General features: G+C 37.8%; 1 protein-coding gene across 2 annotated transcripts; it reads left to right on the top strand.

Moving 5' to 3' along the window:
• Nucleotides 1-12,682: 12,682 nt before the first annotated feature.
• Nucleotides 12,683-71,283, top strand: g3bp1 (GTPase activating protein (SH3 domain) binding protein 1). 2 transcript variants are annotated; one of them, XM_039773749.1, is made up of 12 exons: nt 12,683-12,815; nt 26,626-26,742; nt 47,633-47,711; nt 57,045-57,218; nt 57,733-57,823; nt 57,974-58,067; nt 58,176-58,380; nt 61,619-61,717; nt 62,194-62,305; nt 64,633-64,758; nt 66,438-66,547; nt 70,011-71,283. In XM_039773749.1, the coding sequence occupies exons 2-12, from the start codon at nt 26,648-26,650 to the stop codon at nt 70,239-70,241; spliced, it is 1,416 nt and encodes a 471-aa protein (XP_039629683.1). In that variant the 5' UTR covers nt 12,683-12,815; nt 26,626-26,647; the 3' UTR covers nt 70,242-71,283. The 2 variants fall into 2 exon arrangements, with proteins under 2 accessions (XP_039629683.1, XP_039629682.1); XM_039773748.1 differs by having other exon boundaries at nt 61,616-61,717.
• The last annotated feature ends 806 nt before the right edge of the window (nt 71,284-72,089 follow it).

Here is a 72,089-nt window from a genome sequence, read left to right as displayed (position 1 = left end):
ACAATGTCCATACAGAAGTTGATATAGTCAGTAGTGCAGTCAACAACCTCATCAATTTTCTCACTATGTGAACCCTGCAGGATATCCCAGTCTGTAGTTCCAAAGCCGTCTCTCAGAGCCTGCTCTGCCTCAGGGGACCACTTCCTGAATTAACGTGTGGTTGTAGGTAGCGCCTTCACTCTTGGTTTGTAGTGAGGCTGAAGCAGAACCAGGTTATGATCTGCTTTCCCAAGCACAGACAGTGGGGTGGCGCTGTATGTGTCTTTAACGTTTGCATACAGTAAATCGATAGTCCTATTTTCCCGGGTGTTACAATCCACATACTGGGAGAAGGAAGGTAATGTTTTGTCCAGCGTCACATGGTTATAGTCTCCAGCGATTAGCACAAGCGCCTCAGGGTGCTGTGTTTGTAACTTAGCAACCGCAGAATGGATGACGTCACCCGCTATCTCCGCATTCGCCCAAAGAGGGATGTAAACAATAACAGCAATGACATGACCAAACTCTATGGGCAAGTAATAGGGACGCAAAATTACGGCCAACAGTTCGATGTCCCTGCAGCAAGTGGAGATTTTAACGTTAACATGTCCTGAGTTGCACCACTTTGTATTGACATAGAGAGCGACTCCCCCTCCTTTATGCTTCCCGCTGGTATTTGCGTCTCTGTCCACTCTAACTGCGCTAAACCCGGGTAGCTTCACGTTAGTATTTGGGATGGTAGTTGTTAGCCACATTTCACTAAAACACAACAAGCTGCATTCTCTGTAGGTTCTGACATTTTTCACCAGCACAACCAGTTCGTCAATCTTATTTTGTAGTGAGTTCACATTTCCCAGGATTACAGAAGGCACCGAAGGTTTGAAGCACCACTTTCTCTCTAGTCGCTTGGCTTTTATCTTAGCGCCGGCTCGGCTGCCCCGATATCACCACACCGGCATGGGCATTTTTTCTCAGCGCTTGAAGTTAACTACTTGAATAGAGATGACTCTTAGCATGTAAAAATCCATGTCAAGTAGTAAAAGTAGTAGTAAAAGTAGTAAAAAGTGTCCAGGGAGCAATTCCACATAAAAGAAAGTGGTAGAAGTGATCAGTGAAATAGAGAAATACAGAAAGAAAAAAAAGTAAAAAGATAAAGTCATACACGGAGCTGCTGGAATGGCTGCCACTCGCAGCGGCACCGGATGCACCTTCTTCATAAATTCTACAGATCTCTTCATATTTCTGGTGTCCTGCCTGGAAGGTGAATTATAGATCTTTGGGTGGGCAGAAGTTAAAATACTCACAACACATTACATTAATTTAGTGAGCATCTAATATTTTTACAGTAATTAATTGCTAGCATTGTTAAAGGCAACACTGATTATTAATTAACTGATCAATTAACATCAATAAATTAATTCTTCTCACGTACTCATTTTCTACAATCCCTATATACCCATTCCAAAAGCTAAGAATGCATATGCATGTTCATATGTGTTTATGCATGGCTGGCTGTGTGAAACCGTGATGTACTGTATGCTGACTAACAGGATAAAAAACAGTACTAATATGAAGAGTCACTGAACCTACAGCTGTCAGAAATGGAAAATGGGAATGTAGAGGTTGAACTTCAAGAGTGAGTACAGCCCTTATTTTTTAATTCTCAATGACTGACAAATGTAAGTTAATATATTACTTACACTTTACATACAGGAGCTTGTGCTCAAGAATATCATTAAAAAATTAAGCTTCAAGACTAGAAACTAGGAAATGTTTTTCCCCACAAGCGATTTTAAGAATCTGTAATATAGTCATATGCAAAACAGGTAACAGATATACTGCCATGGGACAATTTAACAATTAGCTAATCAAATTTACTTATAAAACTGGATGGTCTTGTTTTATTTATTTGTACATTTTCTTAATAAAACAAATACAATGAAGCTTTCTAATTTGAAGATCAGCTTTCACTTTATTACTCTTAACAGAAACTTCTTTATTTGCAGTATATCATAACAAACATGTAACAAAGTCACCATCTAAGCCTTATGTCATCTAATTCTAGTTGTCTCCACTTGGATGGAGTGATGTCAATTAGCAGTCTGCTGCTCTGCAATTTTAAGTGTCTTTTTAAAAACAATAACAATCTTAAGCCAGCTTAGTCCATTTCTGGGTTTCAGGTGGACAGAGCCAATATTAGAAGCATTGGGTATACGGCAGAAATCCAGAAGAGCACAATTTTGACAATTTGACTCAGATCTAATTTTAACAATTTACTGAATGAAAACATACTACTTATCCAGTGACAGATTTATTTTATTTATTTATTTACTAGCGCCTTCAACACCATCCAACCTCTGCTCAGAGATGGGAGTAGATTCACACCTGGTGGCATGGTTTGTGGACTATCTTACAGACAGACCTCAGTATGTGCGTCTCAGGAACTGCAGGTCTGACATTGTGTTCAGCAATGCAGGAGTGCCGCAAGGGACTGTACTTTCTCCGGTCCTGTTCAGCCTATATATATCAGACTTCCAATATGACTCGGAGTCCTGCCACATGCAAAAGTTCGCTGATGACACTGCTATTGTGGGCTGCATCAGGAGTGAGCAGGAGGAGGAGTATAGGAAGCTAATCAAAGACTTTGTTAAATGGTGCGACACTTACACCTGAACACCAGCAAGACCAAGGAACTGGTAGTGGATTTTAGGAGGCCCAGGCCCCTCATGTACCCCGTGATTATCAAAGGAGACTATGTGCAGATGGTGCAGGCCTATAAATACTTGGGAGTACAGCTGGATGATAAATTGGATTGGACTGCCAATACAGATGCTCTGTGTAAGAAAGGTCAGAGCCGACTATACTTTCTTAGAAGGTTGGCGTCCTTCAACATCTGCAATAAGATGCTGCAGATGTTCTACCAGACGGTTGTGGCGGGTGCCCTTTTCTACGCGATGGTGTGCTGGGAAGGCAGCATAAAGATGAAGGACGCCTCACGCCTGGAGAAACTTGTTAGGAAGTCAGGCTCTATTGTAGGAATGAAGCTGGACAGTTTAACATCTGTGGCAGAGCGACGGGCATTAAGCAAGCTCCTGTCAATCATGGAGAATTCACAGCATTCCCTGAACAGTGTCATCTCCAGGCAGAGGAGTAGCTTCAGTGACAGAATGCTGTTACTGTTCTGCTCCACTGACAGACTGAGGAGATCGTTCCTACCCCACGCTATGCGACTCTTCAATTCCACTTAGGGGGGTAAACGCTAACATTATTCAAAGTTATTGTCTGTTTTTACATGCATTTTTATTACTCTTTAATTTTTTTTTTCCAGCAGTATAAAACTGCTAGATTATGTGAATTTCCCCTTGGGATTAATAAAGTATCTATCTATCTATCTATCTATCTATCTATCTATCTATCTATTTGCAGACCTTGTTGGTTCCCTATTCTTTAAAAAAAAAAAAATGACACTAAGAGAATTGATAAGGACAATATAGTGCAAAAATGTTTTGCTACATTGCAAATACAATACACTGTTCACATTACTATAGTAAAACATTGTGCTACAATTTAACCTAAATGGGAATTGGCAGCTAATATCTAAAGAATTAAATAACATGCTGCAAACAAATTATGGATATTTCTATGCATTTTGCCAGTCTATGGTAACTCATCAATATCATGAGTGGGTCAGAGCTTTTAACCTAAACACACAATGGTGTAGGAATAAATAGCAGTAAATCCAGTGTAAGAACAAAGTGAAACTGAACCATAAGTTGAATCAAGCAATAGTGATGACAGTGTGAATTGATCATCAGACGTTGACGCAGATAGTGTAAATAATGCATATGACACAGTATGACTTAACTGCCATGACATTCCCATTAACAACGGTCATGTGAAGCTTCATTGTGGCAAGCAGGCAAAATAGCTGTGATCAAGCGAAAGGAGAAAAAAAAACATTGGCCTCCTAAGCACTGTTCACAATACAGCAACTGTCAATATCTGTCAGGGGAAATATGGAAGTCACTAAGCCTTGTGCTGTGGTAGCCTACAATAACCCAATGGCCAGCATTGATTATGCAGATCAGGCACTGTCATTCTACCCTTTCATGTGTAAGCATGCAATATAAGTGCACAAAGAAAAATGCTTCTACTGTCACAACTGCTGTGTGTTTGCGACTCTTTCAAAACATCACACAAGGGATATGTACTAAATCTTCATCAGTACAGCAGTGGACATTAGCCATACCTTTCCTGTTGGTTTTATGTTGACATGTTGGTATTGACATGTTTCTCTTTTTGACTACTTCTTCTGGTGGTAAACATAATGATAAGGAGGTTTACAGTTAAACAGCTGACAACTGAGCTGACAATCTGTTACACTATGTTCTTGTTAAAGAACTTATTTTAGAGAATTATTATACTAATTCCCTTTGTAATTTTAAACATTTCAATCATGTAACAATGACAATCTCCATTTGTTTAAACTGAAAACATTCAGTTTTTTGTGTCTTTCCTCATTTCTCATACCTTGCAATATTGGAATCAGTGTAGTCAATCACATAAGTCCCTTTTTTGGATGTTGAGATGAAAATTGCTCATAGCACACCACTAAATCTGATTTCCCTTGATTTGTACTTCAAAACCTTTACCCTCCATTAGCCTTCAATGATGGATGAACTGGCATCCAAACCAGGAAAGGGAAGACCAACCATCTCTGCCAGGATGCCCATCTACCCAGGTGAGGAAGGGAACATCATCCATCTAGGGAAGGGTGCCTGTCAATCCATGTCATCCACCTCCACCACACCTTCTTAATCACTTCTTTACACTATCAGGATGTAGAAGTTAAAACAAGTTTATTGTCATATGTACATGGTACTAACAAATTCATACCTGCATGTCTCCTCAGAACAGCTGGCAAAAAAAGTATACAGTGGTTAGCATTTCTAACCTACTTAATCTAGGCTAGTGTCACCAGATTCAGTGGTCCAAGTGTGAATGTGTGTGTAGTTAACATGAAATATCTCTCTATTACATAAAAACTTCCTGGGACGAGACGTGACTTTTTTCAAGGGACTTTTTACAAGAGATTTTTTCAAGTCCTGCGAGATGAGACTTTGGCCATGAGATTTTTTGAAGTCACGCCCTCCTCTCAACCATATTCAAACATTCACACGGTACTCTCACCTCTCATTCATATGAATGCTTTTGACAGATACAGTTCCTGATGCCTCAGCTCTTATAAATTAAGTTCACAATTAAAGAAGATGTTTGCATGTTCTCCCCGTGTCTGCGTGGGTTTCCTCTGGGTGCTCCAGTTTCCTCCCACAGTCCAAAGACAAGCAGGTTAGGTGTATTGGCGATCCTAAATTGTCCCTAGTATGTGCTTGGTGTGTGTTTGTGTGTGTGTGTGTGGCCTGTGGTAGGTTGGCACCCTGCCCTGGGTTTGTTTCCTGCCTTGTGTCCTGTGTTGGCTGGGATTAGCTCCAGCAGACCCCTGTGACCCTGTAATTAGGATATAGCGTGTTGGATAATGGATAGATGGATGGATTAAAGAAGATGTATTATGTCCAAATCTTATTGAAGAATTTCATCACAAAGGGTTATCAATAGAAAAAATGAGTACACAGGCAATCCTAGCACCGAGAAACGATGAAGTCAAACAAATTTATGCATAAAATGTTGTTCGTTTACACGATAAATTGGTTAAATGTGTATCACTAGACTATGCTGAAACAGTTGGTGGTGATCATGCGGAAGATGAAAACATCAGCTTACATTATCCCAAAGAATATTTACAACCGTTAACACCATCTGGTCTTCCTCCACACGAATTACTGTAGAAAGAGGGATGTATCCAAGAAAGGTAATGTAGTACATCTTCATAATAACATTAGACAAACAAGAAGATCTTGATATGTGATTCATATTAAAACACTAACAGTTTCCCATTAGAATAGCTTTTGCAAAACCAATTAACAAAGGTCAGAGCCAAACATTCAAAAAAAAACATTTATTCAATCACGAGCAGTTATACATTGCGTCGTCATGATGAAATTCCAAGCACAGAATCAAAATTCAATGTGATATTGGCGAAAATATAATTCAAAAATTGTTTTCACGGAAGTTTTACGTAAAAGTGTAAGTTTAAATAGTATTTGCGTGTTACTTTCAAAGCCAAACAGAATGAAATCGTATTACGCAATGAATAACTCTAATGCAACATTATACATAATTTACTTTCAAATTATTACGTTTTACTATTTTTTTTAATATGATTAATTACTTGCTGTAATGTAAAAGAGTTAGTTCTATTATGCATATGTAACAATTCCCATGAAAATAACACTTTCTTTAAATTGTACATCCACATCCTTATACGCGAGCAGCAGAACCACAAAGAGGCTAGCGCAAAGTGCAGGCCCGGGGGTTGGTAAGCAAAGCAAGCAGGGGGAAAAGCCTCCTAGTATATATATATATATATATATATATATATATATATATATATATATATATATATATATATATATATATATATATATATATATATATATATACATTTATATACATTTATGTACAACACATACAATAGATATATGCAAATATTATATACAGTATATAACTTTGTAATATTACACTTTTTGTTTTAATAACTGAGTATTCAGCAACCTTACAATGTATGAGTAGAAACCACCCCTAAATCTACTGGTGTGATAACCAGTGGCTCTGTACAGTTTGCCAGAAGTAGGAAGTGAGAAAAACAGCAATATGGGATGGCATAAGTCTTAAATAATATTGCTTGCCTTTCTAAGGCAGTGAGTGTTACATGTGTCCTGAAGAAAAGGCAGTTCGATGCCAGTAATGTTCTGCGCTGTCTTCATCCTCCTTTGTAGTGCTTTATGATCTTCAGCCAAGTAGGCACCACACCATAATGTGATTCAGCCAGTGAGAATGGATTCCACTGTACACCTGTAGAAATTTGTGAAAACAAATGGAAAAATGTGAGCTATCTTCAGTAATCTAAAAACGTAGAGGACTGGTAAAACTTTTTGACAAGAACTGAAATGTGTTGTGCCTCTTCAATTCATTTGTGATAGTCACTCCAGGAAATTTAAAGCTGTTCACTCTATCAATATCATCCCCTCCTGTGTAGATGGAAGTAAGGTCTGCTTTTTAAAATCTATTCCAACTCCTTGGTTTGCTGGCATTAAGGATTAGATTATTGTCCTGCACCACTGACTCAGTAGCTAGAACCCTTCACCAAATGTTGGTGAGAAGGCCTATGGTGGTGAAGAAAGTGGAGAGTAGAATACAAGTCCAAAGCCCTTCTCAGAAGTTGTACTTTTAAGTTTTGAACCTCTCATTGTGTATTTAAATCTAATTTTTTTCTACATTCAATAATTTACATTTTTTTTTACAATACATTCAAATCTGCCAAAGTAAGTACAGTATTCTAACCGGGCCCAGCTGCACTGAATAAGCTATTTCTACATTTGTCACTATTAAGTCTAGTTGAGTATCACCTCCAAATGTAACCAGCTCATGTTAACTGCTGTATTGATCATTTATGTACTATATATTAAAAAAGAAATAGCAAATGCACTGAAAAGCATTAAATAGAATAAAAGACAATAAACCAGAGTAAAATATTAAATTTAATACTAAAAGAAAGCCTGGCAAATAACTAAGAGAATCTTGCCTTTTCTGTGATATTTCTCTCTAATCGCCTATTACCATTTCTAATATTCTTTCTCACTGTTCCTTTTATGCACCTTTATGCTCTTATAAGCACTATATTTAAAAGTGGAGTTAGATATTTTTACACAGCGCCTATAAAATGCAATTCTCCCCTTTGGATGTTTTCATATTTTACTGCTATACAACACTGAATCACAGTGGGTTTAATTTGCCTTTTTGACAGTGTTCAAAAGAAAAAGATTCTTTAATGTCAAAAGTGAAAACATAAAATAATTAATTGCAAAAGTAACAATTCTTTAACATTTCACACTTTAAGATGACACACCTAAATCATGAAATGTGCAGTAAGTTTGTTTTAGAAGTCACATAATTAACACACAGTGGTAGAAAAGAGAATATTGATTATACCAAAAAGCTATGAATCTTGTGCTCTTTTATTTGTAAGGCTAGCCAACTTAATATTTTGGTAACTCAAGTCCACCATGACTAAACTATGCCCTCTGAGCTTACTTTTTAATATTATTACAAATAATATTGAATATTGAAACTACTGTCTGCACTGTGGCATACGTAACAAACTCCAAATATCAAGCTTCTATCAATGATCATTTCTAGTTGATACCAGATATCCTCACTAAGATGTGACTTACCAAGCATCTGACACTGACAAAGATCCACCTTCTCTTTTTCATAGACTTACTCACCTTTTCAATTTTGCCTGTCTTTCCTAAGTAATGATGTAGCTAAGTTTCTGTTATTGCTATGACATTGTAAGTATGTACACCTAATATAACTCCACCTCACTTGTTTTAGTTTTGATATACTAGCATTATGGCAATCCGTTTTAACGTACTATTAATTTATGTTTGTGTTTTGACTATGAAATTATGTTTTATAGTTACATGAATAGTAGGTCCTTCCCTTTATGTCATTATACAAACCTGGTCTGTCCTTAACTCCCTGTCCCTAGTTCCCTAGTTTAAACAATTATCTACCCAACCCATGTGCCTCCCCAATACATTTGTGCCCTTATAATGCAGCACCTTATGGTGGTGCAGGTCATATCTATCAAAGGCACCTCAATGTCTCATAAATCTATAAACCACTATATTACATTAAGATTGATAACAGGGCTAGCAGTCTTCTATTTTTATGTTATTTGTTCCGAGGTAGACAAAAACAACTGGGTTACCAAACTCTCTAGCAAGAAACCTATCCACCTGTACACCACAAAGACAGAACGACATATGAGACTGCGCCTAAAGCAAACCTCAGTCTCAATTCCCCTAATAACTGAATTTCCCACTATCACTACTTACTTCTTTCTTGGGACTAGCTTTTAAGTAATGATATTACGGCTTGTCATCCCTGCCTACTACCTCAGGTTTATTAGAATCATTGTTCACTTTTTAAGGACCTGAAAACAGCTTGACACCTCCAGCTATAGGTTTGATAGTCCCAGACAGTACATACATCTTGCCTTGCACTGACTTTCGACCATGACCCTAACTATCACTACCACTCTGGTCTGTAATCTTCTTCTGAACTACTTGATGGGTGCATGTTAACTACTTAAAGAACACCTTCCAGGATCTGACAATTCTTAACTACAAAACAGTGGAGGTTAGCTAACTCATCATCATCAGGTTCAATAACCCTGAGTTCAAGGTGTTAGATTAGCTGGTATCTCACTTTTTAAGTCTCAAAGCACGCCTCCAAGAAGTCCATATTCTAATAAGATTTGCAGTTTACTGGCATACAAACTTAATGATTTAATTTCACTCATGCCAGTAATATAGTGAAATAGCAACTGTACTAATCATTCTGTATGAGTCCCTAACATAAACAAGCAATTTAGCAGAAACAAACATCTAAGACATGCTATTCAAATAATTGCATAAGACCCTACAAGTTTCAGGATGAAGATTTTAAGTCTGTGAATCCTGAATCTTGTTAGGTACCTAACTATTCTTATAAAATCTGATATCCTGGTCTTGATTACCACTAGACATTTACCAGACAAAAGGAGAATTAACAGAAGATTGATGTCGTATGACAGGTCAGATACTGTCTTAATATTTAAGATATATTATTTCACCATTTCTGTTATCTATTTCTAGTTTGTATACATATCATTTGTAGTGAGAACCCAAAAATCGTGTTAAAGGTAAACTTGACAATTCTTTTTGAATTTATGTGAAACTTGTAAAATAAATAAACAAATAAACAAACAAATAGTTAGGTGGCTTAGAGAACTTGCCAATTTCATTGATTGTATGTACTGAAAAATATAAGACTCCAGGACTGCATCCTCTGTATCCAAGTACATGTTGGACAGGAAGCTGGCTATGAGTCACTCGGATACTATCATTATGAAAGTTCTCAAGGTGACATGCCTACAGTCATTGGTTCAACATATTCAGTGAATGTCTTTAGAATAAGGCTTAGTCATCAATAGTCATAATTAAGAGAAAGATTATAAAAAGATGCAACTAATAATAAACTTTTGATGTTATTTCTTTACCTTTTTTTCTTTGCACAATTTATTTTAGCGCTTTGAGTACTGAGAAAAGCGCTATATAAATGTAAGGAATTATTATCCTTATTATTATTATTATTATTATTATTTTGTTTCATGCCTACTGAAAATGGTAACAGCCTTTTTGGAGCATGGTTTCTAAAAAATAAAAATTCAAACAAATACATTTTTTTTCTACAGCCTCATATTGTGTTTACAATGTTTATACTGGTGCTGTAAATGGTTTTCTTCTTTACATACATCGTGAAACTGTATTTCTAAGAATGAGGGGCAGTGCAAGAACAAACTGAATGATTACACAATCTGATAACTAAAACAACAACTCTGTAAAAACTCTTATGTGGCCAGAATTATTGAATTATTTGACATTTACATTTATCACACCCAAACAATGGGGGAATTCTCAAATGTCTCAAAAAATGATACATAAAATTAAATGAAGATATATAACTGAAAATAAAACTATCACCTTTGTCATACTTAAATGAAATACTACAGCAAAACTCTTCAGCTACACTTTGGAAAATACAGTAATATAATAAATTTAAAAAACAGAAATTCCCACTAAATTTGGAACAGTCTTAGAACTACAAAAAAATGTTTTATAGCCCTTTGATCATCCCAGTCTTGAATCTAAGAGCAAGGCAGGAGCAAGGTGAGGATAAAAATGTTAACTAATTAAACATATGTCTTTTTATCATGCATTCCTACGTTTAATCTTTCTAACCTCCTAAAAATTTGGCTGGACTTAAAGATGCTCAGGTTTTTGTGCCTAAAAACATAAACACAGGTACTGTATTCTGTGAATATATATTCTAAATTGTTCACTTTAACTAAGCAAGGAAGAACACCACCTTTCACATTTTGTGGACCTGTATTGGGCATAGATCATTTACTTTGTGCAGGCAAACATTTATTTCATGACGTTCACTGAACATATCACATCATTATTCTTGCATGTAACGTGTGATAGTGGGTTTTTGTCTTTAGTTATGCTGTGTTTTGTCAGAGATGTTATTTCACCGTGCGCTGTACACAATAGAGTACTTCAACTATTGGGCAAAATCCTAAATGATTTCAGATAGGCCCTTTGGAGCCCTTTGAAGGTATAATTGGATTTCGGAGCCCTTATTCAATAGAAAAGTATAAGTTGGGGTGTAAAGAGAGGAAACCAGCCTTTCCATTGATCATGCTTGATTGGTTAGGATATCCATGTGAAGTATATTTCTTAATGATTCTTACCAGAGTAACAGATCTTATTTTTAAATGGTGTCCTTGAGCTTGTTTATGTAGTGGAATAAATTCTGATGCATGAATTTGAGATAATCTGAATTGGGCCTCCATGTAACCTGATGTATAAAATTTCTCTAAAATGTAAAATTAGGACGTCATCTTAATATCAGAACAACTGCTGGTGTTGCTATATGTTTAATATAGTTTAAATTTGAAATGGATTTTTATTTGCTGCCTTGTTTTAAACTAACTTTGGAGTAGCATGCTAATTTTGAAGTAATTCTGAGACAGAAAAAGCAGGTCAAGGCATGGAAAAAGTGACACCCGAGTATTATAAATTAATATACAAGCTTATTAATGTGGATTCGGCAAAACTTAAAGCTCATGGTTTTTAATTAGTTTGAAGTAATGCCTTGCTATTTGTAGGTATGCAACCCTTAAAAGCAATTTTTTTTCTCGAAATTAAAGAAATAATAATACCTTGGAAGTTTTGTTTTAAACTAGCCTGCACGTGCCATTTTTCAACAAGCAATATACGTGCGTAATTACCCATTATAATGTATTATTAAGCTGAAACTGTATATCAATTTTAAATAAGATACAACACTGTAAAAATATAATACAATTTATAAAAATCTGAAAAAGCTCTCCGGTAGCCAAATTGAAGAACATTTCAAACAAAAAAACAGATGCCGAACTTGTACATTTTCTCTCCAGTACAAAAATAGAAGAACACTTGCTGTCAATCTTTATAAAACTACAATCCCATAGGTCAAGAAAACCGGGCACAAAACCAGCCTTGTCCGTTGGGGTTACACAGACTCTTTTGCAGGGGTTTCCAGTACAAAATCAAACAAACTTGAAAAGAAGAAAGAAAAAAATCTCTTTTTGACCTTGATGCTCCAATCAACTTGGAGTTTTCGTAAGCACTGACATTTTTAATTGGATAAAGAAAACTGCTCTTCAAATATGGTATCCTGTCGTCACTCGCATAGTTGCGAGCTACGGTCTTGCACAGGAGAAGATATCGGCTAAAGTCACGCCCACTCTCATAATTTAAGAGTATAGATTGGAGGATATCGTGTCATTTTTTGCACAGGATACAAAAAGGCGATTCATTGGTGCATTACATTGCTGCGGAATAGAGTCTGTTTCGGTGGTTGGTCGATTTTGGCGGACTTCCGATCCCTCATTGGCGCTTGGAAGAGTAAGAAAATAGGTTGTCTCTTCAGTATATGAAGCTGCCGGTTAGAGCACGCTGTGTAACTGCTGGATAGGACGTAACGCCGGCCTGTGCTCATTGGCAAATCTGTTTAATTAAATTAACACTTTAATTTGTTTAGACGATAGGTTTGATTTACAGGTAAGATAAATGAATTAATAATAATTTAATTGTATCTATTTACTGTTTCCTTTTTGTGTTGTTGAAGCCTTAACGTTAAAGAGAAGAAATGGCGCAGTTACATAGTGTGTTAAACGTGAGGAAGTGTTTAATATTTGTACATTATTAATTTCTTATGATTTATTATGGGGTTTCCTGTATGTATTATGTTTAAAGTTGTATGCATTTTCACTCTTCGTACGCCTGATATTTCATCAGACGGTAATTCTTTTAGTTGATTTTTTTTCCCATATCATCAATCGAGCTATATTTTTCCGTCCAATGTATATTGTTAATATTGGAAGTAATATTGTAGCGTATTACTCGGTTAAAGCTACAACAGCCCCATATCTAGTATTCCCCCCCACCCATGTGTCGTCTGTGAACAGTTCATGACCTGCTTCCATTTCGGAAAGGGTTGAGAGTGACTGTTGTATTGCTGTCTAACTGATACCATATAAGCGCATTCCATTTTGGTTCGTGATGGACTCCAGCAACCCAAACCCCAACAACCACCACCACCCCCCTTCCTCCTTACTCGTATCACCACCATCTTTGCTTTCTCACGAGGAAGAGATTTGTGGTTTTCCACCCCAATTAACCTGACCTTTTTTTTTTTTTTAAAAAAACAGATTAACCTGTTGGTCTAAATTTTAAGTCTTAATAAATGCTCTCCGACGCACATGGGAATTCGCAGTCGGGGGGTGCATGTCTTACACCGACCCCCACCATGTGCCCTTTGTTAGTACCTGTCTGTGAGCTCCTTGCATTTTTTTCCGTGAAATGCGGAACTATCTGTAGATGCTTAACTTGTTTTCTTACTAACCAGACATTGAAAAAGGCTGGTTATCTCTTATTTGCTGAATTCCTATCCCCGCTGTTACGGGTGATCCATATTTAAAATCGTAAGATACAGCCCCATCTTTATATAGCGTGTTTTCAGATGCAGTCCTATTTTTTCTGTTGAGATTTATGAAGTTTACATATACAGGGTACACATAGCACGTATCTGATGAGTATAAATTATTACATATACAAAAGTCGTTTTGTTGTTTTTTCCCATTGATGTTGTGGCGGCAAGTTCCAGCATATATTAGCATTATATGTGGACACCAGAAAGACCGTGAGGTCTGAGTAAAACCAGATGGTCATGGTTGAACCTGGCATGTGGAGTGAGCTTGCTTCAGGGTTCATCTAAAGCTCGATGTCACACATTGCATGTTAGAAGTGACTGCTTGCAGCGACCTGACGAGTGTTTGGCCTGGTTAAACATGTGTAATCCTTTATCGGCCTGCTGTGGCTCGTATACTATGAAGTACGTTTTTTCCATCGGAATATATTCCTGCATTATGCCCATGGCCTAAATAGGTATCTACTATACTTTGGATACTAAAGTGATAAAATACATAAAGAGAAAATGGTTAGCAAGTTCATTGTAGTAAATATAAACTAGGTATATGTGAAAGAAATGTATTTTATTCTTAAAATATCTATTGGTTCAACTCATTCTTGCCTGTGATATTTTCAGTTGAAATTTGTTGGGTATTTTCAGTCATATATATGCCAAGTGTCCTACTAACACTATTATTCATTACAAACGTTTTGCATTATATGTTTATCTGAGTAAATTGTGTTACTCACGTTTCACGTCTATTTTTAACATTTTGTTATAAAAAATGTGTAGCTGACTTACATGTTCAGGAGTTTTAATCTGATTTCAATGTAGTATAAAAATGAACATCCTACAGTTGTAGTTTTCTTTGCCAGGCCGTACTGTACATATTTCAGTTTTCTAGATTTTCCAAATAGTGTTTTAATGAGTGCAACACTCCCCCTTTTTGTTCCATGTTGAATTGTACTGTAAGTTCAAAAGAAAATTAAGCATTTTGCTCCTTGTAATACTGTATTTTTAGCTTGAAATGCAGATAGATTCTCGTTCACTGTTTCTATAGCAATTTTACTTTGAATATGGTAGCTGCCAGTGTGTTTTTTTGTTGATGTAAATGAAAAGATCAGCAATAGCAGTATGAACAAAAATTGACATGCAGTGAAAATGAAACATTTAAATAACGCTTGCCTCTATGTAAAGTAATTGCTGAAATTAAGTGGATTTTGGCGTGTGCCTGAAAAAAGCACTCTCCTATATTTTGAAACTGTTTTTTAATTAATTTTGTTTTCTTCAATTTCATATTACTGAATACATTCTGATGAGCATTTTAAAAATTTGTAACTTTGAAGAATAAAAAGATTTTATATATATATTTTTTTTTAGCTGACATCTTTTGCTAATGGAAAGTTTTGCAAATGATGTAAAATGTTCAGTAAACTACCCACTACTCGATGTTGTAATTTTTGACCTGTGCTTAGACATTTGAAGGGCTCTGTACTGTATTGATCTTGATTAACCTATGTACAGGGGCACATGTAGTGTTGGGAACACAGTTTGTTCAAGGTTTGCTGTAGAGCAGATGTTTCTTGATTGCATTGTATGAGAAAATATTGCGGTGTATTTAAGAAAGCCAGCCTCTCTTTCTGGAAGTTATTAGTGTGCAAAACTCTGTGCATCCAAATGTTGTTTTTTCTTGTTCTAACAGTTTAATAGTCTCCAAAAAAGTAGACAAACAGTGAAAAGCATTGACATGTTGTAATACTTGTCGGATTACTTTTTTTTTATAAAGCTGTTTTACTTGAAGGTGTCTGCTGTATATGCTTACGAAACAAGCTTAGAAGATGCATGCCTAGACAAAGTTCTTTTACACTGTTTGCATATTCTTGTTAATTTTTAAAAATCTTGCTATTGCATGTCTTTTCCCAACAAAATACTGTATAGCTGGGTAAATGTGACTGTGCTATCTGCTTGCTTGAAAATAGCAACAGTGTCTTTTTTTTTTTTTTTAAATTGCATTGAATGCAGGTGAAATACTGAGGTTTTTTTTGTTGTGTGAGGTGGCTTGTCATATGGTGGGTGTGGCAACATGATGTATCTGTGCATACTCCCAACATCTCTGTATTTCGGCATTTGTGTATATTCTGATGTTTTTCATATTTCAGGGATTTGGAACTGCGGTAAATGTTGAATTTGTCCTGTCATTGTTCCATTACTTTTAGATGTTAGTAGGCAAGACTGTGATATTTAAGATCCCATTTTTGATTTTGCACATCACTAGCAGAGCAACTTACTTGGATTTTCATTGAATAGCTGAGCTTGCTATGTTTCATCTAGGAAAGCTGACCAGCCAATGGCTCTCTAATCCATAAACTCAAAAGTTAAAAATAGAGTGAACTGTGAAAGCTGACCTGGAGTTAATGCATAGGTGAATTTGGGATTTTTTTGATGGGTTACGTAGGCAACAGCATTTTTTTTTTTTTTTATGAAGTCCAGAAACAACATGTAGACCGAATTGCCAGCCCTTTACAACTCCTCGTATCTGAAGAACAGAGTTAATACCACTGTTTGTTGTTTTGGTGGTGCATTGTTCCTCCAGGATCAACGGTTCTCTATTTGGGGACACCACCATAGGCCATTTCAGGGATGTGGAGATGGGTTGTCCTAAAGTAACTGGAGTACACCTTCTTTTTATACTTTTCAATTTTATAATCTTGTCCTGTAAGCACTTGCTCACAATCGGTCCCCAAAGTTTTGTTACTCAATTATGAGAACCTCTTTTGTAAACTGCTTTGGGGGGGAAAGAAGCATCTACTAAGGTAATATATCTAACATAAATGTTATAATTGGGTGGAGAGAAAACCACCTCAGTTTGTGAGTCTTTGCACTGTCCTTCGTTTCTTTGTTGAAGAAAATAAACGCACGCATATGCCAAATCACCGTGGGTTTTTTTTTTCTCATACCCCCCCCTCTATGTATGGTCAGGTCTCATCTGTCTCTCTTGTTTTGCCACTGTAAAGCCTTTTTTTTAACCATGCAGATGACCTTAGTTTAAGTTGTCCCATCGATTGCTAGAACCCCTTCTACATAGTTCTTTGCTCAGGCCTGTACAGCTGCAGATAGGCTGTTGTGTGTTTTTTAACAACTTGTTCCTTCTAGTCCAGTTTGGAGATCCTCCCTATTTATTTTGCAAAGGTGGTCAATTTCTTTTAAAACCGCTTACCATACCATGGGTGCCCAGCAGTGGGTCCCAAAGTTGCCAGCATGTCGGGTTATAACCAGTTTTTGGCCAAGGCTGCAGATCCCTCCATTTACCAAGTTATCAAATGGGACACGGTCAAGGTTACATGCAGAAGAACTGCTTCCCGTTTGAGTCTTACAGGTTTGTTCAGCCTGTGGTGTCTGCTTTAATTGGTGATTAGTGGACATTTTTCTTTCTGTTCTAAATACTTTTCTTTACCTGAATGTGCAAAGTATACAAATTTTGCCTGAAAGCACTCTATAAAAATCATTGTTTGATCATAGTTGATGTTATGAGCAATACATGGCTAGCACAGAAATCCCACAAGAATTCAAAACTGTGATTCAAAGTAGGCTTGATGATCATTCTATTTTTTTTCCAAGGTAGGTCCAAGTATGTATCCCTGCAACCAGGAGCCAAATGTCAAGTAGGAGGAGACATACATGATGGGTAGCGTGAAGTTTTTTAAAATAAATTTGTCACACATGAAGTTGTTAAAATACAAGTTTGTCATGAGTACTTTGAGGTTTTCACAGCTTATGCTACATGTAATAGGGGGAAATATACAATTTAAAGAGAAGTGACAGGACAAACTGTAAGAAGAGTTTAGCCATGTTCTCAAAGCACAGTCCTAGACAAAGAACAGCTAGCCTAACTTCATGCTGAGAGTTTTCAATCTCCATTGCATGCTGCAGTCAACTTTTAATGGTGATTTCATGTGCACGCTCTAGTGTCAGGTTCACATGCTCCCATTTTATTCTTAAATTTTATGCCGTCCAAGCCCCCTAACAGCAGCTGCCTTGCGCACAGCGATCGCAGCCACCTGCCATTCAAGAGCGCACTGGGTTTGTCCATCAGTTTTATATTCTGGATTTTTAATGTGAATTCTTGACTTCACATTCCGCATTTTTAATGTCGCCTTCAAGATGTCACATTTTCCTCATTCCACACACTCCACTTTTAATTTTCTCTTCATTCTACCTTCTCACTTTCTATTCATTTCAATCTCAACATTTTTAAGCTTCATTTCAGGCTATCACGGATCTCGCCTAAAAGGAATGCAGTGACCTTTTGCCTTCCTATTCTTATTGCTTGTTCTTTGGCTCAGCTCACTTACTCATTTTATTGGAGTATCAAGTCGTCCTGATACATGTGAGCAAGCAACATCCCTGATTAAACTACTGCTTTGGTTTTCGGCTTGAAGATGCAATACACTTATACAGTTCTTCAGAGTCATAAGTTGACAGTTTAAATGCAGGTCATTCTTCTCATTGAAGAGGTACAGTGTTTAAATTACTTCAGTGATTTGCTCCATCAGCCTGAGCTGCCAGGGGGCCAAAACATCAGGTTCGTCATTCTTCTTTTTACATGTGAATAAATAGATCATACAAGAATAAAGACAAAAACACAAATGTGTTTGTTTTAGCATACTGTACTCTTTGCACCGGCAAACTCTGGGCTAAGATTTCAAGCCAGCAGTTTGGTCATGTGCGTCAGACGGCGTGCACGAAGACCAGAGATTTGCTATTCACTTTATATCATGATCAATCAGATGTGAATGGGTCTTAAACCCCTCCTTCTTGACATTGTAGTCACATTACACATTCAGCTCATGGATGCAGCAGTACCCTTTCGGTAAGTATGGTATTCCCCAAGTGATTATTGAAGTCTCCCAGCAGAACTGTAGAGTCTATAGATTGACAGCCAATTTGGATCTTGAAAGGTTATTCTGAAAAAGAGCAAATAACCTGTCAATTTCCTCTTGGCCACTTTAACAAATGCCTATGGTATTTGATTGACCTTGGGAACTTATTTTGCCATGTCTGCTGAGATTTCTCTCATGATGTGCTTGCTGCATTAGAGAAGGGAAGTCTACCCAGTCCAGGTAATCCTGTGCAGTATTCTCTCGTGGAAGGGGTTCATTTTTTGCACACTTGATATTAAAGGAGTGCTCCATCCAAAAAAAAGTTGTGTGTTTATTTACCCCATGTAACTTGTATTGATGACTGAAAAAAAATATTTTCATGTAGCAGGAAAAAAAGGTGATAATGGGTCCTAATGGCGGCCCATGCTGCATAATGGGAACCAATTTTCAAAAATGTCCATTTGGGTAGTAGGAGAGAATTCTTTACTTGTGTCTCAATACATATGTGTGTTATCCAGTCCTTTGCTCCATTTGGAAAAAGCATGCAATTTTTTTTTTTTGCTTAAATACTACTGACAGTTGCTTCCGGAAAAGGCTGCATTCGTAGTAAATAAGAAAGGTACATTCCTGTAATTCTGGGCCTTAATAATGGGACTCTTGACCTGTGAGTAAAGGTGAGAGACTTGTAGTAACAAATATATTAGGAAAAAAATGCATGTTTGCTGCAAATGGGCCAGAGGGTGGGGGGTGGTGATTCTTTGCTGTTAAGGGGTGAATGGCTAGCCATAATGAAAGTTTGTCTTCCAAGCTCATTTACTAGTAGTACAGCCATGAAATTGATAGGTAAAACAGTGCAGTGACAGTTTGTGAATCCTGTGCCCCTCTGTGGTAGTGAAGCTGGGGGTTAATACTTTGAATGAAGTTTTTGATTTTTCTGTTGGTTCTACCCCTGGTCCCCATTCTCATGTATGATCATTCGTAAACGTCATAAAGTAAATGCAAGGATGCTGCTGTTAGGGGTTTTTTGACAGAATGAATTTAAGAATAAAATGTGATGTGAACTCACCATTTAAAAGTTGACTGCAACATGCAATGGAAGTTGAAAATTCTCAGCGTGAAGTAAAAAAGAAAAAAAAGCTGTTTTTGGTCTAGAGCAGGGGTGTCTAACTCCAAGCCTGGAGGGCTGCAGTGGCTGCAGGTTTTCATTGACCCTTTTCCTAATCAATGACTAGTTTACCCTGCTAATTAACTTTTCCCTTCATTTTAATAACCCTGTTTTTAAGGATTCAGCCCTTTAAATAGATTCTTTTCTTCAATAAATGACAGCCAAACAGAAATGAGATGTGAAATGAGTTGACAGATTACCAGCTAAATTGGGGCTTCATACTACAACCAATAACTTTCTTAATCAGAAGCTGATTCTTGCTGTTAAACTCGTTATTTAACTCCAAGGCTTGTTGCTGCTCTCTTTCTGCCATAACAGACATTTCCAAAACTGTTAATTTTCTGTATTTTCTAAGACCAACGTCAAAATGTTTTGGTGACCCGAGAGATCAGCCTTACTGAGACCTTCACCTTTCTTTATTTTGAGATATTGTGTGGTGGGCACAGATGAGCTGGTCATGTGTCGGCTCATTTCGTGTCTCATTATTATTTGGCTGTTAGTTAAGGAAAAAGAAACAAAGGGGTCTGAGTCAAGTTGGCAAAAGAAGATAATTCGCAGCAAAAGCTGGTCACTAATGAAGAAGATGGTTAAAGTGAAAATCTGCAGCCACTGCGTCCCTCCAGGACCAAAGTTTGACACCTGACACATGAGGTTCTACATATGATTTTGGGGCTCTGTTTTCTGGACAAGGTGATGAGTTCTTTTCTTGCCCGTATTGTGAAGAGACAGTTTTATATGTCACTTGTGCATGTAGTTAAAAAGTTCTCTTTGTATATTCTGGGAGTGTAAAATGGCACCATATTTTATGAATTGAATTTCTCAACCAGCATGGTAGCTAATCTAATTCCCCAGCAGTAGCTTGGGATTGTTGTGATAAGGTGGCCTGGCCTAGTTTGTCCAGCTCTGTATGTTGCCAGTAGTACGTTTTTGCAAGAAAAGCATATTGAAGTAAAGTGGAACTGTGGTAAAGTGAGGTCCGCAGCTCTTTGGTATCTCTCTATTATAAAAAAAAAAAATCTTGGAAGGGAGACGAGACGTGATCTTCTCGGAAGACAATTTGAGGTCCTGCGAGACAAGGCAGTGAGACAACATTTAAAACCAGTTCACAGACATCTAGCCAAGCAGTTGTTGGGATGCTTTTGGCAGATATGCTTCATGTGCTCCCAGCTGTTCCCAGCAGCAGCAAGCCAGCAGATGACCTGACCAGTTCTCCTTAGCTTGCATTAAGCCCACCTCTTCACAAGGTGAGCGGCAGAGACGCGAAGTGGCAAAAGTACAACTGCTGTACAGGCTTTTAAATGATCAATGCGCAGCGTCGCAAGCAGAATACGCAGCTTGCCAGCAGCAGCAGCAACAAGCCGGCCTTCTCCTTTAGCATATGTTTAGCCGACTCCCCTTCTCTCATCCTGCAAGAAAGAGATTTAACCACACCTGGGGCCAGAAATAAAGGACAAGTACAGTATTGGTTTTTAAAAAAGTTTTAAAGTAAAAGCGAAAATAATGCATATGTAACAATTCCCATGAAAATAATCTCTTTAAATTGTATATCCAGTAAACCAAACCCGGAGTGGTTTGGAGAGGGAGAACAAAAAAAGACAGACGAAAGAAGAGAAACACAAGGAGGTTAAAGAAAGGAGAGCAAAAAGGCAAGAACAGGAGAGAGGGCCAGTGCAAGCTGGCGGCCGGGAGGAAATCCCTCCAGGGAGCTGTGACGTTGTGGATTCTGGCTCCACGCTCCCATGGCTGTTTGGGAACCCTTGAACCCAACACCGTCGATAATGAAACCGAGTGAGCTAGTCAATGGAGGCAATAATTGAGCATCTGAGCAAGGGGATGGTTAAAAGTGAAACAGTGCTTTTATTAAAAGAAACAATCAAAACAAAAACAGTGTTCCATGTAAAGTGCAGTTCTTTCTTCAATAAATAATCCAATAAAAGGTGGAGGTTAAAATCAATAGAAAAACACAATCCTTAAAAACCAGAGGTTAAAATCTTTTCCTGGAAGCAATCTTTAAAACAACAAATCCGGTGTAACCTTTCTGTTAGCGTCTCACCTGCTTATCCCGTTTGGGCTTAGCAGCAGGCAAGACGCTCTCTGCAGCTGCCCTCCTCTTACACTTTCGCGAGACTGGAGACCTCCCGATCTCTGGCTTCAGTTTGGCTCTTATCCCAGTCCCCGAGACCTGATGTCCACCAATGACCAGGACGCACACATTGGGGACTCCACCACCATGCCTCCCGACTTCCGCTGCCTTTCCGCGGTCTTCTGTGGCTCGTCGCTTTCCTCTAGGCACTCCCGCTACCTGGTCATTCAGCGGGAGCAACATCAACTCAAACGTCTGGTTGTTGGCCTAACGCCCAGCTTCCTTACAGCTGCCCTTGATCGCGCGCTCAACACACGCACACACCGCCTGCTTCCTCGCTCCCTGTAACCTCCGTCCTCTTTTCCTCTCTCTCTTTTCTCCTCTTTCCAATCTCCTCCTATCCATAACCGACTCGCGCTTCTTTTAAATAACGTGAGGGGCCATCACAGCTGTAGCATTAGCCACGGGACAATCACGAATGTGGGCAGTTCCTCACCTGTGCACTAGGTGAGAAAAGCCCACCCTACGGATCGCCCCGCAGCCCACTATGGCCCAATGTCCCCTCGCTAAGCCGCGAGAGCGGCAATCATTTATTGAATGAATGGCTTTTGCTCAACGAGCTGTGGACCCATAACACCACAAGCATGTTGAACGGTGCCTGTTGGCTGATGGCCCACTCCACCTGAGTAGCTGAAGAGCTGCTCAGGGACTCCAGAAGAGAGGCCGTATCACTGCAGGGGAGTGAGAGGCTCAGAGAAATGGGAGTCTCAGGCTTTGGTGTAGTAGCAGTGCTGAAGGTGGGCTGATCTGCTGGATAAGCACCTCCTTGGCTGCAAGAGGGCATATAGGGATAAACGAAGGAGGTGTCTGCTTTAAAGGACTGCACCAGGGCTCATGGTTTTTTCGTGACAGTTTCTTGCTGTGTTTTAACCTCCGTTTTTAATTGGATCATTCATTTATTTTCACATGAGCACCTTTCTTTTTATTGGAGTATTCATTTATTTCACATTTTGTTGCACTGCACTTTGGGACCCTGTTTTGCCTGTTTTACTTTATTAATGAAAATAAGTAGTAGAATGAAAACATAAGGTAATGTGGTGTTGTTAGCTGTATATAGTTTCTAATTTGCTACAACCTCAAGAATATTGTAACAAGAACTAAGGTGGAAAGGGTGCACAAGATGAATGAGAGTAAAGTCAGAAGTTGGGTATGTTTAACGTATCTCCTAGGATTTTTCCTGTATTGTGCCCTAAGCTTGCTGGGATAGACTCCCATGTTTCTCGTGACCCTGTTCAGGGTGAAAAGGGTTAGGAAAATGGATGGATGGATGAGTGGTCCACAGTCATGCTTTCAGAAAGAGCACCTTCCTGCTGTTATGACCATAGAAAACTAGTAACAGCTGCTGAAACTCTGGTCTTCCTGATCATATCCCAGTTTGCCATGCCATGAAACCCCTTCTTAGATTTTTGAGCAAGCTAGGATCATTTTCCGAACTCTGAGACACTTGATAAATAGGGAGCCTGTTATGTTGCTCATATGCCTGATTTTGTTTTAATTCAAATGTTATTTATCCGTATCGACCCTAAATTGCTTAAGCTGTGGTGGGTTTTCTTTTTTGTGTGTGTTGTGGTTGGTTGTTTTTATATTCAAGCCATAACTCAATGAGTTTATGCTGTTTGTGTGTGTTGTGGTTGTTTGTTTTATATTCAAGCCATAACTCAATGTGTTTATGCTGTTTTTAGTTATTTTCAGTGGTGGTCTTACTACTGTTATGTACCCAATTTTTGTTTAAAAATCAAGTTCAGTTGAATTTGTTTATAATATTAACTATTCAAGTTTTAATTTGTTTTAGATATGTGGGGCCTTGCATTGTTTTCCTTGCTCATGGGTAATGAATAATTTGTCCATTTACTCACTTTAACTGATCATACTGATATTTTTTTTGTATACAGTAATCCCTCCTCGAGCGCAGGGGTTGCGTTCCAGAACCCCACACGAAAGGTGAAAATCTGTGAAGTAAAAACCATATGTTTATATTGTCACGCTTGGGTCACAGATTTGCACAGAAACAGTAGGTAGTAGAGATGGGGACTTTAAAACACTACAAACAAACATTTTGTCTGTTTTTTTCAAAAGTTTAAAATGTGCTCCATGACAAGACAGAGATGACAGTTCCGTCTCACAATTAAAAGAATGCAAACATATCTTCCTCTTCAAAGGAGTGTGCGTCAGGAGCAGATAATGTGAGAGAGAGAGAGAAAAGCAAACAATCAAAAATCAATACATGCTGCTGGGCTTTTAAGTATGCGAAGCACCGCGATAAAGCGGCCACAAGGAAGGGAGCAATATGTAGGTAGTCTTTCAGCATTTTTCAGAGGAGCGTCCGTATCCTCTAGGCAAAAAGTCTCTGTGCAAACAGCCCCTATGCTCACACCCCCTCCGTCAGGAGCAGAGAATGTCAGAGAGGGAGAGACCAAGCGAGAGAAAAGAAAACAATCAAAAATCAATCGGGCTGTTCGGGCTTTCAAGTATGCGAAACACCACACAGGAAGCATATCGTATCATTGAGGAGTTTTATTTAATACGTAATACATGCTCTGATTGGGTAGCTTCTCAGCCATCCGCCAATAGCGTCCCTTGTATGAAATCAACTGGGCAAACAAACTGAGGAAGCAGTACCATAAATTAAAAGGCCCATTGCCCGCAGTAATCCGCGAACCAGCAAAAAATCTGTGATTATATATTTAGATATGCTTACATATAAAATCCGCGATGGAGTGAAGCCACGAAAGTCAAAGCGCGATATAGTGAGGGATCACTGTACATCCTTTTTTGTTACATTGCAGGAAACCTCATCCTGTTTTTTTCTCCCTTGCCTTTTTTTGCTGCACTTTAAATATCAAACATTTAAAGATGCAGTGAGCATTCATTTTTGCATCTTTTAAGTGCGTAGACTCTATATGATCCAGTACAATTGTTTCTTTTATGTATTGTAAAAAGGGTATTTCACAAAACCAAAGCACATTCTTATAGGGTACCTTTTGCAATGAAGTGTTTGTTTTATATAGAACAAATCATTTATTTAAATCGGAGGGGTGGGGTTTATATTTAATCTAAACTTTTGCTAGTGAAGTACACTGTTTTAAAATTGACCACGTCAAATTCCAAATTCCACCTGGATGATTTGTATCAGCATTTTAACTTTGGTAGCTGGCTTGGAAAATGCATGCATGTATTGATAGATGGCTGCTTGAATATTAGAAACCTAACCGCACACCCCTTTACATTCAAGTATTAAATAGGCCAGTTTACCAACCATTGTATAAGGCAAGTTAGACTGAAATGAAATAAAAAAAGTATATGGTGATAAAATACCTTGAAAGTAGTAGTATTTTGCTTATGCACATGGGGAAATATTGCATGTATTGCAAAAAAACCAAAAACACTTAACTCATCCGTTAACCAACATAGTGATTGACTAATTTAGGTAGCGAGCAGTGTTAGTGTTAGCTGAAAACATTACTTTAGCAGACTGGCTGGAAAGTTTGTATCTGTTTTGGCAACAGATTCCTAATTGTTTACTATTTTTAAGTTTACAATATTTCTAAGAAAACAAACTTGTTTGAAAAGGAGGTTCTAAAGTTTAAGTTGAATTTTTTTTTCTCTTCTTCTCTAGCACAACTTAACTAATTTAGCAACAGTGTTTTCCTGCTCAGACATCCTTTACGATTAAGTCAGTCATTGGTACATGACAAAATAGTTTTAAACTTTGTTGTGTGGTTGTGCCTTACCAGGTATAGTTACTTTAAATCTGCTAATTATGGGGTTTCTCTTTTTGAAATGTCATTTGCTGTGATGTGCCCCTGTTTTGTGATGGGCCAGGATTTTCTCTTCAACTGTTTTTATTTAGCCTCTAAAGTTGTGTTAATTGTTAGGGCCTATTTTTTATAACATAAATGGGAGATGTTTTTTCAAATCGAGATGGTTTATTGGAGAATTTAAAAAAAAAAAAAAAAAAGTGTGTATACAGTACTGGTAAAGTTTTAAAACCTCCCCATTTTTCCAGGTTTTGTTGAAATTTAAGCAGTTCAAGTCCAGTAAATAAATGGAAATAGTACAACAGAAAGTTGTACTCTTGCAAAGGTTACTACAAAAAATGTTAAATATGCTTTGAAATTTGCAGTAAAATACATGAACAATGTCTAATATTGGCATCAGTCCAGAATTCCCAAATTGGTACATCCCTGAATTGGCCATATGGATAATGTTCAGGAATGCCTGAAGATGTTGTCCTGTGTGGCACCTATGTCGCAAGTTGTTTACAATCAAACTCCTTTTCAGATTCTCTTATTACTTTGGGTCTTCCAAACCAGTTCCTGCCAGGGTTCCCAAGTTCCCTTTGATGGTGTAGGAAACTGTACTCCTGAACACCTTGGCTTGCTTTGCATTTAGGAATTAATAGACGCCTCCAATCCAGTCTATCTGCCAGGAAGAATTGGGTGAACTTCACAAATCCATCTAAAGCTTGCACAGTCTTAGAGCTATGAACATTGAAATCTGTAATTTGCAGACCTTTCAAAAAAAATAAATTGGTTTTTCATTGTGTGTTATGGAAAGTGAAGGGGGTCCTTTATGAAAGTGTGTGTCTCGGGTTTTAAGATGGATGGGTATATAATGTAGAATAATTAAATAGACCTATATTTTTGGAATGTTTTTCCTTGTATTTGTAGAGTATTCCCTACAATAATTGCATTTACTTTTCTCCCTTGAAGTCCTTACGTGCTGACCAAAGAAATGGTGATGGAGAAGCCAAGTGCCCTGCTAGTCGGGCGGGAATTCGTCAGACAGTATTACACCCTTTTGAATCAGGCACCAGACTTCCTACACAGGTAAGGTTTTAAATAAAAATTGCAAAAAGTTTTCCCTTTTGGGGTCTAATAGTATGAACTAAAAATGTAATGTAGTTTAACAATTCTTGATGTAGGATGGATATTCCTCAGTAAGCTTATCTAAGTGGTCTACCGTCACCACTTTTGTGTTGTTGGGGTTTTTTTTTTTGTTTTTTTTTTTTTTTTAAAAAAAAGGGTCACCGTGGAAATATATCCCAGCCCACTTCCATACAGTTTTGCACAGTAGGATTACCAACAGCATAGTGAGTCTGCCAAGGTTGACAGGAGATTAAAATAAGCTTAATTCTACTAGGCTAAAAATAATGTCCATTGGGTATATAACACAAAAATCTGGTTGTATATAGAGGAGGTTGTGTGAAATACAAAGCTAAAGCTAAGGTAATGTTTAACTTGTGCTTCTGACCTATTCGGGTTAGTTTCAAGTAAGTTGAACAATTGTTAGTACAGAAGTTTAGAATGTATTTTAAAGTTGGCAAAACAATGTGGAATCCATACGCCTGCAATGAAGAAAATCTAGATGGGAGCAAGTAGTTCTTCTAATCCACCACCATCTAAGAAGCAGTCCCTATGATCATGTGGCTATGAGGTAGAAAGAAATCACTGATATGGTCAGCTATTTCTTAGCAAACTTAGTGCCTCTGATTAACATTTTGGATCTTCTGCAGAACTGGTGTATATAGTTGAAAAATAATTAAATTATAGGTAGATTAATTATCCTTTTTATAATGGGGGGGGGTTCTAAAGAAACCTTCATCCTCTGAATATTAAAAGCTCTGCAGTAGTAGTAAGTAAAAGAGATACATTTCCAACCAAGTGCCAGTGTCTTATGTTTTCAAAGTGCTTTAAACTAGATGAAGAAAGAAAAATATAAATAAGAGTAGGAAATACTCGGTACAAAGAGTAAAATTAAAGTCCGATGGCCAGGGAGGACAGGAAAAAAAAAAAAACTTCAGAGGGCTGGAGGAAAAAAATCTGCAGGGGTTCTGAGGCCATGAGACCACCCAACCCCCACTGGTTAAACGCCCCATACCCTGCCTCCCCCAGCCCTTTAAATGGTGACATGGTGGTGACAGAGTACTCAAATGTATAATGCTTGAGTTCTTCAACGAACTATTACTTTCATTTTGAAATTGTATGAGGCAGACCAGTCAAGTGGTAGGAAATCAAACCACATTTGGAGATGGAAGCTCCACACAACTGTTATGGTTCTGCCTTTGTCCAGAAATGGTTTCATAAGTTTTATTACATTAGTCTTGGAAATTCTTTCTCCCATGAAGTGACCAGGATCTTTTCCTGAATAAGATCAAACACAGTTGCGTAGGGTGCAACAGGAGCTTCCACCTGCTGCTAAAGTCTCTTCTGTGCACATATACTTTATCAGCATGCCCATGTCGATCGAACAGAAGAAGCTCTACAGTCTACTTGTCACTTTACACTGTAGGAAGGTAGGTAGGTAAGTAAGTAAATCAAGGTAAATAACATTCAAAGACCATCACAAAACATAATTACAAATGGGACTTCGCACAATACCTTGGCAAACTCTGTAAGCCTTGCTTTTTCTTTGAAGGACGCACGTGGGGCAGACTGACTTGCAGGATGATGCCCGACCTGTTGCTACATCCAAATGGTACAGAAGTACCAATAGAGCAGCTTCTGCTCAAAATGGTAATTCTTGAGAGCCCCCGGATTTGATCCCAGTACCTCTTGATTAGAAGTCAGCAGTTCTTAATGCCACACCACTCAAGATATCTTATTTGTGTGGTACCCTAACCAGATTTTTTTTTCTGTGGTTATATTCTTGAATAAAAGCCCACTTGTTTTGTTACATACAGTATGTACCTTTATGTGAAAGTGTTTGTTTTATATTTCGACTTCAGTCTTCACACATTATATACTCCATGTCAAAATTTGTCATTAGTACTATAACATGAAAAAAGTTTCTATTTTAAGTATTTGTTCAACATTTCTTGTCCTCTGATTGTTGTAGACACAGAACGCACGTGAAATGTGAGTAGCTATAAGCGTGAGGTAAAATCTTGAGATGGTCTGATAGTTGGATACGGCAGTTGAAGACACAGATGGAGTGGAATGTGATACTTGAAATAAATGGCAATTGGCTTGATTGGAGAAATATGGGGTGTAAGGACAATGCCCTGGTACTTGTCACAAATTTAACAACCTGGTGCTTGGTATAAACTGGAGATCACACATACAGCATCTGCTATGTACATCTGAACACAGTGTAAAACCAAGTTTGCCAGTAGTTACAGCTGCCACTTCTGCAGCTGCATGTGTACCAGACATTATGTAACTCAAATACTTCGTGCCACATTTACTACAGAGCATCACCAGTCTTATTTTCCGTTTGTGGGAGTGGGGGCTATGTTAATGCCATGTCTGTTACATGGCTTATTTCGGATGATTCGATAAATTTAAATTGTAAGCAAAATGGCTAATGTGATGTGTTTATTTTCAAATAAACACTTTTAGTCAAGTGGCTTTATCAAGTAAAGCTTCAGGAACACAAAAAACCTGTGCAAATAAGAAGTTTGATACTGGGGAAAAATTCAAAGGTCTTAACTAAAATCATTTTTTACCAAGTTGTTGTAAAAGGGTGTCCTGAATATTTTGTGTCTGCTGGTTCAGTTGGTGTTTGAATCCTACTTGTCTTGAATAGCTTCTTAAATATGTATATACTTTTCAGTAATTAAACATGTATATAAAATGTTGAAAATTTCAGTAATTTATGATCATTTAATTGAACCCCTTGTGTCAAAAAATATTTCAGTACCTGCTTATTTTTATATGTAATGTATTATATAGTATAATCTTAGTTAGAAAATCTATGCATGATGTAACTTGGAGATTTTATTTGAAAAATTTGGGTATTTTTAGTTTTTGATTTTAAAAGACCTCACTTTTGTTAGACTTACTGTTACACAAACATTATTTAAAAATGTCAGTGTAATTACATGTATTAGTAGAGTACATTAAATGTGTGCGTGTTTGCTTTAAAATACTCCATCCATGATATTTTAAAATTGTAAAAAAAAAAAAAAAAAAAAACTAAGCTCAGATGAGCTTGTGGTGGCTGAAACAACTTTCATAGGCCCAAGTATGCTTGATGTTTGAAGTCTCAAATTATTGGCTGCAGTGGTGTTAACCGTGATAGACCATGGATCATTGTGGTGCTTGGCTATTGTTGGTGAAAATATTTTAAACTAAACAATTATCTGACAGTTTATTTGGGGAGAATCTCAATAACTGAGTGTTTATTCGCTGCATGTATAATGGCTTACACAGCCATGCTTAGTGAGCTCCTTTCCACATGCAGTGATTTTTAGGTAATTGAAAATTTTCTTTCCTTACTTTGTATTTTTTACTTTGTTTACAAAGATTATTTAACCCGCCTTGCTCGTTTCCTCCTATGTGCACAACTCTGCTGGTGTTTCTGTAACTTGCATTGGGGATCTTGGTTCTTTCTTTTAGAAATTCTTTTGGTGTGTGTTTGTTTGGTTTATTTGTCTAACAAATTACCTTGAAGTAAAAACTGCTCACCAGAGGTAACATTATACATTTGTACTTCATGATTTGTGGCAGTTAATTGAAGCCTTGGGTAGGATTGCCTTGTACTGTCTAGGGATGCTAAAATCCAAGAAATCTGGTAAACGTTTTATATTACTACTTCTACTATTTTTATATCAAGGACATTTACACCAGAAAAAAAAATGCAAAAGTAAAGCCTACTCTATTATGGAAAATGTCACTCATCCTGCACCTGAACTGTTTGCCCACATCCCAAGGGGCAGGATATTGCACAGCGTATGGGCTAGCACTACCAGTTTGAGGAACATCTTCTTCTTGGAAGCTATTAGACTAATGAATACAACATCTCTAAATCTGACCGTACACTCTGTGTTTTGTACTTTACATTTTGTTTCGGTAGTCTCACGTACTTAACTATGGCTACTACTTTTTTTTACTGGCTGTTAATTACAGGGCATGCTGCAATAGTATATTTTAGGCATAGTTATCTTGCTGTATTTAAGTATTAATGTTATTTTGTTCTGTTTATCATTCTGTGATACCTTTTATCACAGTGTATGGGGATAACGGCTTACTCCTTAGTGTGTAGTGCGTTCTGTTTTTAAAATGGTGTTATCATGGGCACTGGTTAATTACTAGGACTGGATTATCGAATTTCGTTTCTACACATGGACTTTGGAGTGACGATAAAAGATCCTTGATTAAGAATTGTAAACATGTAAATGCTTACATGGGAGTCTGAACTTATTAATGTAAAATTACAGCAACTCTGCCAGATTTTAATGTTTATCTTGTACTTGGCACCTCCAAATGGCCTGCTAGCATGACACACATTCTTCAGTTTATTCCATGTTTTATGCTGATGTAGGTGGTTGGTGTTAAATGTTGGGAGGAGGGGGTTTAAGACATGTCACATCCATTCTATTTGGTATTAACAATTTTTTTTCCACTCGCTGTACATGTGCATACACTTTTTAAAGTTACATTTTCTTTTACAAAAACTACAATTTTAATTAATATAGTGTGCTGCACACCACCAACGTAATTGGTGTGACTAAGCCAAATAAGCAGCAGCTGGTTAGTAATGCAAAAAAAAAAATTGTAAATCTGGCCCACCTTAAATCCCTTCGCACCTTTCTGTCAGCGTCTTTTATCTTGTAAATGTGTTGATAAGCCCAGACAGCTAGTAGCCTGCTATACCATCTCTCCCACCAACGCAGAAAGGGCCCAGCTCAAGCCTTGATTATCTGGGAGTGAAGTGCTGGAGTTTTAGTGGGGAAATAGATTATTTGGAATACAAACAACAATCTATGTAAACGCATTGCTAAAACAAACATTTTTCATGTTTTAGTAATAAATGACAAAATGTAGACGTGAACTGTATAATGGGTGAAGCCTGAAGTCCAAATATCAAAACACTTCCACGAAAGGTGCAAGTGCAATACAACAGTTTGATGGTGCAGCGGTAAGAACGGCTGACTTGTAATCAAGAGGCCACAGGATCAATCCTAGGTGTTTCGCAAATTTACCATTTTGAGTAGTGAGCTGCTCTTGTTCATATTATACAATAAAAATATACATTTAATTTGTGTCTAACAGCTGATGTAAATTTATAGTACTTGTAAAAGTTGCAGTTTTTTTTCTTTATCGCAGTAAAACTCCTCCCACCACCACCACAGATCTGACACTGTTAGTTTTTATTTGAAACTTGGAATAACTGTAGGTGTGAGTGGTGTTTTGAGACAATGAAACTGGAAATTCTCTGATCTGGAGAGATAAAAGCCGACACCAATCCTGGTGTGTCCTGCCTTTTTGCTATGTCGTTGTCACTTGAATTTTTTATTCAGCTTTATTGAGTTTTTCTGCTCACGCTGAATTGGTGTGCATCTTATGGTCCATGATGTCAAAGCCTTACTGATATTAAGCAGAGGCATAGGTATAGATGATATTTGGAATTATCCATTTTATGACATGTATAGTACATTTCGGAAAACATTGTGGCACTGATGCAACATTATTCATATTCTTTATATTCATGTGCATTCCTTCTTGCGGTTGTAATCCATGACCACGTTTTCTTTTTTTTTCCCCCAATCTTGCCCTGGCTCCACATTTTCGTGCACAGTGCTGTTTCTTTTGTACTCCAGGACATGCAGAGAAAAGAATAGTACAGAGAGGTCAGTTCCGCGCTATATTCAATCATCAAGTTCAGATGTTAACAGTTCCCACACACCCAAGAACCGGCCTTCCTAAATTTACGTGTATCTGTTACAATGTACAGTAATTCCTCCTCGATCGCGGTTGCGTTCCAGACCCCCCCGCGATAGGTGAAAATCCGCGAAGTAGAAACCATATGTTTGTATGGTTATTTTTATATATTTTAAGCCCTATAAACTCTCCCACACTGTTAACATTATTAGAGCCCTCTAGACATGAAATAACACCCTTTAGTCAAACGTTTAAACTGTGCTTCATTACAAGACAGAGATGGCAGTTCTTTCTCACAATTAAAAGAATGCAAACATATCTTATCTTCAAAGGAGCACCGTGAAGAGCCATAGATAATGTCAGAGAGAGCGCTCACTAAGAAAAGCAAACAATCAAAAAATCAATACGTGCTTTTAAGTATATAGAAGCACCTAGATAAAGCAGCATTTTGTAGAGGAGTGTCCTATCTTCTAGGCAAACAGCCACTGTGTAAACAGCCCCCTCTGCTCACACCCCCTCTGTCAGGCAGAGAGAGTGAGAGAGACGGAGAGAAGCAAACAAAACAAGCGCCACGCGGGAAGCATATCTTATAGCATTGAGGAGTTTTAGTTAATATGTAATACATGCTCTGATTGGGTAGATTCTAAGCCATCCGCCAATAGCGTCCCTTGTATGAAATCAACTGGGCAATCAAACTGAGGAAGCATGTAACCTAAATTAAAAGACCCATTGTCCGCAGAAAGCGGCGAACCAGCGAAAAATCCGTGATATATATTTAGATGTGCTTTCATTTAAAATCCGCGATGGAGTGAAGCCACGAAAGTCGAAGCGCGATATAGCGAGGGATTACTGTACACACTTCTCTCTATGCTGTTGTTCCTATTACATTGAAGGGGCACCAAACACTGACTGAATTTGCTTTCCTGGGGGAAGTCGCGGTCTTGGAACAGCTTGTCGATGTTGCATCCTCCTTTTTCTTTTTTCCATCGCCTTTTCTTGTAAGAAGCAACAACAAAGTTCATATGCAAGGTGAGCAAAGAACACTCTTCTTTTCTCAGTGGACCCAGGCATGCCTTGTACAGTACATTTGCATTGATAGCCACCAGACCAAGCATGTTGTAGCACACAGAAACCGATCACCTGCGTGCTCCTGATCGCACTGAATAAGTTCACACCTTCTGGGGCATGATGTCAACACAGCACCTGGGGGGAAAAAAAGAAAGAGGCAAATATATGGAACAATTTTGAAGAAATCATTTTATGACCTGAATAGTACAAATCAGAAAACATCGTTGCACTAATGCAATGTTATTTGAAAACGAACCGCGTCATATCAGGTGTAAATTTAGGCTGACACTGTTAATTAGGGTCAGATTGGGGTTTGCAGGGCATAAACGTGACTAAAGAATAAAAGTGAAAAAAACTTTTTTACAAGTACCATAAATTTACACCCGATCTGACGCTGTTCGTGCAGTTATCGTGCAGTGTGCAGTTACTGGTACAAAACATTTATCCATTTAATGCAGTATTTAAAGAAAATGCTTCTCATAATTTACAGGCTGTCATTGTTTAATTTCTTCTCTAATGTACTAATCCGAAAAAGAGCTTCATTTTTGCTTTGCTCCCTCCCCGGGCCAAGAGTGAAAACTTTATATTTGTCAAAACTTTTAAACTCCGGTTTTCAACAGATGTCGACATTTGAGGGTCTCCTGATAATGAAAATATTGATCTCTCTCAATGATGGGTGTGTGTCACAGTTCCTTGAGAGAAGGTCTAGAGTGAAAACGCTAGATGGAAAAATACCAAACCCCAAACTTAAACCTGTAATGAGATGAGGATGTGCCGATTAGTTTTTGAGCCAAATCGTGCAAGAGGCATTCTAGAGGAACCCTCAGATACTGTAATTCTGCAATGAATTGTGAATTAATCTGGTCAATTGCTCTCGTAATGACCTATTTTATGATCAGAAAGGTAAGCGTCAGAGCAGTAATGGTTACTGAAATGTTATAGAATACTTTGGGTAACTTGGTTCCTAGGGCGCAAAGCCTACTGACGGTCACATCTGAATTTCTAAAAAGGAGTTTTCACAATTTGTCTAAGAGAGACTATTATACTTAAAACATTAATTCAGTTAATTGATTTTGGGAGTTAAACAATGTTTAAATGTAAAAAAAATACAGATGCATTTATAGGATTTAATCCTTGTTTTCTCGACTTTTTTCTTATTCCTGATTCATGAAGTGTAATTATAAATATGGATTACCATTTTCAATATTTTTGTATGACATATACCAATACTCCTTTTTGTAATGAATCATCCAGATCGATTTGAGCATCACTAGTTTTAGTGTGTCGTCAATGTATTAAGTTTAGGTGTCATCCAGGCTTTTTCTACTTAATTCTTTTAATACAGTAATATGAATGCTGATCTTTTTTAATAACTTGCATTAAATCAGCCAGCCAAATTTTAAAGAGCCAAGGCACTATAGAAGGAGTGCAAAATGTTTAAATAGGAAGACCAAAATCCAACATTATGGGTATGATGGAAACAATGAAGTGTATAAAAGCTCCAGCAGAAGGAGCATTGTTGTTTTTGCTTGAAGACTCTGAACCCGTAGGAACAAGTTGCAAGTAAGGATTTAATCTACTCTTTCGCTGTTTGTCTGTCTGTGCATTCAGCGGTGACGTGTTTTGTTTTTTTTTTTCACGCTTTACATCTGGTTTATTTTAAAACCTACATATTTTTTTGGTATCATTCTTTTCAGAATTATCACATTTTAATGTGATGTTAGATTTTCAGATTCTTATTCCATTTTTAAACTCTAAACTTAAAAATATGAAGAACTTGTGAGACGGGACTTTGTGCTTGTTTCTGAAGTATACTGTGTGCAAGTGTCTGTGCTGACAGAAATTGACACACCAGGGCCTCATGTATAAATGGTGCGTACGCACAGAAATGTTGCTCAAGAACTTTTCCGCGTTCAAATCGCAAAGTATAAAACCTACACTTGGCGTAAAGCCACACACTTTACCACAGTACTTCATACCTTGTTGTACGCAAGTTCTCCGCTCGGTTTTGCAGATTGGCAGCACCCAGCGCCCAGTTCCTGTGTGGTTTCTTTTATTTTTCTGACGCGGCTTTATAAATACACTGAAACTAACTGCATGTTGTTTATTAGTGTAATGCATCTGATTATAATTAACTTGTGACAATATAATGGTCCAGTGAATAGCCATAGTGTTCCAAATACCATAACTGCTTTAGCCTTCTTCTCCTTATTCTCCTCCTCCTCCTCCTCCTCCTCCTCCTCCTCCTCCTCCTCCTCTCTGAGTGAGTGGGGAATCACAGCAGCTGATCGGAAAGAGAATTATCGGTATACAGTATCAAGCACTCGCTATCTCATACACAGCAAAACATTTCAAAGCCTTTCCTATACGGACCTTGCGGTTCAGAAACAGTTTCATCTCTAGAACTTCAAACGCACTTAATCGATTGCTCCTTGTAGAACTGTTTGTACTTGTAAGTACAATCACCCCACTGTAAACTTGCACTACAGTTATAATATTACACAACCTGAGCCACTTTATAAAGCGTGTATTTACATATGATGATGATATCATTTTTAAGATGAAATGCAGCAAAATATGTTCTATTATACAGATAAAACTTTAACTTCATTTAAATCTATATTCTTCACTGGGATTGGCGTGAAGGATAGAATAATTAAACATGTACTACGAAGATATATCAAATGTTCCTTAAACGTTTTGAAGAATCGGCACTCAAAGCTTACAGATGGCTTAACGTATATTACAGAGCTGATTGTGTGGTTATCGGTTACTTGGAGAAAGAAAAGCAAGGACTGCAGGGGCGGCCACGCCAATATATATATTGAATATAAAAAAGAAAGAGAAAATAACACCGCTAAAAACTCGACGGCAAATTTCGACAAAAGTTAAACGCCTGTGTCATGAGCATGAGGTGGATATGCGGTGTCCGCAACGGACGTGGCCATCCACCGTGCATAAGATACCATATTGACATTGGCGGGCGAAGGAGCCACCGATTCTTTCTCTGCACAGGGCCGCCCATCAGTACTGCTGCAAAAAATAATTTCATCGAAGGTTGTGCACAATCACTGCGCCGTGAAACCCATGTTTAATAACGTGCTTTAACTCCTATCATCATGAAAATATCACATATACATCTCAGTATTTTAGTTATTCATAGCTGTAATATCACGAATGTAATGAAATCTGTGTCCAGTCGGAGGAAGAGAGCCGGTTTAAGAAGCAAGTAGTGATTCACACACACAGACCTCATAGAAGATCACATACAAAACAAAGCATTTAACGTGCTACTTTAATTACGATATGATTTGAGAAACTGGTTAAATGATTTTAAGATTAAATTTATGATGTTCTACTTTAATGACAAACTACATGATTAAAGTGGAAATTTCAAGATTGAAGTTGACATTTCGTGATTTTTTCCACTGTGTGCCTTTTTTTTCTTTTTCTTTTTTTTCTTTTTTTCCCCCTCTGTACCCTAAGCAGCTTTCATATGACACTCGGACAGTGGGCTACGACTCGCCTTTTCACGGCGACTTTGATATCTGATAAGTTCTTTTTTTTTTTATTTCTGGCACTGTGCGACTTTGAACGTGAGCTTTCAAGTTTATCCAACACGCTATGTCACTCGATAAACTTTTGTTGATTATACCACGGTTAAATAAACAAATAGTATGTTCTTCCTTTGCCTCCACTTGGTATTCGCTGAAATTCTTACATTTTTACCCCGTGCTTTTCCTTCCCATTGTCTTTTCACAGAATGCTGAGCTTAAGGGCGATTTGTATTGATTTGCATATTCAAAGAGGTGTAATTCTGGGAGGAGTTGGGGGGGGTGAGGGGATAGAAGGCACATGCACGTGCATTAGTTTTCACGCTGATCAGGATTTATATAATGAAAGAATGCGAAAGTTGGAGTACACACAGATTCCTGCATCTGGATTTTTCTGTGTTTAAGCACATTTCGGATTTTGTGGTTAAGCAATGTTATAGTGCGAAATCTACACACAGCATTATACATGAGACATGCATGAGGCCCCAGGTCTCTTCTTTATGCAGTAAGACCTGCTTCTGAACAATACAGGTGCTGGTCATAAAATTAGAATATCATGACAAAGTTGATATATTTCAGTAATTCCATTCAAAAAGTGAAACTTGTATATTAGATTAATTCATTACACACAGACGATGTATTTCAAATGTTTGTTTCTTTTAATTTTGATTATAACTGACAGCTAATGAAAGTCACAAATTCAGTATCTCGGAAAATTAGAATATCAATTAAGACCAATGCACAAAAAGGATTTTTAGAAATGTTGGCCAACTGAAAGGTATGAACATGAAAAGTATGAGCATGTACAGCACTCCGTATTTAGTTGGGGCTCCTTTGGCATGGAGTCGATCAGTCTGTGGCACTACTCAGGTGTTATGAGAACCCATGTTGCTCTGATAGTGGCCTTCAGCTCTTCTGAATTGTTGGGTCTGGCATATTGCATCTTCCTCTTCACAATACGTTAAGGTTAGGCCAATCAAGAACAGGGATACCAATGTCCTTAAAACAGGTACTTGTACCTTTGGCACTGTGTGCAGGTGCCAGGTCCTGTTGGAAAATGAAATCTACATCTCCATAACGTTAGCAGCATGAAGTGCTCTAAAACTTCCTGGTAGATGGCTGCGTTGACCTTGGACCTCGGTAAACACAATCGACCAACACCAGCAGATGACATGGCACCCCAAACCATCACTGACTGTGGAAACTTTACACTGGACCTCAAGCAACGTGGATTCTGTGCCTCTCCTATCTTCCTCCAGACTCTGGGACCTTGATTTCCAAAGGAAATGCAACATTTACTTTCTTCAGAGAACATAACTTTGGACCACTCAGCAGCAGTCCAGTCCTTTTTGTCTTTAGCCTAGGCGAGACGCTTCTGACACTGTCTCTTGTTCAAGAGTGGCTTGACGCAAGGAATGCGACAGCTGAAATCCATGTCTTGCATACGTCTGTGTGTGGTGGTTCTTGAAGCACTGACTCCAGCTGCAGTCCACTCTTTGTGAATCTCCCCCACAGTTTTGAATGGGTTTTGTTTCACAATCCTCTCCAGGGTGCGGTTATCCCTATTGCTTGTACACTTTTTTTCTACCACATCTTGTCCTTCCCTTCGCCTCTCTATTAATGTGCTTGGACACAGAGCTCTGTGAACAGCCAGCCTCTTTAGCAATGACCTTTTGTGTGTTGCCCTCCTTTGTGCAAGGTGTCAATGGTTGTCTTTTGGACAACTGTCAAGTCAGCAGTCTTCCCCGTGATTGTGTAGCCTACAGAACTAGACTGAGAGGCCATTTAAAAAGGCTTTGAGTTAATTAGCTGATTAGAGTGTGACACCAGGTGTCTTCAATATTGAACCTTTTCACAGTATTCTAATTTTCCGATATACTGAATTTGGGTCTTTCATTAGTTGTCAGTTATAATCATCAAAATTTTTAAAAGAAAAACTTTTGAAATACATCAGTCTGTGTGTAATGAATGAATCTAATGTACAAGTTTCACTTTTTGAATGGAATTACTGAAATAAATCAACTTTGTCATGATATTCTAATTTTATGACCAGCACCTGTATACACAGTGTGACTTTGTTCAACAGACTAGACGTTTTAAGTGCTCAATGTCCATCCCAACATTTCACAGAAAGAACTTGATAACTGTTGTACAACAAATATGAAAACTTTTGAAAGCAATTGAAAGTAAATGGTGTCTGTCAGGCATGTCAAACACGTGGCCCACGGGAGTAGAAATCTGTGCGGCCCGCATGACAGATCCTAGTTAGCAATAAACTTATACAAAATGATTACTTTGTAGAAAATGATTACTATCATTTGTGATTGAATCATTCTGCATCTTTGGCGTTACTTATTGACTTTTCTTTCTTCCGCCTTCTGACAAAAGTGCGTTTTCCCGTGGCATTACGGTACCGGAAACGTCATCTGCTAGTATAGTTGCGGCTGCGGCGTTCAGTCCTCGATACCCTAGGCATGACATTGTGCCCCCAGATCACAAGCCTTGACCAAAGTTAATGAGCCGCGATGTCGCAACTGAAGTGCTAGGCTGCAGCAGGCTACATTACTGGCGGGGCTGCTGAGACTGACCACTGGTTAGAACTGACCATGAGTAGTAATAGCTCGCATATGTTCATGTAATGGAGCAGGAGATCAACAGGCGGATCGGTGCGGTGACTGCAGTGATGTGGGCTCTGCATCGGTCTGTCACGGTGAAAAAGGAGCTGAGCCATAAGGCAAAGCTCTCAATTTACCGGTTGATCTATGTTCCTACCCTCGCCTATGATCATGAGCTGTGAGTAGTGACCGAAAGAACGAGATTGCAAATACAATTGGCTGAAATGAGTTTCCTCCGCAGGGTGTGTGGGCTTTCCCTTAAAGATAGGGTGAGACGCTCAGTCATCTGGGAGGAACTCCGAGTTGAGCCACTGCTCCTCCGCACTGAGCGGAGTCAGATGAGGTGGCTCGGGCATCTGACCCCTGGTGAGGCGTTCCAGGCACGTCTAACCGGGAGGAGGCCCCGGGGAAGACCAGGACATGCTGTTGGGACTATGTCTCTCGGCTGATCTGGCAAAGCTTCGGGATTCCCCCGGAAGATCTAATAGAAGTGTCCAGGGAGAGGGAAGTCTGGACATCTTTGCTCAAGCTGCTGCCCCGTGACCCGATCTCGGGTAAGTGGAAGAGGATGGGTGGCTTGATATCTTCACGTTTTTTTGCTCTAGTTTTATGTAATTTTGTGCTAGTATTGTAACGAACAGTTCGTGCAGACTACAGCTGAAGATCTGAAGTGGATGCAAGAAGTTGGGGAGTTTAACAAATTTTTGTGATTTTTGAGTTTGTAAAATTAGTGTAGGTCAGGGGGCTTTTGTTTACTATATAAACTTTGAAGTAAACTTATTATTAAAGTAAAATTTGATTTTTGGAGGATTTGTTTTCCAACTTGAATTACTGAGCAATAAATTCAGTGAGGGTTTTTGTGATTTCAGTTCACACGAACAGGACCTTGTGCCTGTTTTATGTCACCATATTCTTACAACGCTGAGATTGCGCCTGAGAATATCCAAATGGAATTGATTGATCTGCAGTCAGATTCTATTCTGAAGGCAAAATTCAACAAAGTTGGCATGCCAGACTGGTATGCTTACCTGCCACCCTCATATGTGCAGATCCGTAAGTTGGCATCGAGAGCACTGTTTATGTTCGGAAGCACTTACCTTTGTGAGCAATTGTTTTCGTTAATGAAAGCTACCAAAACCCAACCCAACTACATCGCTCAACACTTGCTGTCGAGCACCTTTCATCCCTCATAAAAGTTGCAGTTGCACAAGATTTCACTCCTGATATTGACGAACTGGTTACTAACAAGAGATGCCAAGTGTCGGGACAAAAGAAATAGATCTCAGACTGTAAGACTCCTATACAAGGACCTAGCTAAGAGGCGAAGTCTCTTAATTGTATGTTGTTGTATGGGTATTGCTTTTCTTTAAACTTTAAACCAGCGTTTCTCAACCTTTTAAGTATTTGCGACCCGAGTTTTCATAACAGTTTTAATTACGCCCCCTAACATTTTTTGAAAGGAGCCCACTAATACCAATTTGTTTGTGTTTTTTAATTCATAATATATCATAGATGCATATTTTATTATACCAACTTCTATCGACATTTATCTATTTTTCTAGTATCAGAATGTAGTTTAAGTTAATTTTTTTTGGTTTCAATAGATACATTTTTCATATTTTCGATTCTTGTTTTCTTTCTTTCACATCTGCACACCCCCCGGGGGGCCCTCCCCACAGATTGAGAACCACTTCTTTAAACTTAAGTGTTACATTTTTTTTAAAGTTTTCAGTATTGGAAAGAAAGCTACAGTAACTTTTGTATAATAGTATTTGTTACACAGTGCGGCCCGCTGACACACACATGGCAGTCGAAGCGGCCCACCAATGGTAGTGAGTTTGACGTGCCAGCTCTATGTGATAAGCTGAATCTGCAAACTTGTAAAAAAAAATTTGTAGTTTTATTTACAGCTTATCATGTTTGAGTAATTGGTTGTAGGTGAAGTAAAAGTTACCTGCTTATTGTTTTTTAGCTGTCTAGCGAAAGATCATGACAGCAAATTGCACCAGCGTACATTCATTTGGAGGCCTACAAGTCGGCGGGATTCACCGGGCTTGAACCAGCACTATTACACCAAGGCACATGTCCAAACCTACCGTATTATTCCAGAGCACAGTGCTGAGCTTCAAATGTTGTTATATGAGAGTATGCAAATAGAAAAAGAAGAGACTGAGTGAAAGCTGACCACATAATTTTCCTGAGTGGTGAATGAGCAGCCAGTGCAGTTGCATATACACACACGTTTACAGGGAGAGGCAATTGATAAAGTGAAATTGCACATGATTAGAAGAGGATGTAGAGTGTATTACTCTATTTCGTTTGCTATTGGGGGACCCTGGAAAACACGAGTAAGGATTGGCTAGGCAAGTGGGCTACACGTGTGTCTTTAGTAGTAATTCTGCTTACATGAACAAGCACATAAAAACCTCACATTTTTCCTTAACTGAATTCGAATTTTCATCATGCAACATTTTAATTTCTAAAAAAGCAAACTGGTTTTCATGCAGATATGTGTAGAACTCTTGTCTAACTGTTAAACATAAGTCATGTACAATATTGACTTTGTCAACACTTTCGAACATTTTGTGCTTTTCTGTTCATATTTTACTGAATGTAAGCTCCTCACAAGGTAAGCAGCCAAACAATCCACGGAGAGCCAACTGGTCTTGCTATGTTGTCTTGGATGTTGTGCGTGTGATGAAAAATAATCGAAACAGATGTCTGGCTCTGGACACAGATGTCTATAAGGTTCTGACGGGTGTAGCGGATGTTCGCAAAACTGATGTGCACAAACAAGGAAAAAAAAAGTACAAAAACAACAAAAGTGCACTGAAAAGGAGAGCCCTGAACTGCTGCGACTATGCGCGCCGCCATGCTCCTAGCTTAATCTAGCCTACTTCTGGTAGGCTAGGCACTTTTTATACTTTTTGGTTAGCACATTAGAAAAATTATTGGTGTTTTGGTAAATTATGCACATTATACACCCCTTTTTCTATTATGAAAAGGTTAAGTAAGTGTTGCAGTGGGAGTTTCGGAACGCATTATGGGTTAGCCTTCGCAAACTAAGTTCGTAAGTCAAGGGTCCACTGTATTGCGTGTTTAAGTTAATCAAAATTTATAACGAGTCTCCGGAAATCCACCCGCCGATGTACCGTATTTGCGTATATAGTTTCAACACAAAGGTTTCATTTTACCAAACTTCTCCGCAGTCACTTCCTGGTTTCCATCAAAAATGCCGGCAGTCTCAAATTCTCGCTGATAAATATACCTGAAGAGACACTTTTAAGGAAATTTAGAAAATTTTGCTTGGAGAAGAGGGTCGGCTTAAATACCGGTTATCGGCAAATACATGTAATTTAGTAGTTAGAGAAGGGGATCAGCTAATATCCTGAGTCGGCTTATATTCCGGGATCTACGGTAGCTGATACAAAGAAGGTTACATCAAGCTTTACAGCAAATGTCAACGGAAAGCACCTTTTTTGGACTGTACTGATTCAATTTCTGTTTGCAGATCAGGTTTATATTGTCTACTAGCAAAATACCCGCGCTTCGCAGCGGAGAAGTAGTGTGTTAAAGAAGCAATGAAAAGAAAAGGAAACATTTTGAAAATAACGTAACATGATTGTCAATGTAATTGTTTTGTCACTGTTGTGAGTGATGAGTGTTGTTGTCATATATACACACATTTATTTACACACATAAACATATATATATATATACACACACATATATATACACACATATATATACACACAAATATATATATATATATATATATATATATATATATATATATATATATATCTATATATATATATATATATCTACATATATATATATATCTACATATATATATATATATATATATCTACATATATATATATATATATATATATATATCTACATATATATATATATATATATATATATATATATCTACACACACAGCTATTTCAGTATCAGTGCAATACGCTGTTTGTTAAAGCGGTTGACTCCGCTCTTACGTGCAATAACAAATCAAATCATTCAGTTGTCTTTGCTCATATGTCATTTTAGAGCTGGACGCCTGGCATCTTTTTGGCCACAAGTTCGTTTCTGTTTGGTGTGAGGTTCTGTGTTGTGGAGATTCTCGGGATGGATTGCAGGTGCTCATCAGTGAGGCGACTCCTGTGTGCTGTTTTGTTAGTCTTTATCACTGAGAAGAGCTTCTCACACAGATATGTGCTACCAAACATGCACAAGGTTCGAGCCGCATGTAGACGGACTTTTTGTTCTTCAAAGTCACCAAAGCGCCGTGCAAACTCAGTGCGCAATAACTGTAGTAAGCGGTAAGTGTTCGGCAAGGCAGCTGAAGCGCTGCATTATGGGATCTGTAGTTTATTGTGTTACCAGCGCTTCATATACCCGGGCTTTAATAACAATAATACAGTATATAAAATGATCTCGGGCGGATATAATTACACGCCGGGCGGATGTGGCCCGCCCTTGAGTTTGACACATATGGACTAAATAGAACTTGAAAAGATATATTTTTTCAAATGTGATCGCGCAATTCAATAGAGTTGACGCGCACTACAGCCTGCATGCCTCAATGAGTCATCCTCCTCGCTCTTACTTTTTACCGTTCATCTAATGAATACACTGAGTATGGCTTTACCAAAACAATCATTGATGGCGAATAAAGTATCCATTATTCGAGTATGTAGAGCGGGATATATATATATATATACATATACAGTGGAGGAAATAATTATTTGACCCCTCACTGATTTTGTAAGTTTGTCCAATGACAAAGAAATGAAAAGTCTCAGAACAGTATCATTTCAATGGTAGGTTTATTTCAACAGTGGCAGATTGCACATCAAAAGGAAAATCGAAAAATAACTTTAAATAAAAGATAGAAATTGATTTGCATTTCATTGAGGGAAATAAGTTTTGAACCCCTACCAACCATTAAGAGTTCTGGCTCCCACAGAGTGGTTAGACACTTCTACTCAATTAGTCACCCTCATTAAGGACACCTGTCTTAACTAGTCACCTGTATAAAAGACACCTGTCCACAGAATCAATCAATCAAGCAGACTCCACACTCTACAACATGGGAAAGACCAAAGAGCTGTCCAAGGATGTCAGAGACAAAATTGTAGACCTGCACAAGGCTGGAATGGGCTACAAAACCATTAGCAAGAAGCTGGGAGAGAAGGTGACAACTGTTGGTGCGATTGTTCAAAATGGAAGGAGCACAAAATGACCATCAATCGACCTCGCTCTGGGGCTCCACGCAAGATCTCACCTCGTGGGGTGTCAATGGTTCTGAGAAAGGTGAAAAAGAATCCTAGAACTACACGGGAGAAGTTAGTTAATGACCTCAAATTAGCAGGGACCACAGTCACCAAGAAAACCATTGGAAACACATTACACCGCAATGGATTAAAATCCTGCAGGGCTCGCAAGGTCCCCTGCTCAAGAAGGCACATGTGCAGGCCCATCTGAAGTTTGCCAATGAACACCTGAATGATTCAGAGAGTGACTGGGAGAAGGTGCTGTGGTCTGATGAGACCAAAATAGAGCTCTTTGGCATTAACTCAACTCGCTGTGTTTGGAGGAAGAAAAATGCTGCCTATGACCCCCAAAACACCGTCCCCACCGTCAAGCATGGGGGTGGAAACATTTTGCTTTGGGGGTGTTTTTCTGCTAAGGGCACAGGACAACTTAATCGCATTAACGGGAAAATGGACGGAGCCATGTATCGTGAAATCCTGAGCGACAATCTCCTTCCCTCTGCCAGGAAACTGAAAATGGGTCGTGGATGGGTGTTCCAGCACGACAATGACCCAAAACATACAGCAAAGGCAACAAAGGAGTGGCTCAAGAAGAAGCACATTAAGGTCATGGAGTGGCCTAGTCAGTCTCCGGACCTTAATCCAATAGAAAACCTATGGAGGGAGCTCAAGCTCAGAGTAGCACAGAGACAGCCTCGAAACCTTAGGGATTTAGAGATGATCTGCAAAGAGGAGTGGACCAACATTCCTCCTAAAATGTGCGCAAACTTGGTCATCAATTACAAGAAACGTTTGACCTCTGTGCTTGCAAACAAGGGTTTTTCCACTAAGTATTAAGTCTTTTTTTGTTAGAGGGTTCAAAAACTTATTTCCCTCAATGAAATGCAAATCAATTTCTATCTTTTATTTAAAGTTATTTTTTCGATTTTCCTTTTGATGTGCAATCTGCCACTGTTGAAATAAACCTACCATTGAAATGATACTGTTCTGAGACTTTTCATTTCTTTGTCATTGGACAAACTTACAAAATCAGTGAGGGGTCAAATAATTATTTCCTCCACTGTATATATACCCGCGTATCGCAGCGGAGAAGTAGTGTGTTAAAAAAGCTAGAAAAAGAAAAGGGAACATTTTAAAAATAACGTAACATGACTGTCAATATACAGTATTTGTTTTGTGAGTGTTACTGAGTGTTGCTGTCATCAAGGATTTGATTATTTATTATTTCTTTCAATCAGGTTCGTATTTGTAGGATGTGTTGTGTTCAAGTTACATTCCGTGTTTGTCAATCGTTGTAAAGATGACAGGTTTCATTCATCGATTCGTTTCTTACTGCATCAATAAACAGCTCGTCTTCTTCTTTATCTGAGACCTGACACACTGCATGCACGGGTTTTTACACTGTCTTCCTTTAGCGGGACATTGACTTTTTCCACCGTGTGCTTTGTTTCCACAGTAGCTGCATTTATGAATATGCTTATCAGACGCTTCATATTTTTTGCTGCCTTTTCAATTGTGTAATTCGGTTTTTGTTCAGCTCTTTGGAACTGTTGCTTTTTATCTGTGCACTGCTTCAGTTCACGTGAGCCACTCGGTGTACTTGCATCGAAGGTTCCCAGCTGTGCTGGTGCCATCTCGTGCTATGTCCATAGCTTTATTTAATGTTACCTTAGTCCTGGCACTTAAAAGTTTCTGTCGCAGTTTCGCTGAGTTTGTGTCAAACACCACCCTGACCATCTCATCTTCCTCTCCATAAGCACAGTCCTTCACCCGTGAATATTTACCCGTGGCAGTTTGCTATTGGATTGCCGCTGACGGACGGCCTTATATGGGCAGGCACTAAATTACAAACGCCAGCGCAGCCTGTCTATGAACTTAATTTAAAGTGTAGGTTTACATCGTGCTTTGTTTCAAGTAGCAGAACTCATCAATATGGTTGTATATGTCACTCGCTCGCTTCTTATTGTTTCGCTGCCTTCTCAATTATATAATGCATGTTTTCTTCAGCGCTTTTTGGAGGTCTTCCTGGTTTTCTATGTACTGCGTGATTACGTGGGAGGCGTGATGATGTCACACGAAACTCCGCCCCCACGGCGTTGAAGCTCATCTCCCTTACAGTAAATGGAGAAAAACTGCTTCCAGTTATGACCATTACGCGTAGAATTTCGATATAAAACCTGCCCAACTTTTGTAAGGAAGCTGTAAGGAATGAACCTGCCAAATTTCAGCCTTCCACCCACACGGGAAGTTGGAGAATTAGTGAGTGAGTGAGGGCTTTGCCTTTTATTAGTATAGATTATATGAGTGACAGCGGAAAGGCCAAAAACATTTTTTGGGAGTTAGAAAGGAGATAATGTGGTGTTTGTTTTTATGTATTATACAAATATTAACAAAGTGAATCTTAAAGATGAGATGGCTGGGCTCCATTTCACTTGCCATAAAGGTAAAGGAACTAATTACTTGGGCACTGTGCCTTCTTTCCATTTATTGTACAATTGTTTAAGATGAAAATGTGAAGGTATACACAACAATGATAGTAATTAACACAATCATTTATTCTGAATCAATTAAAATTTTCACTTCTCAATGCTTTTAGGTTTTACGGAAAAAATTCTTCTTATGTTCATGGAGGACTGGAGAATGGGAAGCCTGCTGAAGCAGTGTTTGGTCAGGCGGTGAGTTAATATTTTTAAGATACTCAAACCTCTAAATGAAAGGTTTGTAATTTACAAAAAACATTAGAAGCATTCTTTACTTGTATGAGGTATTTCTAACAACTGTTTATTACTATGTCTGTTCATTTCATCCAGGGTTTTGATACCTTTTTGTGCCATCCCCACCATAACCTATCATCTATGGGGGAGGAGCGAAAGCTTTAGATTTGTCAAATTTCGATTTCCAGTTTTCGATGGATCTCGGCGATACTGAAAACCTCGGTCTCTCGATAATGGGGGTGTGTGTGTGTGTGTGTGTGTGTGTGTGTGTGGAGGATGGTCTAAGTGAGTTAAAACAGTAGGACTGAAAAATGTGAAAGTTGAAACTTAAGCCTATTATGAGATGACAATGTGCTGATTAGTGTTTGAGCCAAATCATGCAAGAGAAAAAGGCACTGTAGAGGAACCCTCAAATACCGTAATTCTGAAATTATGAATTCTTCTTGTTACTTGCTATTGTAATGACCTATTTTATCATCAGAATGATCAGCATCAGAGAAGTAAATAGTTTCTGAAATGTTCTAGAATAGTTTTGGTAACTTGGGTTTTAGAGAACTGACCAAATGAGTGTATGCAAGTCTATGATGTTTTGGCAAGCAGGTGACCTGTGGCAGCCCTTTTTAATTGGACACTTCCACATTTATTGGTAGCAAATATTGTGTGTGTGGCAGTTTTTAAATATATATACATCTATATAAATACACATTTTTTTTTATGTAGTCCCCACATAATAGTAGGAAACATAATGTGTTTGAGGTTAGTGCAATATTGGTGCGCCTTACAGTGATTTTTTGGTTACAAAAAGTGTGCCATTACAAGAAAAATTATGGGAAATGCTGATATTGACATTAGTATAGTGGGTTTTGTTTTTTTTTTTTTTTTTTTTTTTTTTTTTTGCAGTTTTAGGTAAATGACTGAATCTAAACCTTACTTTAGGCCGGGCTTTTCCTGTGGGTGGAGTACAAGACAGGTTGGGGCACAAGTTATGTTTCAAAATGTGGGGGTGTGTGCATCCTGCAGTGTGAATTTGTATCCAGGTGAGGTAAGCCTGGTAAATTTGCTCTCTGCTGGGCAGACCAGCTGGAGTTTTAGAGTAGAATTAGATTATCATTTGCCACACCTATTGAATCCTTGCTAAACTGGGGTACAAGATTTGAGAAAATTTAGAGATCGTGATTGTATGATGTGGATTTAAAGAATACAGTGGAAGTGGTTAAGGACTGGGCACACTATTAGCAGAGACAGAATAAAATTTGGGTTGGACTTGTGCTGTGGATGTGTTTATAGGACACACTATGGGAAGATTATGGAGGTGGGTTGCAGACATTATGGTGTGGGTTTCGGGAGAATGGGGAACTGAACAGGATTGTAGAGGATTGGGCAATTTAGACACGTGTAGTATAAAATTTGGGTGGCAGGTGCACCTGTTCCTTTCCTCATCTATAGGGCAAGTTATGAGAAGAATAAGGGGACTGTGAATGTCAGACTGAAGTTTTGGAACACCGTAGAAATGGGAAAGCTGGCATCCGATTTGGCAGCTTGTTGGAAAGGGTATAATACATTTTAGCCTGGATTTGTCCTGAGGGTCTGGTACTGGACAGGTCAAGATGTTCATTGAACTTGCTCTCATAGTGCGAGTGACTGGATGGATAGATGGGTATGGCATTATAAAATAGCTAAGTGCTGCTTCAGTTTAACTAGTGTTCCTTTGCCCAGATTTTTTTTTTCACCAGCCGCAACAGCAAAAGATTAAATCTGTTTTGAAATTAAAGCTTTATATTTTAATGAAAACCTACCCAAAAGTATTTTTTGTTTAATATTACCTTACTATCTGCAAAAGTACTATTCCCTAAACCTTTTGAGGTGATTTATTTTCCTTTTAATAATGGTGCCCAACAATTTTGAAGCCTTTGTAATTAAAATGCTAAAACAAGTGGTGTCAAAGTCTCACAAGAATTGTTTTTGAAAACCGTAACTTGTAGCATCTCTTGTACAAAAGTATATTAAAATATTTACAACACCAATTAACAGGTTTGCTGTGCTTTACCTAGTGCAGAAGCCAGTTTAAAAGATGGAATTGGTTTGCAATTCTGGAAAATCTGTTTGCAACTCCCTCAGCCAGACCTGGTATGCCCTTCTATTTGTATAAAACATCCACAGTAGGTGTGTGCTTAATTGGAACGCATGCATTCCCATTTACAGCAAACTTGATTGCTATCAGCTCCATGGTAAGAACAAAGTGAAACGAACAAACAAAATTGTGTTAGTGCATTGACTGGCACAAGTAAAAGTAATTGCAACATGTTGTGCTGTAAAAACAGTGTGGTATCTACCATTTCTGGCATCCACGGTTTCCAAAATATTTGGAAAACTTGAGGTAATACTTTATGAAGTTGACACAAGTGAAACCTGCCAACAATGCAGGAAATGGGGACCATATAAAAAGCACTTCTTTGATGCTCCAGTATGTGCTCAGCTAATAGGAAGAGAACACTGGTCAATGCGAGGCATCAAGGCTCAGCTGCAAGAAGACAGTTTTTCCTCTTTGCAAGTCTTCTGCATATTCTCCTGTGGAATCTGTTACGGGTGTCTTGCAACCAGTGATTAAGTGCAGTGTATGTAAAAGAATATGGTTAGAGCAGATTACAGCATAGTTGCTTAAGGGAATGTATTACAGCTATGGCTGTTGGCAGTGGTCAGCTGAGTTTTTCTCAAATTACAAAGCTGTTTTGCCACAGACTGCAGCATTTTTTTAAAAATATCTGGCTTGGTAGTACATGAATTGTACTTCGCCCCATCCTTTTTTATTTAATTAGTAATAGTGTTCTTTCTCCCCAGAAATTTTTTCCAGCCGGGTGGCATGAAAAAGTAGCAGGGAACAGGGTAAATTTTAAATGTGCACTATTTTTATTAGTTAATTATTATTGATTATTTTCCAGTGCTCCCTTGTGCCAGAATATTTTAATTAAATTTAAGAAGTATCCAATTCAGGATCCTGCAACCCTAAAACAAATTTTAAATAACAATTGTTATGACAACAGAGACACAAGTATTGTCGCTGTCGGGAAGAAAAGTGAAAACCATGGAAAAAAAAGTATGGGAAACCTAATGAAGAAAAATTTTAAAAATATTCTTCAGAGTCAACTTGCATATGCAGAAGGTGTCTTCAATTAAATGCTTATTCTTCTTAGAGTTCCAGTTGTCTCCAGCTTTTCCATAATCAAAGTCCCCAGGATCTGGACCCTCCAAGGAGATCAGCATGAGATTATTTAACGTGCTTTGATTCATGCGATTTCTCAAACATGTCTTGATGCTTTTAAGGGCAGACAACCCCCTTTCACATTCAGCTGTGCTCACTGGGATTACTAGCCCAATATGTGCTAGTTTGGCTAAATTTGGAAACGACTCTTTGAGCTCTGTCGTTGCCATTTTTAGTAAAATCTGTTTTGGACTGAAGTCTTTGTATGATTTTTTGATAAATTTTGATGCAACTGTTCATTCTTGACTGCTACTTTATTTTAAAATCGGACGGCTACCATTTTTGGAGTAATGATTGAAACGAATTTCAGCAAACTCACTTGAATCGTGAGTTTCTGCATTGAAAACTTTTGAAAAGCTGGAAATAATTGGCATGTCAGGGAATCTTGCATCTAGGTGCTTGACAGCTGTCTCTAGGTATTTATCGTGTATTGTAGTTTTGAATGACTCTGTGTATAAACAGTGTGGAGATCTGATCATTCTTCTGCCAGACAATGATGAATGAAGGCTTTGAACATATCTCCCAGGAGTGTCTTTCAACTCCATGATGGACAATTTTGTGACAAGCAAAATTGGCTCAATTTCGGTAAGATTGACATCATGCCTTTGCCAAGCCTTAGATAAGTTGGACAACAAATTTAATACGTCTGAAAGCATCATCAGAGAGAAAACAAAATTGTATGTTGAACCTGTGATGTCATTTCGTTTAGTGGCCTCTCTTTCCAGCACAGCTATGACACTACTCGTACACTGTCCATAGTGACTGTACTGTAAAGTCATGAGACAGCCATCTAGTGTCGCTGGGCATTTTCAGCTTAATCTGGGGAATGTTCAGAATATTTTGAATTTCCGTTAAACCAGCCATCCTAACTGAAGTATTTTGGAAGAAACTGAACAATTGCCTTAAGATGTTGTTCAGTTTTGTTAAATAAGGTATGGCAGCTGCTTCTTGGGTACTTGCAAGGGCCAATTGGTGGTTTACACAGTGGCAGTTGACCAAGAGTCCAGATGTTATATCTTTAAGCAGTGTTGCTGCACCTTTCTGTTTCCCAATCGTAATAGCCACTCATCGGACCCTAGTTCAACCAGATTAGCAGTTTTCAAGCCTAGAGTGTCCATAGTCTCACTCAGTGTGATGGTTATAGTCTCCGCTTTGCCATCAATCATATTGCGGGTTGATACAAAACTAATTCTGACCTCTTTAGTGATCTGGCAAACATATTTAATGTAAATGTTTTACAACTGAGATGTCTGTCGTTTCATCACACAGAATACTGAAAACATTTTTTAAAAATTATGTTTTTCAGTATGTTAGATTTTATTTCTGATGCCAAGACATCCAGCGCCTCTTGCGTTATTCTTTCAGAGGGGTACTTACTGTGCATTTTTACCAGCATTGAGATGTTGTAAAAAGGAGCAATCCATTTCCTTAGTGTTCCAACAGCTTTTCAAACAACGTTGTATGTGGCAACTAATTTTTTGCCAACCAATACATGGATCTTCAAGCTCCCACAAAGGCATCTCCAAGTTATTTAACACGGATGCAAATCTTTCAATTTGACCGATTTTCTAGTTTGCTGTAGTACACGCTTTCCTAAAAGGTCAGCAGAAGACTCCATATACTTTTTTCATGGTTCAGCAAGCTTTCATTTTCGAATTCTTGTGCATGGCACGTTTACCCAAGGTAACTCCCTCCTTGGGGGGGGTGGGTGTTTGAACATTTCATGCACAATGAGCACCACATACCATTTTCTTTGACCATTAGCCAATCAAAATCTTTAAACCATTGTTTGTGCCAGATAAGTGGTGCTTAGATTTATCAATTGGCAGAGTGTGTGCTGAAGAGATTTCCCCTGATGGACCAGCCTCTGCAATGTCTTTGTCTGAAATTGCCACATGAGTAGTTGACACTGCACCTTCATTAGATGGCGTCTCTTTTCTGAAATAACTGAGCAGTGTTGTTTTCTGAACACTTCTTTTGCTCATGTTGGTAAAACGTTTGGAAAAAAATTAAAAGTACCTATGAATAAGACTTGAGTGGGAAAGTGAGCCTGTTGGAAAGTCAATGCACACTTGCACTACAGCAGGGCAAGATATGAACAAAAAAGGAATGGCAGAAAAAAAAATATGGGCAAAGTGAAGGGAAAAATAAACTCCGCATTTCCAATTTAATCAACGTTTATGTTGAGATTAAAGTCGACATTTCCACTTTTTATTCTCATAGTTTTTGTCATTAAAGTAGAATGTCGTAAACTAAACTTCATCTTAAAATCGAAGTTTAATTTACTAGATTTTCTCAAACCCCGTCATAAATTATTTTAGTACTTTAAATGTTTTGTGTTAAGTGTTCCCCGACCGAGTTGTTAATCACTACGCGCTTCTTAAACAGACTTCCTCTTGCACTGAGGAGGCACTGGCAGGGATCGCCACACAGAATTCATTCACTTCATGATATTCCTGCTCTCTGAACATTTGCAATGCTAAGATAAATACTTGATATCATTTTCATGATATGCATTAAAAGCATGTATTAAACATGCACGGTGGTGTGGCAGTAGTGCTGTTTCCTCGCATTAAGGGGTCCCCAGGTGTACGTTCAGTATAGGGAACTTTATTGCAGGTGTGACGAGGCTCCAAAAAACTGGATGTATGAATGGGTATCGCACAGGTTTAACTTAAATGTTTTGTAAATGTTGGGTTTGTGATCTGGTGGTCGGAGATGCGAATACAGAATTCAATGGAAGTCTTCTGAGCGGGCTTTCTTTATTGCATGCATGCTGTCTCGTCTCTATTTGAAGTACCAAAACCCCAGTTCCTATCCTTCCTTTTTCTTTCTCCACACTTCCTTTTTCTTTCTGCACATAATCGGTCACCACACGATAAACATCTTTGTGAAATTAAAACTAGTTCTAAACTTGGACCACGGAGTGTTCAGAACTTCAAAAAAATCTTTGTTTATACATTTTTAATTATGCCATCCCAGCTAGCATCGTGTGCGAGGCAGGAACAAATCCTGAACAAGGCACCAGCTCATCCAGGGTGAATACGAGCACACACACATACACGCTAACACAAGCAGGGTCAATTTCGCATCACAAAACCCCACATCCTACATGACTTACTGCAAGTGAAAGTCAGTTTAAGAAGCACATATCGATTAACATGGACCAGAGAACACTTAACACAGATCATTTCATGTGCCATTATAATTTATGTAAATCCAGTAAATATTCATTTTAAGATGAAGTTTAGTTTGCGCTGTTCTACTTTAATGACAAACTATGAGAATAAAGTCAACATGTCGACTTTATTCTCAATATTTCTACTTTACTCTTGCTGCTTATCTTATCTTAGCACCATTACACAGACTGCACTGACATTGAGAACAGAGACGTCACTTCCTGACGCCCTTTTTCTGATATCTGACAGGCTGGTTCCTCTAGACCCTTTTTTTTTTTTTTTTTTCCAGTCGTCCTCTCGCCTGCCCACCTCCACATCCTCTTTGCTTGTGAAGTGTCGCTCCGCTCCCACTGTTAGCATGTACAGCCTCCTCTTGCCTGCCCACCTCTCCATACTCCTTGCTACTATAATTAAGCTGCTCCGCCCCCACTATTTCCATGTACACCCCCCTCTCGAAAGCCCACATCCCCCATACACTTTTCTTGTGAACTCCGCTCCGCCTCGTCCCCGCTATTAGCTTTAGCATTGAGTGATCGGCAACATCCTGTCCCGCGCCTCTCCCCTCACAACTTGCAATACTGCTTCTAAAATATTTGCCCACCCGCCCGCTCGTCCCTTGCCATCCTTGCAGATCATTAGATCTGCGGCTGTCGTCTCACAATGTCATGCTAGATGACAGCCGGGCGCTCAACTAAATTAGCCAGGCAGAGCGCCCGGTTAAAAGACACTAGGGAGAACACTGAGCAAATTGGTTTAGTTGCCTGAAGAAAATTGTGCACTTTTAAATGAATATATGTTATACTTGGAATATTCTTTTGCACCATTTTAGTTCTAAAAATTATTATTACAACTATTACTATGGAAAAGAGATTTCCCTCTAAAAGAGTAAAATGTAGTAGTAGTAGTACTTTACTGTGATGTACTAAAACTGGTTTCTTCAGATATGGGAGACAATGCAAGAAAATCCTTGTTACTCTAGTACTATTGATTTTTAGTTATTTTTGAAGCTACTCTAGTGTTGGGTACACATTTGCCACGTACAAAATTCTTTATGGATAAATGTTTCATGTAGTGCTTTACAGTTTCTCTAAGTAGTAACATGATGCAGTTTATTTTGTAACATTCATCTTCATTTATCTGCATCTTCACACCCTTTCCAAAGAGAGGTGAAATGTTCAATAGAAAATAGATGAGCATGTGCACTATTTTCCAATGCTACAGTGCATTTAATTATGCTTTTTTCTTGAGTGGACAGGAGTTTGCACCCTCTTGTCACCGAATACAATTTTGTTTATGCACCTAATGACATTAGGATCCATTAATAATTTTAATTAAAAGTTTGTGTATTTTCTTCATTAATACTGTTTTAATTAGCCCTCAGGTTTTGCATTTTGTGTTTAAAGTGGATTTGGCTGCGATGTGTGTGGTGTGTTTTTTGTTTAATATAAGAAAGTATTCTGCACAGTGACAAATGGAGGAAACTCTAGGACTACAGATCTCTCACATCTCGATGTGGATTTGTTTGTGAGGATTTTGGTAATTGAGGTATATTATTAATGAAGTCTTAATAGGTTAACCTCCTTAACATGACATTTTTCTGGCTTGAAAATTAACATTCTTATTAAAGCTTATCCTTTAACTGTAAAAAGTGCAAAAAACCAAAAGTACAAAGTCACAAGTGTACAAAATATAATAACAATAGAAATAGTAATATGAACAGCACACTGCATTCTGCAAGTGACACGAGAGGCACTTTCAGATTCCCAGAATCACTTTCGGTTTTACCGAGTGTTTCAATTTCACTGCCTGAAGACAGATTCATTTTGTCATCACTACTAATGAAAGGCGTTTCTTACAAGACACCATCATGAGCCTAAGACACATCTACACTGTTGCACAGGTAACGCTCAGGCCTGATGCTTAAGCAAAACATGCTTGACACTAACACTGTTGGTACTTTTACAGCCAGAGTAATCCTCAGGTCTTAAACAAGATAAATCTATAGTTTCCCGATTGACATTCGGAACTAATGTTTTTAGCACTGTTTTTACTGCTTGAGTGACACTTGGGTCTAATACTAAGAAAGTGAAGTCATTTTAATTTTACAGGCTGCTGGGCATAAGTGAATTTTTCAGGTTTTGTAAAAATGTCTTTGAATGTATAGAGTTTGTATTTGGCCTTTACAATGACGAGGTCCTAGTTTTAAATTCATGTAAGGCAGAGTTGCCCTTTTATGTTTGTGTAATTACCTAAATTAAATTTTAACATTTGTTTTTTTTTTCCCCCCCATATCCAGTTGCACTGCACTCACAGAAAATACAATAATTACCAGTCTTTTTCTGCAAAGACCACTTTGAATCCATCCTAATAAAAAATGATAAAAGTATTCAGGGTGGAAAAAGTAGATGAGAATTTGGTAAATATGAAATGCATGAAGTCCATTGTCAATGTAGAGGCAAGGTGACTCTTGGTGATCATTTGTGGAACTATATATTTAGCTTGGAGATGTAAAATGACTCCTCTCTGAGCTACTTAAATGAAATAATGACTAGTTTAATTTGTTTGTCCATCCATTTTCTAACCTGCTTACTTGGTTGAGTTTTTCATATCCAAGTAGCACTTTTAGTTTCATGCAGAGAAAACATATCAATAGGGCCAAAGTTGGTGTTGCTGATTAACACATTGCTTCCTTATAGCCAACAGGTAATGCAGTGATTTGTTGGTTCTCTTTTAAATACTTAATACTATATATATATATATATATATATATATATATATATATATATATATATATATATATATATATATATATATATATATATATATATAATTAATAAATAAATAATTGTGTTTCAGGAAATTCATAAAAAAGTTATGTCCTTGAGCTTCCGGGATTGCCATACGAAGATTCGTCATGTTGATGCTCATGCTACATTAAATGATGGTGTTGTGGTTCAAGTGATGGGGGAGCTATCTAACAACATGCAGCCTATGCGAAGATTCATGCAAACATTTGTATTGGCACCAGAGGTAAGATTTCACATTATAGGAGAATTCACAGAACATGAAGGCCACTTTTTTACAATTTCTGTGTAATTATTGTGACTGTCAAAAGTGTTAGACAATGGCATTGTATTTGCCCAGTAGTAGTGTGGGTTTTTTTTTTTTTTTGCCAAAAACTTAAATTTGCTTTGACTTTACCACTTCCACCAGCCTTTTTTTAGATGAACATTTGCGTTAAAAGTGTCAAGGACATACTCCAATTTAATCAGTACATGGTAGAAACCAAAATTAACATTGGTGGCAAAATTTAACTGCCCCATTTTACTACCTTAAAGATAAAAATATTGAAGCAAATGTGCAACAGTGTGCATGAATAATAAAATATAAATAATGTATTCATTTATTTTATGGTTTTAATTGACTTAATGCAAATACTTGGTACAAGCAGGGGATAACTTAATTTCTGTTGTGCATTTTAGTGGAATAAATTAAAAGGTCATAGGTTAACTGAAATATTTTGTGTTACTGTTGCCATTTTTAGGGTACAATTCCAAACAAGTTCTATGTGCACAATGACATTTTCCGTTACCAAGATGAAGTATTTGGGGATTCAGACACAGAACCTCCTGAGGGTAAGTAGCAGCAGTATTCTTATGATGGCGGTCTGTTAATAACCAAAATATGTATGGCGATTTAAGGTGTCCCCACAAATTTTTGTAATTATTAACTGATTAACCGTTTTTTTTTTGTTTTTTTTTTTGTTTTTTTAAATATACACACAGAGTCTGAAGAAGAGGTTGAAGAACCAGAAGAAAGGCAGCAGTCTCCTGAAGTGGTCCCAGAAGATGCAAATGCTTACTATGAGCAAACAACTAGGTTAATTCAGCTTCACATTCAATTGTTGTCATAACGACCTGGGTTTGTTATCATTACAAAAGAATTCAAAATGTTACCTAGCTGACTGCTATTTTCATTATATTTTAGTAATGAACTGGAAGAGCAGTTGGAAGAGCAGACGGTATCCCCTGAACCTGAGCCCGAGCCCGAGCCTGAGCCTGAGCTGCCTACAGAAGAACTTAAATCTGAAACCTGCCCTGAAGAAGATGTTGGAGGAGTAGAAGAGCAAGTGGAGAAAAGTCCTTCTCCAACACCAGCAGATCCTGCACCTGTTGTACAAGAGGATTCAAGGGTATGGAATTGTAATAACAATACTTATCATGTCCACTTAAAGTAGTCATCAGTCTGGGGCTGATTAATGTTGTGTGGGTTTTTAATTCAGTAAACTATGCTTTTATTTTTGCATGCTCTGTGTAAAGCACAAAATAGTAAATTAATGACATGAAGAGAAGTGCTTTGACCTATGCAAATTATAATGGAAAGATGCGACTTTTTGGATGTATACATCTGTTATAAACAAGATTTTAATGGAAGGATTTATTACACATGTCCTATAGTGGGGTGTTATCATCCTTATTCCAGCTTGGTAATTTCAAGACTTGAGTAAAATTCTAGCTTTTGAAATTCTATATAAATGAAGGAGATTAAACTTGGCACACACGACTGGTCACTGTTAATTTTGCAAAAGTGATTAAAGTGATGTGTACCCCCAAAGCTAAATTATTACCTGAGCATAACCGAATCTCCAGCTTGTCCTTGATACAACAATTTCTTAGATCTATAATTTTGTGCTCAAAAGGGAGACCTTGGATGTAAGCAGTTTGCTTCTGGGCACAACAGTTCAGAGTTGTAGAGGAATGTTGTTGGTCCCTAATCAATTGTAAAATGGTATACCGTATATGCTCCAATAGAGGCCCTGGGCGTTTATTTGCAAAAACTAGCCTCGGCTCCTGGCGCTTAATAGAGCCTGGCCATTATTAACAAAAAACCTTCAGAATGCAATATTTTTTCACGTGTGTTGGTACATACAGGTAGGTACACAAAAATATTGGCTAATATTACAAACAGCTACTTTATTTGAATTTCACATGCAACATAAGACTGTTTAAGATAAATGGCAATGTCTTTCTTTCACTGCTATTCGTTGCCCAAATCCGCAATGACGGCTTTGTTGTCCAGTTCACTATTGTCTTCCTCTTCTTCCAGGTTTGTCACGACGCTTAGAATTCTTGCTGCCGACAATTTCTCTCTTCCTTCAAAACACGGCTGATTTTCTTTGAGGCAATGAATCCTCACTGCCGTCGGTAGAATTGGTGATGCCACAATTTTTGAAAGATTCCCGAATCATTTCATTTGAGATTTCATCCCATGCAGACATGATCCATGTCACCATCAGACGTCGTGAAGATGCACGCAAATTTCCGCCTCTTGGTCAACCCAGCACGAAAATGAAGCAGTTTTAGAAACCGATATACTGTATCCGGATTTCTTATATATGCAACGTGCTGACATGCACATGTATTACACACATCTGATAGACGCTTACAATGTACGTTGGTAGGCAAATATCAAAGACCCGGCTACTATTTGGCCGTGTCCCTCTGAAGCCCAGTGCTTATTGGAGACAGGTGACAAATTGGAGCATATACGGTAATAGCAAATGTTCTAGTAAATCATTGGAGCATTATTAAAGGAATGACCAAATCCAACGAAAAAACTCAAACCCGACCCACCTTAAATCTGCTCGCACCTCTCCATTCAGCGTCTCTTGTTTTATAAATGTGTCGATAAGCCCAAGCAGTTAGCTATCCCATCCTCCCACCATCGCAGAAACAGCAAAAACCTCTCCCAGCTCAGTTCTTGTTTATCAGGGAGTAAGGTAGTACGTAGAGCTGTATAGCCTAAAAAATAAATGTGGAACACGTGCATTTCATATGTGTTCTGTGTCTACAAAGACCTATGTAAGTGTAGGATGACAGGAAATGCAAGAAATGTTGAACACATACCTAAAATACAAACTTTTCATGTTTTAGTACTAATGACAACATTTTGACATGAAGTGTATAATGTGTGAAGACTGAAGTCCAAATATCAAACACTTTCACAAAAGGTACAACTAGAGCAGAACAAATACTTTTATTCAAGACTATAACCAAAGGAAAAATAAATCGGGGTAGTTTGGCTTATCGTCGCTACTTATTTGATAGTACAGCGGTAAGAACTGAGGACTCCTTGATTCCAAAACACTTTTTAAAAAGCTGGTAAAAGGCTCCCCCCTTATTTAAAACACTTGTACAGGTTTCCACCTCCTCACACTGCTGTTATGATGCCGGGGGGAGGAGGAGAAGCCTTTTGGCAGCTATATTTATAAAAAAAAAAGCACAGGAATTCAGTGAAGGCAAGTCTCTGCACACTGCTATTGAAAATTAGATCAACAACTATTTGATACCTGAGGTGAGGTGCACAGTAATGTAAATCTACTTGAGTAGTAGAAAAACACAAGCTGTACATTTTCCCCAAATTGGGGGAACTCGCAAAGAAAATGCCTGTGCAGCCCTTCTAAGATGGCTTTCAGCACCAGAGTAAATAAGTAAACTTGGTAGTCTGAAGCCATATGCTGTGGACAGAGTAGTGAATCTGTTGCAAAACTTGAAGTTTCCTCCTTAGAATTTTCCAATTTTTTCCGATATCTTTGTGCAATAGTGGACAGAAATTGACATTAATTTTGTTTAATTTTTTTTTTTATAGCAATTTTTTATAGTTCTTTCCTGTGAAGTGTTTGACAGAACTTTGGATTGTTATACAGTAATAAAGTATGTTAGATTTTTGTTCTTGCTTTATATGCTGCACCATCCACCTTACACCAGAGAGCTGTTTGTCCACACTGTAATGTTCATGCCCTGTATTTCAATTATGATTAGTATTTTATTCCATTTGGATTCATATCTTGTTTAGATTAAGGGTGTCTCATGATAATAGTTTTGTTGCTCTTATTGAAATGGTTTACACATACTTGCACTGTTTTATCTCTGTAATACTGACTGGTGATTGTAATGTTTTTGTGTTATTTTACTTTAGTTTTAAGTAAATAAATAAGACCTGTTTACCTCAACTGTTTCCATTAACCTCATTAGTAGGCTACAATTAATATCCTAGCTAGGCCAAGCTAGAGCAATAAGACTTCAATAAAAATGTTTTTAAAGGATGCAGAATATCGTCTAATTATCGTTCCCATCAAAGTCACAGAAAATATTAAGAGATTTTTTTTTTTCCAATATTGCAGACCCTCCTAGTTGCTGGCTGCTCTGCAAGATTTTAATTGAAGGAGTGCAGTGTGCTTTTGGTCCTGAGGATAATTAGAGGTTAAATGAAGTGATAGAAAGGTGTTCAAAAAGCTGATTTCATTTCAGCTATGTAGGGCTGTAACCTAATGTATTGTAATAGGTAAATTACCCAGAGAAAAAACAATCAAGATTAGGGAGGCCCATCAATCTCTGTGGATTTAAGTATGTTTTTATTTCTTGCAGCAGTCATCTTGGGCTTCTGTGACTAGCAAGAATCTCCCTCCAAGTGGTGTAGCACCGGTTTCTGGAATTCCACCACATGTTGTCAAAGCACCAACAGTCCAGGTAAAAAACAAAAACATTTTCAGGGACTTAGCTTTTAGTAACAATGCTTTATCTCTATAGCAATTATAGTTAGTTTACATTATTAGTATTATGAAGACGACAAAAGTAGAAGGCTCCTAAAAATAATGTTTGCTTGAAAGAACATGCACATCATGGGTATCTGTTACATAATGAAACAAAATGGAAATATATTTTGTTTTGACATTCATATGAAGTTTGACTTTCATGGTAGTCTCTCTGCATTGAAATTTATCTTTAGTCTTTTTTTCCACATATTTTTATCCTGCTTATGTAGCTCAGGTTTGAGGAAAACCTATACCTATCACAGCCATGTTGGGCATAAGGTGAGAATGCCAGTCCTTCAAATGGTGCTAGTCTATCACAGGTGACACACAGGACAAATGTAGAGTTGGCAGTTAAGTTTTATACCTTATGAAAAGTCTTGCATAATAGGTATGTTCAATTTTTTTTTTTAGCCCAGAGTGGAGCCCAAGCCTGAAACACAAGTGACTACACAAAGACCTCAGAGAGATCAGAGGGTAAGAGAGCAGCGACCAGGAGCTCCAATACATAGAGGCCCTCGTCCAGGTAAAATGCATTGAGTGTACATTATCTTCTTTACTGGAGACAAAAATACATTTAATTCAATTGAATACTTTATGACCTCAAAATTAACATTCAAATAATGTAGAAATACAGAATATTTGTTTGGAAAGTAATGCTTTTTTTGGCAGTGAAATTTTAAGTAGAATTTGTTAAATTTTACTGCTAAATTTGTCAGTGCCATTTTTATTTTCATGTTAGTATTACATTACCAGTACCCTTCTGGGAGATTATACTAATGGCAGGGTGATCTGAATATGTGGTGTAGTAGTAGGATAAACAATACATAATACTACTACATCGGGGTTTTCTCACCAGTTTGTCAGTGTCAAGAGTTAATAGTTTTTTCTCACTTTAGAACATTTCTTAAATCTTTCAGAACTTAACATTTGCAAAACAAGTAAGGAGGCATGTTTTGTTTCTTGAAACAGTTTCTACAAACCGCACTGCACACTGGATTACCTGCGAAAGTCTAACTTGCTCAAAATCCTTTGTTTATCTCTTAAAAGTAAATATGTTGGTGAACGTGTTGTTGCCATCATTTTGTCATTGTTTACCAAAAAGATTGTTAAAATACTTGGCTCATGTTGTCAATATAACGTGCACTCTGAAGGTATTTTCTAATCTGAACTATAGCTAAGGTTTTGATGCCAATAATTGAAAATGTACAATGTCTGTTTTTTTCCTGTATGGCTTGGCATATGTCAATTTCAGCAGTACAGAATTTCCCATTGCCATATGGGAAATTGGACAGGATTCATATTTTGCTTTTACTGATGGTACTGTAATTTGTTGACAAACCCATGTTGTTGTGACACGGTAAAGAAACACAAAGGAAAAAATAGTTATGTTTAAGGAGCATTTCTGATTTTGTATATGCAGTTTATATATATATATATGGAGAGTTACAGTGCAAGTCTTTCTACACCCCCTGATATTCCTGGTTGTTGGGCCACAGATTCTCATCCACATTACTTTGGATGTCTTCCCTTGCAATTTCCATGCAGAAAACCTTTTGGAATGTGTTTCTTAGCATGTGTCTGCTGTGATGTCCTTTCATGCTGCATCCATGGCATCCAGCAAGGTCATCGGAGTACATGGCTGGCAATCGTAATCCTTCCACCTCCATTCTAATTAGAACTCCTTAATTGGTTAAAGGAGTGGGGAATAGGGTAAGAGAAATTTCATCAGCATCCTCTAACCATTGGTTAATGGGATAAGGTGAGCTTCCATAACTGAAACACCAAGTTACCATGTACTAAATGATTTTGAATCCTAGCCCCCTTATTATCAGGGATAAGATCCATCTAGAGGGTGTGTAAGAAGCTGCTGTGAGTTGTATAAACTTACAAGGGAAATATGAGTTTGCACAATACACTTTGAAGTAGTGCAGATAGAGATGTTCCCTCCCCATTGGCCTGACTGACCGTACTTAAGATATTTTACTTGTACATACTGGTGCTGTAGCTCCCTTACTTTGTCACCATTCCTTTTAAATGGTACAGCTGTATTGTGCTTAGTTGGTGTCTTTTGAGCACACTGTTGTAAAGACTGTTCAGCAGAGAGCTAGTATAATACATTTTGATTGATATGACTATCAATTGGTGAATGAGATCAGTAGTTTTGAAATGCTACAGGAACGCACTAGATACAGTGCCATCCTAATGTCTTGACAAAAAAACATTTTTTTCCTTGATTTAACGGTCTGCTCCACAGTTTACAATAACAAATCAAACCGTTCAGGTGGGATTAAATTGCATATTGCATTTCAGTTACATCAAGGAGAAATGTAAATTTTTACACATTGTCTGTAGTATTCTCTAGTAGTAGTAGTAGTAGTGACTCGCCTCATAACCCTTTTTGTGCCCTGGATTAATTTAAAGCAGGAATGCTTTCTGAATTAAATTAGCACAATCTCTCCATAGCAATGTGGAAGTTGGATCTGGATGTTCAGTAATCATGCCTTGGACTTTGGACAGCTGTAAATTGGCCTGGCCAAAATGTAGTTCGGAGAAGGCAATTTGCCTCAAGAAATCTTTGGGAAATGGTTGTCTCCTCAAGCTCCATTGCTTGTAATAAGTGAACACTGCTTGCAAGAGACATTAAACAAAAACAGGTCTCTAAGAAAAAATTGGTAACACAGTTCTACAATGAACCTATTTAAGTCAGGTTCACAGCAGTGTCAGAGTTTTTTTAAAAAGAAAAAAAAAAATCTGTTTTAGTAGACTTGATTTCCATTTTATGTGATATCTTTGACTAATCAAGTTGTTCTGTTCTCCAACCAACCCTCTCCTCCATCCATTTGAAAATAGCTCGTGAAGGTGAACAGGGTGATGCTGAAGTTCGAAGGGTTGTGAGATATCCAGACAGTCATCAACTGTTTGTGGGGAACCTGCCTCATGATGTGGACAAAGCGGAGCTGAAGGAGTTCTTTGAAAGTCAGTATGACTTGTTTCTGAACCTAGTCTTTTTCCATTGTAGTAGTTTGAATCCATAGAAACATTAATAAGCTTGACAAAATGACCATGGTAATATTGTTAATGGAACATGTTTACATCATTTTAAATCTGATGCTGCTATGAACTTGAAGAATTGTTCTAATAGTTATTATACTTGTTGAGATTCTGTTCCCTTAATTATATAACACACTAGAGAGCTCCGAGGTATAGGGTTTGATGTCAGCAAAAGAACAACAAATGCAAACTCCAAAGACTAAAAGGTGCAAAACCAAATGAAACTCAGAAAATACTAATCGGAGCCTTTAGTGAACAATTGGGAATTCCCAAATCAACAGTTTAGGATATATTGGGGGATAAAACCAAACTAGTGGGAGACGTAAGCAATTTGCAAATGAGCAGGTCGTCCCAAAAGTCTATACAGCAGCTTATGACGGTACTGTTAGAGCTGTGAAGATAAACACAAAAATAACAACATACAAAGAAAATGACTATTTACAGGGTGAAGGTGTCAGTATTCACCAATGGCAAAAGAAAAATGTAAAAAAATACAACGGCTACACTATAAGATGCAGACCTCTCTTGGGCATCATGAACAGAAGGGCCAGACTGGAATTTGCAAAGAAGTACAAAGATGAGCCAGAAGGTTCTTACCAAATGTTTATGGACAGAAGTAGTAAAGATTAACATTTATAAGACATGGAAAGGGAAATGTGTGTTGAAAGAAAGCGAATACAGTGATCCTAACCACACATCTGTAAAGCATGGAGGATGCAACATCATGGCTTGGGCATGCATGGCAGCTTCTAGAACTAGCTCATTGGTCTTTATTAATGATGTAAATGGTAATTGATCATGATAAATTTAGAAGTTTACAGCACATTGTCTTCTCAAATACAAACATGTCTCCAAGCTCATTAGTCAGATGTCCATGATATATAGCATTATAATGGAACAAAACCAAGGAATTCCATCAGAAATGAGAGTTAAAAAAAAAATTATATAGTATATACACACACACACTTCTTTTCTTAGCAGACTTTGGCCAGCAAGTTGCTTTGGATAAAGTCATTCTCCCAATATAAACCCAACAGGGAATGCATATTTTATTTCCTTTAGAAATTTTGAAGTACCTGCACATTTCCCCGTTGAGGATTAAAAAGGTACAGTATATCAAAATTTTAAAAGGGGGAGAGTTTAATGAAATATAAAGGGCTCTCTCTGTTGTTGCCTTCTTAAGAGACTGATGTTGGCAAATAACATGGCATATCTGGAACTGTCTTTTGCTGTGTTTGTCAGTTCTCTGTTAACTTCTGTTCATTCTTTTATCATTCATTTGAGATGTTCTGTTTCCTTCCGTAATGTACTGTAATTGTACTATTCATGTCTTTCTGTATGTTCAAAGTATTTCATTTGTCTCATTATATTTTTCATCTCCAGGTTCTTATTCAGTTTATATAGAACCTCTTCATTAGTGTTGCTTGAGACTAATTTAAAGCCATATGCCTTCAGTTTGAACTTTGTCAAATATTTTCACATGAAACAATTTTATTTCTATTTCTAGAATATTGTTAAAGTTTTCTGTCATATGAAAGAGCTGATGTTTTAGATTTTAGTAACTTTTTGAACTCCTGCAATTTTTGAAATGTTTTATTTTTCAGGCTTCGGTAATGTGGTAGAACTACGAATCAATAGTGGTGGCAAATTGCCAAATTTTGGTTTTGTGGTATTTGACGATCCTGAGCCTGTGCAGAAAATTCTAAATAATAAGGTATGTTATCAAGAAGAACATACTTACTTGGCTGTAAGATGTATAGCTTATGTAAAAATGTTACGATTGTTTCCTTCAGCAACGCAGTGTTACATTTCATATATAAAAATACTAAAATGAAGAGGGGTACAGTGTCACCAGCAATACTTTTGAAAACTAGTCACTTTTAAAACTTTGCCAAATGAACTCCAACTTGTTTTTAAAAGAAAAAAAAAATTTCATGGAATTTTAATTTCGAGTTAAATGTGATAGATTACATACAGTTCATAAAGTGTTCAGACTCCATTGCTTTCTGCACACTCTGTTGTGTTGGAAATTAAATTTTTAATGGATATATTTGCCATTTGTGACCCAAAATTGAAAGCACAAAGTTTGCAAATTTGCTAAAAAATCATAAGTGAAATGTCTAATTGAAAGAAAGTATTCCGAACTTTTTGCTATGGCACTCCAAGTGGGTTAGTTGCATCCTGTTTGATTATCCTTGATGTGTTTTAGAACTTGACTGGATTCCACCTGTGGCAAATTGCCCTTCTAAACTATATCCAGTCAACTCAAACACTTGTACCCTCCACAATTATTGGCACTAAAAAAGGTTATGAAATTCACCTTTTGGTGAATTACCTTAATCTCGTACTGAAAAAATGAGAGAAATCTATCCTTTAGTATTTATGAGGGAAAAAAAATCCCTCGTCAGGATATTATTTTTTAATAAAACCAGTTATTTGCAACCCGTTATTTTGTACAAAGTAATAACTTTTCCATCTTTTTTATTTAAAAAAAAAAAGTTGTTCAGAGTGTATTAACTTTCAAGCAATAATCCATGATTTCCTGTTTCACTGGGGTATAAATACGAGGTGGCACAGAGGTCAAATTCCTTTATTCATAAGGTTCTCTGGTCAGATAAGAGAAAATTGTAGGTGTTTGAGCAGATCTCCATGCTCTAGGTCTAGAGAGGCCCAGGCATTGCTCATCACCTGCTTAATGCCATCTTTAAAGTTAATCATAGTTGTGGTAGTATCAGCAGCATGGACAGAGAGACTGGTCTAAGGGAAGTATGAATGCGACCAAATAGTGAAAGGTCCTTGAAGAAAACTTGTTCCAAGTTTTCACTGAATATCTCTTCATTGACAGTTCACCTTTTAGAGCAACATAGACAACTATGTAGTGACTTAAGGAAAAATCTATAGCTTTCCTTGACTGGCCCAGACTTGAATGTCCTATTACATCTGAGAGACCTGAAGATGCTTGTTGTGGTGTTTTAAAAGATTCTGCCAGAAAGAATGAAATAAACTTCCCAAATCATGGTAAATCAGTAGCCTGTGTAGACCCACAAAGACTCAAAGCTGTATTTGTTCCCAGAGAGGCATCTATAAAGTACTGAGTTAAGTACTTCCCCCTGCTCACTTCGCTCACCAACCCTCGTGCACGCCCTACACGCTAGTCATTTCCCGGATCTGCCGCTTGTGAAGAATCATGCTGTGCTTTTGGATAAACATTAATACCAACTCTGTCTTTATATCTCCGTCTTTTGAGACTATATTATCACTGACAATTCGTCACATGTTGGTTTATTATATATGTGAGCGTGATCTTTCTGATTCATATAGAAATCCACGAAAACTTCTTTGTCCGTGTTTTTCAGATAAATTTTGTGTAAAGTGCAATAATTTTGGTCGTATGGATTTGTATCCATTATTGGCTGTAGAATTTCTAATACGTCCGATCGTTTAACTCTTTTGATTCTATGTTGCATCGCTTCTCCGTGATCATAAATATAAACCTGACTGAATTGTGGGTTCTTGTAAATAACTCTGTCATGTCACCTATGTCCATATAATCAATCTCTTTTCGCTGTTCCGTTATTTGACAGAGTAATAATTTGTTTGTTAGCGCTAATGCACTCTTTACTATCGGTTTTTTTGAGACTTTCGAATTTTAGTACTTTCATAACCTCTGACCTGCTCTGCATGTGTATCACGCTAATATTTTTGAACCTCTTTACAACGTTCTACTTTGTTTTCTACTGTTTCTTTTATTTCTGCCCCCACTTGGACCTGTTAGATTTTCAATTCATCTCTTGGCACAAAGTCTCATCTCGTGGGACATGAAATTCTCTTTATTAAAATGTCTCATCACGTTCAAGATTTTTTTTTTTTATATAATAGAGAGACAATTAAAAGGTCAGTTAATCTCTGGTGAGATGCATAGCTTCCACAAAACTATTGGTAGAAACAAGCCTGCACATTTAGTAATATTGGAGCCTTTATCCTAGCAGATCAAGGACTCCACTTGACCTTAGGTGTAAGAATGGAGGTTAGGTAACTTGCTGTCCATTTAATTCAAAGTTCTTTCAGACTTGCTAAAAACAAAGGCAAAAGTCTCTTCTCAGAAACACCAACCATGCAAGCACATGCATGCAAACATTGTTTTCTTAATTTGTATAAGAAAATTTGCTTATGAGTTCCTCCTACTTCCCAAGGAGAGGAACATAAAGACTTGAAGACAAAGACTTGTGTTTTTTTTTGTTTTTTTTTCTCCTGTCATCTGTCAGAGACAGGTAGTGCTAGTTCTGGGAGAGGAGCAGTCATTTGTCTTTTTTTTTTTTTTTTTTAATTACGGTTTAATAACTGCTGAATTTTATGAAGAACAGTTCCCGGTGTTTACTACTACTCCCTCACAGTTGTAGAGTCATGGGTTCATATCAATGCATGTGCAGAGCTTCCAGTTTTCTAGCCATTGATTTGCTTGTTGGGTGAATTCAGAAAAGGGGTGTATGTACAGACAGACCTCAATATGTGCGTCTTGGGAACTGCAGGTCTGACATTGTGTGCAGCAATACAGGGGCGCCGCAGGGGACTGTACTTTCTCCGGTCCTGTTCAATCTGTATACATCAGACTTCCAATATGACTCGGAGTCCTGCTACGTGCAAAAGTTCGCTGATGACACTGCTATTGTGGGCTGCATCAGGAGTGGGCAGGAGGAGGAGTACAGAAAGTTAATCAAAGACTTTGTTAAATGGTGCGACTCAAACCACTTACACCTTAACACCAGCAAGACCAAGGAGCTGGTGGTGGATTTTAGGAGGCCTAGGCCCCTCATGGACCCTGTGATCATCCGAGGTGAATATGTATGGCAGTGAAGTGGCAATGGGCTACAACTCGTTCCCAACCGTTGGGAGTCTACATTACGTTTGGAAAAGTCATTTAAGGCTTTTTACTTAAAGAACTTAAGGAAAATTGAAGATTATTAGATATGAAATTTTCATCTGACTCATAGTTTTATTGTTGATAAAATATTGATAGCATTCTTTAAATCTTTTTTTTTTTTTTGGTATTGCATATATTCATGAATAAGTCACTATTTTACATTATTTCAAAGATGTTTAATTTTTCAAACATTTTTTATGTGTGGAGGTTTTGTTTCATTCATTTTGGTGTATTAACTTTTGGCTTTTATTCATAGCCAATCAAGTTCCGAGGTGATGTGCGCCTAAATGTGGAAGAAAAGAAGACCCGTGCTGCTCGTGAAGGAGATCGCAGGGATATTCGTCCTAGAGGACCTGGAGGCCCTCGTGACAGATTGGGTGGTGTTCGAGGTCCACCTCCTAGAGGTGGAATGTCGCAGAAGCCCAGTTTTGGTTCAGGACGAGGCACCGGAGCCAGTGAGAACCGTTTCATGGGCTCTCGCCAATAAGCTGTTACGACCAGTTTTGCAGGCCTCAAATTGCCCACATGCTGGCTTTCAGTACTTGTGTTAATCCCCTACCCCCTTAATTTTTCTCCCCATTTCAGCTTTGGGGATTTGGAATGTGATCTCCCTGTTTATTCTGGACTTGGTTTTGAAATTGATTTCACTTTCCATGTCTCCTAATTGTTTTTTTTTTTTTTTTTCCCCTTTTTTGTCAAGTTTGGAATTTTTGTAACTAAGTGCTACTTGAAAAATCAAGACTGGTTTTAACATTCTCTCCCTGTTTCTTAAAGGAACGTGTTTGTGTTTTTTTTTTGGTTTTTTTTTTTGTGCATATTGAAAAAATGTAACTTTCTAAATTGTTTACTTTTTGAGGAGCCACTGTACTAATAAACACCTTTTTGGATCGGACCCTGGGTCTAATCATGGTATTCCAGTCTGAGGTGTGAAGGCGCAAGAAGTGATTCTTCCAATTCCTGTAATACACCCAACCCTCAACGCCATTGGGACTTTAATGGTTGGTTCTGCACTGCACAACAAAGTTTTAATGTAAAAAAAAAATGGAACGAAAATCATGTATTTAAAGTTGTATACAAGCTAAATTTTATTCTGGATTTATTTTGAGCGGGGGAGAAAAACAAACATGTCCTGACTGTACTGAGGTTTACTAGGGGAGATGTGTTCTTTGCTTTTATTTTTTATTTTTTTTTTAATATTGTAAAAACAGATCGTTGTGCCTTCTATTTATCTCCATTCCAATCTTGGCAAAGTTGTACAAATAAAGTGTAGATTTGCTTTATCAGTATTAAGATTAAATGTATTTATTTTAAGCGTCCGACAAAGATTTTGTACTGATCTTAGCTTTAAGTTAGTACAAAAGCATACAACTGGTTTTTCTGTTTTTGTCAGTTGATAACTTTTTATGCTACTGGGTATGGCTGGCACATAATCCTGTGCTGCCCAAAGGCAAGATCAAGGAGCTCACTTTTATTTTGTCTGTCTATGTATGATCATTTCTTCATTAAAATTTAGAAATGTTTAAAACACATTTTAGGCAGTAGCAAAAATTGTTTTGTGTCAATATCCACATTTTACACACATCATCTGCTGTGGTATTAACTGTCTGTACTTGTGATCAACCTTTTACAACAAACATTCAAACTCTGCAACGTTAGTGTAAAACTGCACAGCTCAAACATTTCTACATAAAACCTGGTGCAGTAACCAATACAGTTTTGTGTGTCTGCTTTCAAGTAAATATAACAATCTCTGCCTATAATTTGTAAATTTTTTATGTAAAGAACCATGCACGTTTTCTTCTAAATAACAGCATTTATCTTGTTAATCATATACTGTGTATCAGGCCTGAACTTGTATAATAGATATATTTGTATTTGCTCCAGTTATTACAGGTAGTTCCCTGTACAAATTCCTGTCATCATTCCTTGCAGTAAGAATAGGAGCATTGCTTTAATTTTCTAACCGAATTTGCACCTAAATTTAGATCTATATTAACCATCTTAAACAATGCAATGCGCCAGTTAAACCATGTTACATTTACATTTTTCTCCATGCAGATATTTGGCCACACCTGATAAAATTGCATTTTACTAATTCTGTCAGGAGAATGTTACTGTTATGTATGTTAATAGAAAGCTTTGATGTACAAACCTGAACAAAACCCACTTCTACACATGACTCATTGCTTTCTTGCTTTAGGAGTTGTTGCCACTTTTCTCTGCAGAATTATGCCAGCTCAGAAGTATACTTGGGTTGTCTTGGCATGCTTGTACTATTTTATATGTCCAACACGGATGACAGTGTAAGCATGAGGATCGTGACGGCCACTTCCAA

The sequence above is a fragment of the Polypterus senegalus genome, chromosome 13 (assembly GCF_016835505.1).
Source record: "Polypterus senegalus isolate Bchr_013 chromosome 13, ASM1683550v1, whole genome shotgun sequence".
NCBI lineage: Eukaryota > Metazoa > Chordata > Cladistia > Polypteriformes > Polypteridae > Polypterus > Polypterus senegalus.
This window is presented reverse-complemented; position numbering and strand designations above follow the sequence as displayed.

Excerpts from the sequence above, each read along its gene's own strand:
- g3bp1 (XM_039773748.1), top strand. The coding sequence starts at position 26,648 with ATGGTGATGGAGAAGCCAAGTGCCCTGCTAGTCGGGCGGGAATTCGTC. Across the intron at positions 58,068-58,175 it reads TACTATGAGCAAACAACTAG|TAATGAACTGGAAGAGCAGT; the intron begins GTTAATTCAGCT and ends ATTATATTTTAG. Across the intron at positions 61,718-62,193 it reads TCAAAGCACCAACAGTCCAG|CCCAGAGTGGAGCCCAAGCC; the intron begins GTAAAAAACAAA and ends TTTTTTTTTTAG.